At 42.4% G+C, this 52,492-nt stretch overlaps 2 protein-coding genes across 9 annotated transcripts; one reads left to right on the top strand and one right to left on the bottom strand.

Moving 5' to 3' along the window:
• Positions 1 to 21,523: 21,523 nt before the first annotated feature.
• LOC108922678 (hamartin-like) lies at positions 21,524 to 42,323 on the bottom strand. Of its 5 annotated transcripts, none has more exons than XM_018732959.2 (23): positions 42,241 to 42,323; positions 39,289 to 39,496; positions 38,428 to 38,531; positions 38,000 to 38,152; positions 37,756 to 37,900; positions 37,399 to 37,553; positions 36,962 to 37,035; positions 36,689 to 36,867; positions 35,117 to 35,220; positions 33,657 to 33,828; positions 33,377 to 33,486; positions 32,179 to 32,275; positions 31,756 to 31,842; positions 31,049 to 31,661; positions 30,764 to 30,832; positions 30,453 to 30,496; positions 28,994 to 29,163; positions 27,320 to 27,502; positions 26,386 to 26,496; positions 26,066 to 26,188; positions 25,488 to 25,675; positions 24,666 to 24,839; positions 21,524 to 24,582 (listed from the first exon to the last, which is right to left on the bottom strand). In XM_018732959.2, exons 2-23 carry the CDS (start codon positions 39,395 to 39,397, stop codon positions 23,991 to 23,993), a joined length of 3,756 nt encoding a protein of 1,251 aa, XP_018588475.2. In that variant the 5' UTR covers positions 39,398 to 39,496; positions 42,241 to 42,323; the 3' UTR covers positions 21,524 to 23,990. The 5 variants fall into 5 exon arrangements, with proteins under 5 accessions (XP_018588475.2, XP_018588476.2, XP_018588477.2 ...); XM_018732960.2 differs by having other exon boundaries at positions 28,994 to 29,160; XM_018732961.2 differs by having other exon boundaries at positions 31,756 to 31,839.
• Positions 42,324 to 42,578: 255 nt separating this feature from the next.
• On the top strand, positions 42,579 to 51,945 carry gfi1b (growth factor independent 1B transcription repressor). 4 transcript variants are annotated; one of them, XM_018732847.2, is made up of 8 exons: positions 42,579 to 42,649; positions 44,203 to 44,306; positions 48,411 to 48,532; positions 49,263 to 49,445; positions 49,530 to 49,759; positions 50,171 to 50,308; positions 50,826 to 50,991; positions 51,539 to 51,944. In XM_018732847.2, exons 3-8 carry the CDS (start codon positions 48,418 to 48,420, stop codon positions 51,715 to 51,717), a joined length of 1,011 nt encoding a protein of 336 aa, XP_018588363.2. In that variant the 5' UTR covers positions 42,579 to 42,649; positions 44,203 to 44,306; positions 48,411 to 48,417; the 3' UTR covers positions 51,718 to 51,944. The 4 variants fall into 4 exon arrangements, with proteins under 4 accessions (XP_018588363.2, XP_018588367.2, XP_018588365.2 ...); XM_018732851.2 differs by lacking the exon at positions 44,203 to 44,306 and having other exon boundaries at positions 42,589 to 42,649; positions 51,539 to 51,945; XM_018732849.2 differs by lacking the exons at positions 42,579 to 42,649; positions 44,203 to 44,306 and adding an exon at positions 45,372 to 45,396.
• Positions 51,946 to 52,492: the final 547 nt, after the last annotated feature.

Here is a 52,492-nt window from a genome sequence, read left to right as displayed (position 1 = left end):
AGCAGGACCCAGTCCAACCCACTGCACCACCGCGCCCCCATAAACCACAATATTTCCTCAGAATTTATCGATATTTATTAGTAGGGGGTCTTCAAAAATCTAAAGTGGGTCAGCAGGTAGGGTGGTCTTCAGAGCTTCTGCCAGTTTAGGACATACATTTCAAAAGAAATGCCACTAGAGTGGACAAAAATAAATGGGGCTCTCACAGAGCTTACTGTGTATACCTTACAACACGGAAGCTGGTGGGGGAGTGCTTTGAGCTGTCACTTTGCAGTTGAACGAGACAGACACACACACGTTGTCTGAAACCGCTTGTCCCCTGTGGGGTCGCAGGGAGCCGGAGCCTAACCCGGCAATACAGGGCATAGGGCTGGTGGGGGAGGGGACACACCCAGGATAGGACGCCACTCCATCGCAAGGCACCCCAAGCGGGGCTCGAACCCCAGACCCACCGGAGAGCAGGTCCTGGTCAAACTCACTGCACGCCCCCTGCAGCTGAAGGACCTGGGTTCAAATACCACCTTCTGCTGTTGTGCATCCGATCAAGATACGTACTCTGAACCGATACAGTAAAAATTAGCCTGCATAGGTAAATCATTGTAATCAGGTCTGTAAACTGTAATGCCAGCTAAACAAATAAATGTAACGGGGTCTGCGGTGTAGAAAAGGTTAAGAAAGTCTGGTTTGTATATTTAAATCTTTACATTTATACCTTAGCACCGGATAAAGTAGATAAACAGGTAAATAATGTCACAGACGAGAAATAAAAGACCAAAGACAGCAGAAGAATATGAAAGATTTTGCCTTAGTGTGTTAAGGCTTTTTTAAAGGTTTTGAGCTGGCAGTTGCCATGCCTCATAGGGAAGTGAAAGTGAGAATTGAAGTGCTAAAATATCAGATACATTTGTCAGCCAAATTCAACACATCAGTGTATCCTAAATGTAACGTATTGCAACTTTTTGCAAGGCTTTCGCTATATAGTATATGAAAAAATAGTATGGTGTGACAGCAACAAGCCTCTACACTTACTGCTGGCCCAGAAAACACAGATATAGCACATACATCATGGGGAATTACCAATAAAATGCCTTTCACACCCACTACAATAATAAAACCAAGAAAAAGAAAACTATAATGAATAATGATGTCTTCCTCGCATCTTTTGAAAATCATTTTGAAAATAAACCAAACAAACAAAAACAAAACGAGGCACAAAACCCGCTGTGCTCTCCAAGGGCCGAGGAACCTCTTCTGAAGGGGGGGGGGGGGGGGGAAGAGTCGTTTGAATTTAAACTGAGACAGAGGGTTTGTCAAAGCTGGCATGTTAGATGGGGCGAACGTGAGCGGAGCCGATTTTCCCGTGTAAATTTCAGCAGAGCGTAATTATTATTTCATCAGGGCAGAGGAACTGTCATTTGGTTACATGGTCCCCTCCTCCCCTGCGTCCCGGCGGACTCCACAATATTCAGACCGCCTCCCTCCGCTGTATAGAGGGTTGGCTGTGAGGGCTGCAATATTAAAATACCACGGTGGGACCTGACACTGGTTGGCCCCACGCCCCCGCGAGCAGCGGCAGATCAGTCGTGAGCAGTGCCACTGGTGCTTTTTCCACGCACCAAACGGCTTGTAAACTTCTTTTTGTGACCTGCGAGGCTTTCAACTGGAGGCGGTTATTACAGCCAATTACAGAGGCTCTGAGATGCGCCGAGACCTCGGGAATTACAGGCGGGCGGAGGGTGGTGGCAACAACTAAAGGGAAAAACTTCATCAAGTGCATCCAGGGGTCTTCTCGTTTAGGGCACAAGTCTCTGAAACAAAGGAAAAAATGGGACAATAGAGATCGCTGGTGAACGTCGGCATTGCTCATGCACGGATTCCCGAAACCACAGCTATGCGGAGCAAGGCAAGCTTGTCAACGCACTCTGAATGTGTGTGCCTGTAAATGACGAGGCGAGGCCGCGATAAGAGGCATACGTTTGCTGTGTGAGATTTGCTTTTATTTTATTTTATTTTATTTTATTTTCAGGGAGCTATCAGTACTCCAAAGAATGTTGGGAGAAGGGCTGGGATGCAGAAAACTGGAAACTCTTGTGGGGCTTAGCTAAGAGAAAACGTGAAAACCTTCTTAGCAGGAAGTCTACGACAACACATATTTCAGCTGCATCGGTTCCATTACACACATGTCAAACAGTCAGGAAGCAGAGTGACCACAAATCCCACGGTTCTCGACCTTTATCCCCCCTCGCCCTACGGTCGATTTGGAACGCGCCTGTATATTGCTTTCTGATCTCGCCGTGCGGTTTTAATGACTTCCACCACACTTTTCCATCATCCGCATAAGCAGACTTCAGAGTGCCTCGACAACAAACTGCAGGGTACAGTGATAGCGGAAATGCTGCATATTAAACGTTAAAAAATAGAACAGAACGAGAGAGAAAAGGAGCAAAAAGAGGCTGAACTTCTCGGAAACAGAGGGGTGCGATAAAGAGAGCTGATGGCAGCCTACGTTACGACGCTCGCCTGCTCTCTTCTCTTGTCCAAAAAAAGAATTCATGGCAGTTAAATTCTGGATTTAAGAGAGAAATTGATTCTGGTTTATAGGTTAAACTCATCCAAAGGTACCTCCTCTGTACAGAAGAAAACCACCCCAGCCATCGAGTAGGATCAACGAAGGCACTCCTTCCGACATAATGCGAGGATGAAAAATTGAAATACAGACTTCAAAACGAGACTTGAGAGGAGAATTTGCAGACGATCCCTGAGCCATTTCTCCAAACCAGGTGAAACCGGTTTTGGCCAAAAGCATAAGAGGCCTACAAACCCCTTTGGTCCCTCAGCAGCTGTTCACAGCGTCCCTGCTCCCTTGCACGTACAGCCCATCTCCACCTCTATTTCTTGTTTATGATGTCCTAACGGGGGGATCAACACCGTCATCCAAACAACCCGGTACAATCCCTCCAGAGAACTTTGCGCCAAAGATAAATGTAGCCACAGCGTCTCAGAACGGTATCCTACAAAGATAAAGTATGTGAACAGTTGGGGGAATGTTACATCTGCTGAAACGGAGACGAGCAGATGTGCGAGGGAAATGAGGGAGGTGACCGAAGACGTTCCGTTGTATTCCATGTGACCCTCCAACTTCTTCCACAGTTTGGATGACTGCGCTTGAATGAACTGTGCTCACAAGCTCTCTTCCTTTGGTCAGCCTTGTGCCTGTCATCAAAGGCCTTTATACAACCTCTGATTTTGCGAGACTCCTCAGCAGGGATGACATCTTGATCGTTTAGATTGCAAAATGTGTGCAAGTCACTTTGAATAAAAGAATCCAATAGACAACTGAATTATGCAATGTACAAAACAAAGTAACGATAAGCTGTCATGTTCAAAATAGCTTCCACGTAGCACATTTGCATCCTCCTTTCTGTCTATCCCCCATCCCTCTCATTTAGCTTACAATTGTTTTCTCGTATTCTTTTATTATTGTAACTTTTTATATGTTACTGTAATTTGTTTATACACATTTTCTACAAAACCCTCTCTCTACATATATATTTTTCCTTTAGCAGACATTTTTCTGTCAAGAAGCTTATTTTTTTAGCATTGATGTAACTGAGTAATTTATTCTTTTAGATGATGCTTTTCTCCAAAGTGACTTTCAGTGATTTATCTGCAGTATTTACACAGCTGTATAATTTTACTGGAGCAAATTAGGGTAACTACCTTATTGAAGGATACAAACAGAGGTGGGGATCAAACCTACGATCTTTGAATCTGAAGGAAGTAGCTCTAACCACTACGTACCAGCTTTCCCCTCTATCAATTAAGGGTAAGTACCTTGCTCAAGGGTACTACAGCAGGAGATAGGATTCAAACCTGGATTCATGGCAAGAAAGGAAGCAGCCCTAACCAATATGCTACTTCATACCATTATTTTTTTTGTAAAGCACAAAACAAAGATTATCCGTTGTGTTGACCTTTTAAATTTCTTAAGTAAAAATTAATAGGGGGAAAAAAAAAAAATCACCAGATCGCTCGATCAGAGTTGACATCCTCTCACTCCCCAAGCACGGACTCTGTTGACACATGGCCTTTGCAGGGCAGGAAACAGCTGTTTCCATTTGTGTCTCCCAGCAACATTGTTCCTCAATGGACACAATGATGGACTTTGTCTATTAACGCTCAGTAATTAACCAAAGCTTAATGAGAACTAATGAGTTGCTTGTTCTGCTGTCTGCTCCTAATTGCTAATATGAGAGCGCTGCATGGCTCAGAGGGGATAAAAAACTGTAAATGTAAAAACAGAGAGGGTGAGGCAAAAGTGACTGGTAACCTTGGTATCAAACTGCATTTTTAATTTGCGACAGGCAATACTGGAGGCAAGAGCTTTATCATGGTTTATATTTCAATCAAGAATCATGAATTGTTAATGATTAAAAAAAAAAAAAAACTCCCCCACATGCCTAATATTTTTATTCCCTCATTTTAAGGCAATCAGGCAAATCATATGTGATTAATTATGAATTTATCCATGGCTGCATTGCCGTTACCGCACGCCCCGCAAAGTACACCAAAACATGAGCGGACGCAGCTCTGCTCTCCCAAACGCGGGGCTGCTTTTCATGCACAGCCTATCGGAAGCTTTACACTTCATTTAGCTCAGAAGAAGAGCAACAGAGACACCGTCGGAGAATGCAAAAGATACCAAAAAATGTGTTTTTAAAAAATTTTTTAATTTAGTTATTTATTTATTTTCCTGCTTACGAGTGGCGCTGTCCCGGAGTCTCTCTTTAAATGTGACAAACTCAACCGAATTTCAAAATAATAATAAAACGAAAGAAAACATTAAGGATACAACGCAAAATGCAGACTTGCGATTTACACTCGACGAAGGAAGGGATCAAAGCTGGCATCCGGAAATGGCGAGAGTCACCCTGCACGAATGCACCCAGTGGAAAATCTCAGGTTGAATGCGACTCTTTCAAAAGAGAAAGAGTATAAACATTAAAATGGGAGCGGTCTGAAGGGGGCTAATTCTGGGCCCACCGCCCGTCTAGCCCCCCACCTCATTACGAGAGAGACAGGAGGAGAACAAATGACAATTATTTTGTCAAGCGGAGCGGTATAATACCGAGCCCGGTTGCAGTCAGGTGGCTCTAACAGGCTTGGTGACGGCGGCAGATCCTGGCGGAGGGCCACGCGAGATGTTCCTTGCCTGTGGCTCCGCCGTGGGGCAGAGGCCTCCCCGGCAGTCAGCGAGGCTGACAGAGGAGGGAATCAGCAGATCTCTGCGGAGCTGCCGAGGCAAAACCCACCCACCCAAACCCCTCCATCCGAAACACGCACGCATACACACGCACACACACACATACACACCCACCCACTTGCTACCAACCAGCAGGGGGCGCTCACTTTAAAATACAAGCGCAAAACAATCGCATGTTGATACAGACTTTGTACTGTTTGGACAAGAGGTCAGCGGCAGGTCGACTTTTGGCCCGTACTTCCACCCTCCTCTTATAAGATTGCCTTTGTGATGACACAGTCTGTTTCCAAGACAACGGCACCGTGCGCAGTATCCACTGCGAGCAGCAACTCAAATCCCTTAGCCACAAATACATTCCGAGCGCACATTCTGGGAGCCAGTTTACCCATTAAAAATATATTATTCGAACTGACGAGACGGACAAGTGTTTCCAAAAAGGAAATGTATGTTTAGAACGTTACAAGGACAAACTCTAATGTGACCGAATCCATCCCTCCTCACGAGTACAAGCGTCACCCTGGCTAACCCTGGCTAACCCTGGCTGACCACGAGGACCCAAAAGATCGGCGCCCAGCCAGTGAAGTAAAAAAGGGGTAAAATACGAGGAGGAGCGGCCCTAACTGCTCCGATAATCCTAAACCCCAAAGTAAAGTAGTTAAGAGAGAAGGACACCCTTTACCTCTGGCAAAGGACGTGAGGACTCAAAGCTCACCACGGCTCTAAACGCCACCCCCGCACACACACAACCAGGAGGCTACAAAAACACGCTCGCTAACGTCATACCTGAGATTTAAAACCCCACAGACTCCCACATTTCCATCACTAAAAAAACAAACTTTTGTTTCACCCGTGTACAAAGATTTATATTAAATCTTGATTTGAATGCGAAGAAAAGCTCAAACCAGCATTTCTTTTAAGTGCACCTGTGAGATTTTTTAAAAATATATTCAGGGGCAGGATAATGTGTAAAGCATCTGCTTCGGAAAAAATGTAAAGTTTCTGTCCTAAAATTAAAATGCATTAGAGGAAGAAGGCACAGGCATGGAACTTGGAGAATGCTGATGCACTTTTAAAATAAAGTTGGTCTTGTGTTTACTTTAAAATTCCCAGTTTCCTTCTAATTATGATAATGAGTTTTAAAACACGCCTAATAATGAATAGTGTCCTTAAACGAAAACTTCAAGAGACAAACGCATTCACAGTTTTGATAGGAGGGAGCAAAAAGTTTTACGAACAGAGGCGGGAAGTTGGGGGGGGGGGGGGGGGGGCATTAAATGAACAACTCCTTGAGAACGTCTCCGGTTCTCTGCTTCCGACCCCAAACTCTACCTCTTAATCGCAAAAGAGAAACACAAAGGAGGAGGAAGGCAGTGTGTGCCTCCTTCATTAGCTACAAACAAAAAAAAGAAACTCTCTCTAATATTCCCCCAAATCCCAGAGCCCACTGCACAGCAGAGCGGGAAAGTAAAAAAAAAAAAAAAACGGGAAAGGAAGCCTTCTCCCTTATGTGCTTGTTAGGGCCAAATTATGATTGCGATGAATAATCTTAAAAATAAATAAATAAACAAACATTTATAGATCTAAGTATCACCAGAGGAGCCGGGGGGTGGGGGGGTGGTGGTGGGGGGGCCAGGGGGCGGTGGCAGTGGTGGGGCTGGGGTGGGGGGGGCTGTTGCCAAGCTTTCAGGGCCTGTTTGAAATCTGCCTTTGTTTTTCCTCTTTGATCTTTAATAGTTAACCTATCCTTTTGCTTTACCTGAACCCCCGCACGAACCTCATCCCACTTTCTTATTAAACTTCTGTTTGCCTGTCTTCAGCCCACGGACTTGTGGGGGGGGGGTGTTTGGGTGGTTGGTGGTGGTGCTGGGGGGGGCACTGTTAACCTGTTCAGATTAAGAGCGAAGCAGCACCGCGAACACGGTTCCTTGGAAACTGAAGCTCCACACGCATGATCCTTACAGCTCACGGATGCGGTTCTGAAATAGCTGCGCCTAACCGCACTTAATCATGCAACACAAACCGGCGCCGCTATAAATACGGAGGAATTAAGGCGCTGCCGTGCTTTACGGCTGTCAGTCATACCTTCCGGAGCAGGTATCGAGAGCCTCTCTCTGTAGTTTAAACCAGATCTTTTCAAATCGATGTTTCCGGCTCTTTCGCGGTTAGCAAATATTAGCGCGTTTCTTTTCATTATAATTAATTCATTAATGTTATTAATTGTTTTTGAAGTAATTTAATTGTTGCTTCTCCAAAGCCACAATGTGAGGTTTAGACACTAAGCTGCTTAAAGTGATTTATCCATTTATACAGCAGGGTGATTTTTATTGTATCGCTTCAGGGTACGTACCGTGATGGAGGGTACTACGGGAGGAGGTAGGATTTGAACCCCGGTCCTTCACCTCTAGGTGACAGCTCTAAGCACTACCCCCCCAGCTGCCCCATAACAGCAACAACAACAACAATAATAATAAATCAGCATGAAGGATATAACTGTGCCCTTCACACAACGTGTATCCAAATGTGAGATTCTATCACTGATGCTGTTGTTACGCTACAAGGTTCAGCGCAGTCTTTGTTTGACCAAAATTTAGTATCGCATTACTGTTAATTATATTTTAAGAACCCTAAAATAACTGCGTTGGCAAGCGGGTGTATAGGAAGGGCTCCATAAACATGAATTTCAACTGAATACACCATTAGCCAATGCATTAAACTGCTTAATTCAAGCTCTCTTATAACGTATAGACAGTTTCCTATGTGAAACCCCCCATTCGTTTCTTTTTAAGTGTTTCTCCCAAAGTGTACATGCTACAGTGCTTGCTCCTAATGCACCTAACGGAGGACATGCTATTAAGTTATACCACATCGTTTGGTGGTAGGATTCGGACGACTTTCTAGAAATCCTACAATATTTCCAAAAGCCTTTTTTGCTCGGTCCCAGGAGGACACATGGCATGTTGCGCACACTATGCTACCTCATGATCTCTGCCTCAGTGTGGGGGTAATAAGTGTGTTTAGGGAGTACCGCTTATCTAAGAGTGAGAACGACGCCTCTCGGTAACGCCGTATGCCGATGTGGAGGTACGAGCTGGTGCAAGTGGACAACAGGCAAGAGCACTTGACTGACAGTCCTCGTGAGAGCGCAAGCAGCCAGCTAAAGGGGAACGCGATGCTGATGCGGGGAGAGAAGCAAACATACACGACGAACTGGCAGGTTGTGTGCGTGAGAGAGAGAGAGAGAGGCTTTGTGGACAGGTCTCTCCGTGGGGACCCCCGACCTGCAGTGTGGGGACGTCCCAGCCCAGAACTCGGTCCCGATTGAAATTCTAATGAGCGGGGCTCCATCCCTCATCCCTCGCTCCCTGCCCCGCCCCTCCAAGGCCCCCAGAGTCCGCCACAGTGGCTTGCGCCATTCCGTTTCATCACACATCAAACGGGCCGCCCGCTCTCTGCTCCGGCGGGGGCCCCGAGGACCGCAACATCTGCACGGGGGTGCCACCCCACTTGAGGGGGGAGGCGGGGGGGGGTTGTGGCGTTGGTGCCCATATCCGCGCGCGAGTGTGCAAGTGCGTCTGTACACGACGACAGATGTCACAGGGAGCGGAACAGCAGGCCGGGGGGGAGACGGCATCAGAGGGCAAACCTCGACAAGCTGGAGGGGGACCTACTGTTGGCGACCCCATTCGCCCCCACCCTTTTGACTGTACAATTAGGTAATTAGTCACCCTCTCGCTAATCAGCTAATCATTGTCTGTGTGTTTTCTTTTCTATTAGAACAGCATGTCCTCCACAGGCGCTCCCTGGGGCGCGGGGGCAGCATCCTCGCTGCAGATAAAGAGGAGCAGTCTTTGTTTTAAGCTCCTCTGTGGTTGCAGGGCCAAGGTCTAATGTGTACCGAAACGCCAGGAAATGACACAAAGAGTGTGTTTCGGAGCGCATTTCAAAGGGTCACGGTGTCACTCCGTAACACGCAAATAAATAGGCACTTTGAGAGCAATATATTAAAAAGTAGGCTCTGGTAACAATTACTGGTTCAAAACGGAATTTCGGTGTAGGTTCAGCATTTACTTTGTGTAGGAATTCTCATAGTAATTTATGTCATTGTAATATCACTTTACTGTAACTCTAATAAGATGTTAAGTATAATACATTTTTAAGATCTTAAAATGGAGTAAGTAGATTATGTAAATTAAAATATATCGCTTCCTTAAAGCTCAAAGTAATATAGATGGGTTTGGTTTGCGTGAAAAATGAAATGAACTCTTTCAATGTTTGACTTTTGTCAATGACATTCAATTAATTGGAAATAAGTATCCATCTGGCAACATTTTGTTAATATACAGAAAATAATAATTAAACATGCCATTTGAAAAAATATTTGAACAGCAAGCGCTAATAGGAGTGTGTAATTTTACAACAGTGATTTTTTTCCCCCAAAGTATCATTAATATAATATTTTCTTGTACTAAATGTATTCTTGTACAAATACAAAACATGGTATATTTATGGAACTTCTTTAATTGTGTGTATTACTGGTGCTGTCTGTTACTTCTGAGTAATTTACAGCCTTTTGCAATATAAAGGTAAAATATAAAATACAGATTGCAGTGAATAATTATAACATATCGTGCCAGGGACAATACAAATGTTTTATTTTTGAAATGAAAGAGTCTTTTGACAAAGAAGATTGTTTCTGTATCTCCTGAAAAAATCAGGTATTGTAGTGGTATTAAATGTGATAATGGTATTAAATAATTAAGAGTTTCATTAAAATTCATGAGTAATTACTTTTTAGAGAAAGGACGGCACTTGTGGAAAAACAAAGAGGACAATGATACGGAGGAAGCAACATGAATTACGCATGTTAAGCGCAGCCTTTTTCACCACGACAATGAAAATCTGATTGAAAAAACCATCCAATCCATTCATTCGCCTCTTAATTCAGAGGGAAATTCCTGGCAGTTTTATAAATTGTATATTATTATTATTCTTCTTATTATAATTATTAAAGAAAGATATACTCACAGTACATGGCCTATGATTTAATGAAGGCAGGCAATAATGACGACACGCCAAGAAAAATAATCGTTATTTGTGTTTTAACACAGCCGGTTAGTAGTGCGAATAACCGACATTAAACGGTTATTTCCAGGATTATCGCCTAAATTATTTGTTTTAAATGTAAATTGATTAAAAAATTAAAAGTAGTTTCTTTAGCTGTAACACAGCTGTAAACAAAACAAACTCAAATTGTTAAAAAAAAAAAAAAAAAAAAATCAAAAATCCTGTAAAGGAAACAACATTCCACTTTAAGCAGGTGGATACTAGACTTTCCCCGACTAGTTACCGAAAGCACAAAGTTTTAATAAATGAAATTGTAAAAATTTCTGAGTTCTACGCTTGCGTTATAAGTATTAAACTAAGCAGCTCCAACTAAAAGTGCTTCCCTGTTGCAGAGTACATGAAACAACCTCACCCCAGCAGAAGGTTTGGCTGAACTGCATTGATGTAATAAAGATGATTGGAAGAATTTCCCTCTAACCCTGAGGTTCTTAACCCGTGGGTGGGTGTCAGGCACTCTGTCGAGCTTTGAACATAACACTGCTTAACTAAATAACTAAATAAAAAACGTAAATTAAAATAACAAGGGTTTGCCATTACTAACAACGACACACACACAACGACAATTCTGTGTAACCAGTTTTCAGTGCAATAAATTGAGTAGAATATTTTATATGAATGTATTTATGGGCACTTTTTCTAGGAGGGATCCTTAGCTTTCATCAGTTTCTGTCGCCTAGAAAAGCTTACGGATGCCTGTTCTAACCAACCCCACATTTTCTATTCTGCTGTGGAAATACACCAGATCCCTGGCACCGCGACCCGGACCAGGGGTCCACACATCTTATTACAACGGGGCCACATTCTCCCCACACGTTTGTTCATTCGGTTTGCAGACCGCAGCTTTTCGCTGGGTTTCACAGACCGCCGGCATCGTGTCCACATTAACGATTCATTTTTGTTTTGTCACAGAGTTGAACCGTGGCTCCAAACACCTGTTTTGTTTTGTATTGTTTTTTTTTTTTTTTTTTCCTCTGCAGTTTAAATAAACAAGCTTTCATCTCCACACAGAGCGAACAGGCAGGAGGACACAGGACTGCCGCTGTTAGAACACAGGCCTGGGGGAAAGAGTCCCTGTAGAGTAGCGCTAAGTCTACATAACATCCACAAAGAAAGACACATATATGCAACTATAGAGTGTATACAGGCAATGCTATTAAAATACATTGAGTTCCATCTGTGGCCACGTTACAATTTGGCTGAATGGGTTACAAAACAACCAGAAGACGTCAATGGAAGGTGGTCCAGTAGGCGGCATAGTGGCTGGAGCTGCCACCTTGAATACAAAAGACCCAAGTTCAAACTGCTTTGGAGGATAGCGGCAGCTAAATAAATGTTGGAGGACACAGAGGCCAAAACTGGAGTCTTGACTAGATTGTTATAAGATTGAAATAATAGTTAGTGTTATTCTTTATTCTCTATTGAAGATTAAATACTTTTACTCTACATCCAGCTGTATGCATAAATGGTAAAAAAAAATTTTGCCTGGAACTTTCCCTTTGATAAAGTCATCCACTTGCTACATATATCACCAAAGTCCTGATACACATGGAGAAACGCATCAACCAGGGCAAAGCTTCTCTACAACGGAAGATATATGTTGCAAAACAATAAAATAAATTCTTTTCCTCTAGAGTAATGTGTTTCGGGAATGAGGAAAGTCTTTTGCAATGTTTTATTTCTTTGAGACAAAAAAGAAATAAATCGCACAAATGCCAAGCATCACAGACGGCGCACGTGCAACACCAGCTCAGAAAACGATTGCTTCATTGTGGTGGCATTATACCTGAGGACCCGATGCATTTTTTTATCAGCTGCAATTCTAGAAATCTGCATCTGTGCAGGGGGCCAGCTTGCAAAAGCTGACGCAGTTCTGCTCTCGGCCACACCTCCAGGAATCGCATACGGGCTGGATAGCCCCTAGTTACGCTGGAATCTGGGCCTCTCTCCACTTCATCCACCGGTATCCTGCTCTGACATGTGCCGTAGCTTGATTGTGCCTTGATCGACTGCCAACTGTCAGATCCCACTAGGGAATGTGACACCCACCATATTTTGACTTTTGTCGCACTCCGGTGAAAGGCCTGTTTTCAATAATTAAGTGAGATACGCCACAGCCATAACAAATGGAATCTGTTTTTAGCACATTTTTCCACATTTTTTTCCCAAGTACTGTACATTGATTAAAAGGCAATTAAATTAAGCATTACTAGTGTTTTTCTGTATAATTAATCTATTATCCGTAGTACACGGTATCATGCTACGTCTATAATCTGGTTCCCTTTTCTCACTTGTTATTGTCTTCACCATACTTCAGGTAATAGTCTCTTCACATATTTACAGCTTTTAAATTAAAAAAGGCATTTCGATTGCAAAAGAAGAGTTCGACGTGTGGTAAATGGATGTGTAGAATTTTATCCAGGATCGACATATCTCTGCGGGTGTAAACGCAGAGAATGTGCTTAGAGGAATATTCTTGAGTGCCACACACAGAATGTGTCGATCATTCGTCAACATTCCCAGCAGGCGGGAAAGGATCTTTCGTCTCTAGGGTACCCTGGTGAAACAGCTATTACTGAAACCTTCGCTGAACCTGTGTAAATTAACCACAGATCAACATATAAATTGATAAACAGTGAGCAGCAGCCATTAGCTTGAAAGGATAAACATCCATTACACTTTTAAGTGAAAATGATAATTGTGAGCCACTTATCTTTAAGTGTTATGGTGTGTCATGTTTCAATTATTCAACTGCAGAACATGCAATCTGTAGGGTTTATGGCAGAAAAGGAATTTTAACGACAGCGTAATTTCGTCCTTTGAGGGGCATGACAGCACGAAAGCAGCATTACAGATTGCTGGCATGCTCGCCTTGTGACACCATCTGGGCTGTGTTTCTATTGGGCAAACTGTTGCAGGGGCCTCAGGCAGAAACCCAGAGAGGTTCCCCAGGTGTCTGTCGGGGTCTTCAGGGGGAAACCAAGAAAGCGACTCAGTCTGAAACGTCCCCAAGGGCCCAAACAGGAAATGGTGCAGGGTGCTTGAGACAGGTGTGCAAGCATGAAAAGTAGCTATAAACAGTAGAATAAGGTTTACACGCACCTTTTGTTCCCCAAAATCTTACATTTGGGCATATAACCGGTTCTTTTCTCCAAAGCAACTTGTTACAATGCGATACCTACAATGATTTAACTGTTTATCCAGCAGGGTAAATTTCACTGTAGGTTTGTTGATCGTGGGTATTAATTCTGGAGTGTGAAATTCACACCTGGGATCTTCAAGTCCAAGGCAGCAGCTCTGAACTCTACACCACCTGCTGTCCCATAAAAGGGTCGAAAGGGAGAGACAGGTGGGAGAGGCATTGCCAAGAAACAGCCTCGCTATGCAGCACATGACCTACTGACAGCTATGGTTAGCCTTAGCCTCAATGAGCCTATGTCAGGTCCCTTGTTTACTCTTATCCCATTGCATGTCTGCTCAGTTTGCAGAACACAGTTTATTAACACTCCTGGGTATAATCAGAGACTTACATACAACTGCAGCATTAAAATAAAAAACATTGAGATTCCTTAGACATGGACACACAAACCCAGAGTATGGCATTCTCCTCCTCTCTAGTCACCCGCCAGACTTGTAAAATATTCCGTAGAGGAGGAAGGTCAAATGACCAGACGAAGCTTTGGCCAGCGAGAGTGTGAGTTAAATGAGTTAAACACATAAATTCCTCTCCGTGTACCAAAAAGCTCTGGTCTAGTCCCACAGTCCCACTTCCCCCTTCACCCCCTGCCGTCGTTTCACCCTAGCGGAACCCAAATCCGCCGTATCGATTTTTATAACTATCTGTTTACTTTTCTAGTACGGCATCCTGGCTGCTGGGTAGCACTGTTTGCCCCGAGGCCAACAGCAGGGCTTGGCTTGTTCCTGCCTTTGATCATCGTTCAGCCAGAGGATTAACATATGCATGTGCTCTTCCCCTCCTCCCGCGATCCGTCCCACTAGCGAACCCATGGATACCACCTCCCTCTCTGACAGGAGGTGGGCCATTGATCGATAGGTTCAAGGTTTCTCTCCATGCTATGCCACGCTGTACTGGCGACTGATCTTTTAGTCCATGGGTCATTGCAGCCTGCCCTTAAAGGGGGGCAGATGTACTGAGTATCGACAGTTGTTAAAATCTCTGTGCTCCACCAACTAATCGAACACTGGAATGACTCTGTGGGAGGGGCTTGTGATGTCACCGCCTAAACATTCCCGGTTATGTTCACTGGTTGCCTTGTTTCCCATGGCCATCCACCATGCACCACAGGCCTCATGTGGACCCAAGTAATGCTACTGTTAGCTACAGGGGAAGGCCACAAACCAAAAGACAACCAATTTAAATTCCACACAATGAGTGCAGGACTACAGAGTGACCTTGAAGCAGGTGGGGGTGGGCGGAGGGGGCTAGTGATGGCAGGATTAAAAACATCCCAGCTTGCTGCTGGATGTTCATTTTCCCAGTGCGGCAAAACCCATCCTTCCACAGCTGTGAGGCAGCCAGTTGAGCGGCGTGTGATACAGAACGAGCAGAGGGGACCACCATGTCACGCATCGACGAGCACAGCTCTCAGATCAAACAGGCCCGCTGACCCCCGCAGCCATCCCTCCTTGTCTTTTGTCCTGTTTTTTTGGGTTGACGTGGGTAGCCGGTTGGACAAATAAAGATCAAAGTGATGACAAAAAAAAAAACTGATTTGACAGGTGACTGTAGCAGGCTAGGCAGGTGCAGAAGTAACCGACACAAAATGGAACCAAATATATGTGTGTTTCAGGAAACACTTATTCACACACTACTCAGGTGTAACGTTTAGGATCATTAGCACTTGGATGCTCGTCCTTCCATTATTAACACAGCAGGGCAAACGAAATAAAAAGACAGCATGAGAGAACACACTGCCTTATTTTATTTAATTTATTTGAAGCTTTCAGTTTCTAGTCTTAGGCTTGTACATTAAGGTATGTACAAAGATTCACCCAGTTACACAGCTGGGTAATTTTTACTGGAGCAGTTCAGGGTAATAATTTTACACAAGGGTACCACAGTGGGAACAGAGAATTGAACCCACTTCCTTGGAATAGCAGGAAGTAGCTCTAACCACCACACTAGAGATTATCAATTCTGACACCCTAACCTTCTTCTATAATCCATGTGATATTCTGCACAGAACCAGGCATGGTGTAGTAACAACATGTATGAAAATGGTCGGAAATTGAAGGACAAGCACGAATTTTGTGATTCTGTCAGTGGTATGTGGTCAGCTGAGTTTTCTGATGGCCTCTCCAAGGGCCTGGCCATCTAGGTTCTGAGCTGATGTGGCAAGGGAGCGATGTGGGGCAGGGTTCCATGCTGGGCCTGCTGTGTTTCCGAGGCTACTTTGATGTACCGCTTTGAGAAAGGAGCCAGCAGCTGAGAATGGAAGAGGGTTTCCACCAAGTGAGTAACAGCCTAACACACCTATTGTGTATAAATACATAAAGACACTTACACATACCCTTTAATTATTATACTGCCTTCCTTCAAATAATCAGATATTTCACATTAATTACAATTATACCTTCTGTACTTTCCTTAGATGAAATTTCATAAAATTTCAGGATTCCCAAACTAAATAAGATTGTGTTCCAGTCTTCACTGAGATGCTTAGCAGACCCTTTTATTTAAAGTAACTTCCGGAAGAGCTGATGATTTAATATATATTTAGATATATCTACTTCTACAAGCATGGGGGTGCACTGGGTCCTGCTCTCCGGTGGGTCTGGGGTTCAAGTCCTGCTTGGGGTGCTTTGCGACAGACTGGCGTCCCGTCCTGGGTGTGTTCCCTCTCCCTCCAGCCTTACGCCCTGTGTTGCTGGGTTAGGCTCCGGCTCCCGCAACCCTGTATGGGACAAGCGGTTCAGAAAATGTGTGTGTGTACTTCTAGAAGCTCTCTTAGCTTGGCTTAAAACTTGAAATGCACTACAACTGGCCTCAACATAAGAACAAATTGCATTGCATGGATTGTCCTCTGCAGTTAAGCCTATTTTACTGTACAATAACAGAATGATAAGCCTGACCTGTGTTCATATGCCATTAGGGCAAAAAAAGATGGAAAAATTAGGACAATTTCTTTTACAGAGATCGAAATAAGAAACGAACTGAGGTGCTTTGCATGGAAGGAGCGGAAAGCAAACCATCACCACCCACTGCCCAGTACCTCTCCCGCCCGATGTCCCAGTTCATCAGCAGCGGTTTTAACTCCCCTGATTAACTCAGACACCCATGGTCTTTTATCTCTCCCTCTATCTTGGTTTTTAATCGCATTAACCTAAATGGGCATACTGTAATGGCCCTTTTTTGGATTTCTGAAAGAGGATGATAATTAAAGTAATTAAACCACTGGGATTGGTCCTGCAAGCTTCTTTTCTTCTAGTTTATTCATTACTTCTTTTTTAAGTTTTGCATCTTACCTTGTGAGGAGAGTCAAAGAATGGTGGACAAGCACCACCCTTGTCCAGAGTAATTATAAACTTGTCAAAGGTCCAACAAAATCGTTTTTTCATAAAGCACCCAATACCCAATCTTGTCTCAATGTATCTGTGTGCTGTCCAGAATCAGATCCAGGGGATGGAAAATGCATAAGCAGATTTTATGGTGATAATTTACTTGGTCTATTTTTGCTTTTTCTACATACAGCCAAACATAAAAAAAGAAAAAACATCCTCTTTAATGATTACTTATTCATGGACTTTTAAGCTTTTAATGAGGACAAATTAAATCGTTTTCCAGAGTGTCAGGATGAAGTATGCTTACTAAAAAATTTCTTGTTCTGCATTTTTCTCTCAAGCATGTGTCCATGTGGACCAAGCACAGATATTGAGATGCAACCAGACTGATGCTGGGACAGATTCCTGAGAGAATCTTGAGCAAACCAGACACTGAAAGAAAACTAATCTTAAGAGCATTTTCACATGATAGGGAAGATGACTCCACACCGTCAGTCAATGACATTCACACTCTATTCACACTCGAGTGACACCCCATGTTATTATATTATACTGAAATAAAGGAATGTTATTAAATTTATATTTTTTGTAGGTCACATAGCCAATAAAATGTCTGTTCATTTTAAAATATTCAAAGGAAACCCTGTCCAATGGTATTCATCGCCTTTGGCCGTTTAAAATGCAAAGGAATAACACTGCAGAAGGACCTGATTAGGAATATACAAGCGAGCCACAACAAAGGCAGCCCTTTACACAACCTGCTGTCCTATTTGGCTGTCAAAGATAAATCTCCATAATTACCAGCACATGGGAATCTACAGACAAGGTGATCTGTTTGAGATATCAAATGCTGGAGATGTTCGCCACTGCAATAATAGTGCTGGATTACTGACACAAAGGCTCATGATACAAGAAAATCCCTTTTGCAGACTAAGTCCCTGTAGACTACCCATTGGGAAAACACTAAAAGAGAATCTGACTTTGTTTATGAGCAGTGATGTTCCAAGCATAAAGACTTCTAACATCTTACCTGCATAGTGCCTGTATAGTTCTGGTCTTTCTGCCTGGTCCTCCACTGTAGCACTGTAGTTAGCACTGCAGGTCCAGTGTGTTTGCACAAGTTTTCTGGCATGATGAGGCATATAAATGGGCTGAAATTAATTGACCACATTGGCTACATTTATACATGAGCGCCCCTTCAGCTGTGATGATTTGAGATGAATCTTGGTAATCATACGCCAGCTCTGAAGGACCATCAATGACATCAACTGTAAATCAGTCTGGTTAAGGGATGTGGAGCTAAAGGATAGATAAGAACTATTTATTCAAACCTTTTTTTCAATCAATTTGCTTGTAAAGCAGTCAACAATGGAATCAAGGAAACACTTGTAGAGTAAGGGTAACTGTGATATGGAGTAGTCTCATTTATACATGTACACAGACTTGACTTAGTGTGGAGCTGTACTCATAAACCTATAAAAGTTAATGCCGGTGTTTGCACACACATTGTCTGAAACCACTTGTCCCAAGCAGGGTCATGGCAAGCCGGAGCCCAACCCGGCAGCACAGGGCACAAGGCTGGAGGGGGAGGGGACACACCCAGGACAAGACAGGATGTGATGACAGTCCATTGCATGGCACCCCAAGCAGCGCTTGAACCCCAGACCCACGAGAGAGCAGGCCCCAGCCAAGCCTGCTGTGCCACTGCACCACCATGCCCCCTGCTAGTGTTTACATTGCAGAAAAAAAGACTAGATTGGTAACGAGGGAAGATTAGTTTAATTGTCAGTTGAATGTTAAGCACAACATTAGTGATGCAAATGGTTTGTTACCAATAGTGATAATCTTGCCAGCATATAGAAAGTGAAAATTGGGGAAGTAGGAGAAGCCTCTTTATATAAACTATTGAAGGACCCAAGCAGATGGATGGTTGTGATTGGTTTGTCAGTGAGCTTGACCCTTTGCTATTGACCTTTTCATTTCTGGATGTGTCTAATCCTTCTGCTCCAGCAGAGTTTCCGCTGCATGAACTCTTTACCTTTCTTCAGCTTGTAAACAGCATCCAAATCCACGTGCAGGTTGACTGAATTCAGTCCATCGGACCAAGAGTCTGGAAATTCCCTCTCTTGTTTTTAGCCAGACTGGGCCACAACCTTCACTTTCTCAGAATCAAAGGTGTGTCCATCGGCATCTTCATAACCTGAAATAAGAGACGGTAGATGGTGTCTCCTCAATACCTACTGATGTTCTTGTGGTTGCACTGGAATTAAAAAATGCCAGCCTTATAGCTCTGGCTTTTTCATTTTGCAGCAGCAATGTTGTTAGAATTTATTGTTACCTTCTGAACTTCTACATCCAAGACACACAGATTAATCATACAACATGGGCTTAAAAAATCTCTTGCACACTGTGGTACATACCATTGTAGCACCCATGTATTTTTCTGCACCAAGTGGAAGCCTGAGTCCGAAAAAATGGCAGACATTATTTACACTTTTAATTTTACACGTGTCTGTATTCTGGTACCAATTAGCAAAAATGTTTGGTTTGTGTGGTAAAGTTTTAAAATAAAAAAGAAACTCCTTCACTGAAAATGTCATGGCAGTGTTCAGAAACTCATAATATTGTTGGAAAATGGAAGAGCACTTTTGAATTTGCACTGACATCTAATTTTCCAAGAACACTCAAAAAAAAAAAAGAAATCACAAATTGCTATAGACTCCCTCTGTGCCCAATTATCCTGAATCAATTCTCTGACCCCTTGGAATACTTGTAAATTAATAATAGACTTTTGACTCAGTCATAAAGGAACATATGCACCCGTTTGATAAACTAATCATATTTGCTAGGTTATGCTCACAATGGCCCTTTCCCCTGAAGTTGATGGACACAGTGACACACCCATAGGGAAGGGAAATGGAAAAAAGCGACTATGCAGAATGAACCAAGGGACAGGACCTAAAGACCACTTGAGTACATGGTGTGAAGGTCAAGCCCATGTTCACATCGCCTACAGGTGCAGCCTCTCATACACTGCTCCTGAGACCCAAGAGGATTGTCCTTGACATCTCAGTAAAGGTCCAGGAATTGAAACCACACAATGTACTGTATGAACATTACAAGTGCTTAACAATAATCATTATACAAAGCCGGTGAGTGGAAAAAATCGTGGACTTCACTGGCACTGCTCCCCCATCCTTCTTTACTTTTCTATTTTCCACATAAACATAGGTCGAGCCTCTACTGCTCCTTGAGGTTAAATTCTTTGATATGTTATATAAATACAGGCTCATATACAATATAGCGATTTCAGTTTATTTAGCCGCATTCCCGTCTCGGTAAATAAACGTCGTTGAACGCAGAACTAGGAAACGGTGTCTTTGGAACAACAGCGCACTCTCGAGGCCGCCGCCGCGTGTCGCATGGCCATTGTAGACATTTTGATGTTTATTTCACTGGAGAAAATCAACAAAATTTTATTTATTTTTTTTTAAACTCCTAACCAAAAAAAAAAGAGAACATTTTCCAGGGGACCACATTCATGGTCGTTTGAAGATGTATCCATGGTTCATAAGTGTATGTCTTATAGGCGACAGAAAAAATGCTGAGGTAAACCAATCATGCGAGAACTTAATTTAGCCTGTTATAATATTTTCTAAAGCGACGTTTCAGTGCTTTTTTACTATTATTATTATTATTGAAACGAATTTTCCTTGTATAGCACCGTATAATGTGCTAAATGAAGCGAAAATTACCGTCGCGTCCAAAGCCCGCCAAAGGCGCGCTGCAAGAGACGACGCGCGCGCCATCACGTCTGTGAAACTGGCATCACGCGCCCAACGCTCTCGCCCCCTTCAGTTAAATTTAAGCACAATATTTGACCTGCTCGCCACGTTCATAAATACAGACTTTAAGACAGCGATTCAGGCTTTACTTTTTGATATTATTTTTTGATTATTCCTAATCATACGTGTTTACTCGTCATGGGAAACGGTGACAAAAAGAAAAAGAAGTGAGGCGACCTGATCTTCAAATGTGTGCAAATAAGTGAATTTACTCTTCTGCTCACAGACAAACTCAGAGATGTGCAATATAGCTTCAGAATGTGGTATGTGGGAATACATTCCATACCAAATAGAATTCCAGTGGCTGAAAAATAAGGTGGAAGGCCTCCTCTGGCTCATAGATCTTCCTAAGCGGGAGACATGGCCTTCAGTGTCATGGTCTTCAAACTGACATTTGACCATTTTTCTTAGACCTGGACTTCAGAATACAAGCAAGTCAAGTAACTTGAATGTGGATAAGATATAATTTAAAACTAAAATGTTTGTTCTGTGCAAAGGAATGAAGTGTACAAACACATTTACAGGGTTGAAATGTTTTATCTAGTAGGGCATCAGGTAACGTGATAAAGAAGCCCCGCTGCTGTGATTGAGAAATGTACAAAACCTGAAATGCTCCAGCAGTTTCACTCTACAAATAGAGAAAGTTTGAAATTCAACTTGTTTTGAGTTCAGTAGAGAAAGGTGTCCAAGTAATCACAATGAGTAACAGCAGAGAAAACGATCCCAAGAACTATTGTGCAAAACAAGATTTTTTTTTTTTTCCATTTTTAATTGTTCACAGTTAAACACAGGCATTTGTTTTTAAGAATTTGTTGTTTCCAGAACATTCTACCTCAAAAGAATTTCTCCCCAGTGACTTCACTCCCGATTGTACCATACTATAGAGTATCTGCATTTGTCACAGTTCCTGTTGTTGGAATTCAACATGGATTGTTGTACATGCTTAGCGACAGAGTAACAACAGAGGCTGTCAGCGGACAACAGGATTTGTGTTTTAAGAAAGTAACTTAGTGTTAATTAAACATTGTCCACCAAGTACATCAATGTGAACACTTTTCTATACAGTCTGGAGATATCCTAGTGAAGATAATAAAAAAAAAAAAAAAAAAAACAACAATAATCATAAAAACAGAAATTACCACTGTTTGTGGACCACATGTTCTCCTCTTCTGGAATTTATTTCAAAGAGATAACCAACAGCTGTTTTTGCTCAACACTTTTTGGCAACGGTTACCCTCCTGGATTAGCTCTTGCATAGCTTTGTCATTCTCTCAGTAGCCTTGAAATACTCAGACTCAGAAAGCACTGTATCGGCACCGGATGCACAGGTTACAGTTTCCGGGGACCAAGATAAAAAGTATGCAAATATCTGCCTTAAAAAGACTAAAAGATTACTTTATCCCACAGCCTGCAGAATAAGTTGACAACCAAAGTGGGAAGTAAAATGTCAACCAACTGAAACTGTTACGATTCTGTGTCTAATAAAGACACACCCTCTTTACAGAGTTTTTAGGGTGAAATGAAGACCTAGAAAGGGACCGGTATGGATTGTGAAAACATCTGGTTATAAAAAGAATATGCACGAATTTGCCCTCACCACTAGTAGAAAACTGATGCTATACTTGGGACTCTGTGGTGTGCTTTTATTGGACAGTAAGATTGTAGATATTGTACTGTAACCTTTCTACGGGGAGGGAAACAGACCCATATACTCTTGCCAAACAGGTACACATTAACAGTGCATCTCCTACATGTTTATAAAAGCATGAGGTTGTTAGATGTAGCAAAGCACAAATGCCTAATACTACATTTAGCAATCATGAGTTCTAGTGCAGAAAACATTGTAAGAACATAATGTTTCATTATTGCTATTAATATTTACCAGTATAACCCATCCCATTGTAGTAAATGGCAAGTAATGTTTCAGACAAAACTTTAAATCTGAGTAATGCAAATGCATGATGCTCTGGCTAATTCAATTACAAAGCCACATGTAAACTGGTTTTCCCGTTGCCTGCCAAATTTGAAGGGAATTAAAATCTATTATTGCATGGTACCTGTCTGACATTTCTGAGATATGTTGTTACATATAGTGACTGACATGAATAAAAGGAAACTGGACGCTCTGCAATCATTCAGCTAGAAAACTTTGTCGACCATTCTAATGATGCTCCACTCATTCCCAAATACAAGTCTACCTTCATTTATTAGTGTGGATACAAGGCAAAATGTGTTGAGCTCGAGACTGCCTTGATCAGCTGCACTGAGATTAGAGTCACACTAGTGACTGAAACTTCAGAACCAAAGCACCATGCCATAGGCAGTAAACACCAGAAGGGATCATAGATCAGTAATAGGGGAAGGAAAAAACAAATGTAAAAAATTTAAGAGCACCTGCTAATTTTCTAAAGTTGATCTGTTGTGGGCTATAACACAAAGATGCAGTAATATATGGATACCTATGACTGTTGGACAGAAAGTGTGTTACTTTTTAATCTCCTGTTTCATCCCAAACTGTAGCATAGTACCACTCATCACCCACGAGGAACTAGTCTAAGCACAGAAGGATACCATCCTGCCATCACCAAAATCTAAGTGACACACTTCAAGACACCCAACCCCTTCTGTACATCCACTGGTATCTGACAATACAATGCAACGCAAAGGTTCACCATTCCAAGTTCCAACAGTAACAATGCACCTACCTGCCTCTGAAACTCAAGACATGTTGTATAACTAAATCTTGTGCTTAGTGTTTTCACAAATCATTTTATTGACTGGAGTTTCAGACAAATTTTGTTCAGACCAGTTCTGAAATGACCAACATTTTAACCTATAATGAAAAGGTACCAGGTGTTTGGAATTCATACATTCCTTATTCTCTCAGCAGAAACTCAAATCATGGTGGCAGTCTGTGTTACTCTGTATGGCAAAACTAGGTCTAAGTGGGTCTGTCACAAGCAGGGAGTCATTGTTAAAGTCCTGCTGAATATGTGGAACCTGTGGGGAAGGCTGAAAAAGAGAAAACTGCAGATGATGGGATGTAAACTAAAGGTGGGTGTTCTTTCACTTTTCTGATTTATTTTTTATACTGGTAAACAAACTGGGTTCAAATCCTGCTGTCCACTTAAGGAATGGGAATTAACAACACTGAGTTCAGAAAGTCTCGCCTTGTCTCCTAGGCGCACGCCTATGGGCAATTTTTTCTCGTCTGCTCGGGGCCTTCACACCCTGACTTTTTAACTGTGCTCGTGATGCGTTTCATCGTAGTCCATGATGCGGAGCTCTTGTTGCCTCTGGTGGACAGAGCTGGCCCTGGATGCTGGGGTTTCCCAGTTATTGGCTCTCTGCTGTACATCTGACTGGGCCTCCTTGGGGGCAGTGGCCCGAGCGGGAAATAAACCTGGTGCAGTGTTAGGGGCAGGGATGGACATGGCAGAGGGAGTGGGATTGGATCGGCCCAGGGACTCTGTGCACAGCTCAGTCTTCAGCCCCTGGGTGAGGCTAGCCAAGTGGCGAGCATCGTTGTCACATTGGCTCTCGCTCTTATTGCGGAACAGCTCACGGGATCTCATGCCTAGGAAGCTGTTGGAGCTGGGGTAGGAGCCCACAGTGAGTGGGGTAGTATCGGTCGACACAGGAGTCAAGGACGGCTCCAGCAAGAAAGTGGGGTACTTCCGGTTGCCATTCACAGAGCTGGATGGCAAGGGGCCCTTCCCAGATAAAGTGCTACTGTTGCCACTTTGAGACGCAGCTGGGCTTCCGCTCATTCCGTCCTGGGTGGCTGTTTTCACCTTTGCACCCACAGCAGTGGTGCTGCTGCTGTCCTGTCTGGAAGACATACAGAGTTGTGTGATTCAGGGTCTGTCCAGTGTCCACAAATTCGATCTTAGTTAAGCGAGAGACCTACTGACCTGGAATCAGCAGAACCGCAAGGCTCAGTGGCAGAGCCCACCTGCAATGGGCCATCCCCTGCAGTGGGCTTCTCGATTTCAAGCCGGCTATAGAGCTGGAGTAGCTCAGACTGTAGTGCCTGGGTCACCTGCCTCTGGGCCTGGTACCTGCTCTCTGAGGCTTTCAGTTCTCCTCTGGGGGTGGATTTGGGGAGTACAGGGTAAAATTCAGGGCGTGAAGAACATAAAGATGCAGGCAAGCTCCAGGCCTTCACATACAACATTTAAACTGTATAAAATGCCCTGGGCAATTATCTGAACATGTAATACATAGTACTTCTGTGCACCAGTGGGGTTTTTTTTAAAAAATAAAAAATTTAAAAAAAAAAAAATTTAAAAAGGAAGGGTGTTCTTGGAGACGTACGTTGCTGTGGAGAAGTGTCTGCTAAACGAATAAATGTAAATGTAGTGAATTAAAAAGCACCCACAATGTTTGAACTTTTTATAAATATTGCAAATGCTTTTACACCTGTAAAACTAAAACACAAGCTTAGAAAACATTTCTAATCTTTGTTATAGGTCCCATAACGACAAAGAAGAAAATAAAAATCAATTAAACAGAGGGGGCAAATAAACATCCTCACTATCCAGTACATGATAAAACTAAACGCTTTGCTGGAACAGACACAGATCAAATAGAGGTATTTTGGTTAGTACCAGAAAAAGGGAAGCATTTGTAATAACTTTTATATATCCTAAGAGAAAGAGGTGATGGCAGACATGCTGCAAACTATGAGTGAAGGTGATACATTAAGAACTAGAAAATGGCAGGTGAGGCCATACCTGGCCTGGGCCTTCACATCTTCTAAGAACTTCTTCTGCTCCACTACAAGATGCTCCTTCTTGGCTAGCTGTACTTCCAGCTCTGCAACACGCTGCTGTGCTGCCTCTAGCCGTTGTCCCTGCACTACCAGGGCCTGCCGCAGCCGCTCCAGCTCCTTTTCTGAAGAGGCCTGCAACATGTATGACTCCTGTGGGCACATGCATATATATATTCATGATTATATGAAGACACTAAACACAAGCAGCAGGAGGGAAGGAGATTATAGAAGGCATGTCGTTAGTCTTCAATGTGCCATGGTAGTATATTGTGTAATAATCCATCATACAATAATCTCACCCAAAATATTTTGCTTCACTCTTTGTAACTGCTAAAACTATTATTTGAATGCTGAAAATAAAATAAATAAAAAAAAAAAGAAAAAAAATCTTTAAAGAAATTTTGAGACAAAAGCAAAGCTACAACACTTCAGTCTCCAGTTCTGGCCATTGACCCACTCCATGAAAATGTTGACGTGCATAATTCCTGCCTTTCAATTCCCACAGTGCCCTGCTTCACCAGCACCCCAGCTATAACCCACCTTGGTGGTGTCAGATGTGGAGTGCCGCAACTCCTCCACACACAGCTTGTTGACCTCCCCCAGTAGGAGCAACTGCTTGTTCAGGAATGCCATCTGCTGCTGGATGTTCTCACTGGAGGTCAGCTGGGGTATGAGAACATACAGAAGTGAACAGTTAAGTGAGGAGGGTTGTGAAAATGGGGGCAACATACGAGCAACATTTTTCCACACCTATTAAGATGAACGAGTACATGTGACCTTGGTTCCATGGATTAAACTCAATAGAGACACTTCATAAAACAACCTTGTCTTTATTCTTGGCCTAGGGGCCTTTCCCTCACCTTGACAGACAGCTGATTCAGCTGATGGCCTGTGTTGCAGACCTTATTGTTGGCTTTCTGTAGCTCTGCTTCCAGCTCACTTATCTTCTTCTGGCATTCAAACAGCTTGCTCTGAGCAGGAGATTAAAAAACCCAACAGTAACTGCAACACCCGCAGCTCTAAAATACCTAAAAGGGACAAAGTCTTGCTCTTGAACTCAATGACATTCTTGCATACAGTTTTGTTTTTTAGGCTACAGAGGCACATGCTAGATAACTGCTGTTGCTTGTTCTATCAGAAAAACCTGATTGAAAGTGAATTAAAATGCAAAATCAATGAGATTGATGAAACAAACCTATTAAAATACTGAAGTGAATAGAGGTGCACAACACTTATAAGACCTTCACCTCTCACCTTTGTTTACAGGTAGAGTGGTACAAAATAGAAAAAAGTTAATTCTGTCTTTCTTAGGAGTGTCATCCCATAATCTGACAACCGATGAACCAAAAAGAGAAAAGAAAACTGGCTAACGAGACACTAAGTTTGCCTACTTCAAATGCCTGCATCTTAGCACAGCAAGGCACAGCAGTATCTCAGCAAGTTTTGACCTGACAGAATCCCACAAAGGTGGTGAAATAATATTCTCAAAATCAGTCAGTGTTGTGGTACAAGTGTATGTAGCTTCTGGTTCTTTCAGTGCTTTGTGATTGTTTGGCAAATGTACTCGTCACAAGAGCATTAAGACTGGACTGTACTGTGATTTGATTATCTCCAAGAAGTACTTCTTAACTTAGCTTTTTAAAAACAACTATATGCAAAATTATTTCAGCTAACATAAACTGACAAAGTTTTTAAACCAGGAAATGATTTCATTTAATTAAAATGCAAACCAGTTTAAAGTCTCCATCACTACCAGTCAACAAAACAAACATGTGTATGGATGGACAGATGTACCTGTAGCTCTTGGTTTTTTGTGTAGTACTCATCACGGCCCTGCTGCAGCTGGCGGATCTGGCTATGCAACCGGGTCACCACAGTTTCCCGATCTTCCCACAGCTGCCGGTAGCGCTGCTGCTCCACCTGTAGGCTCTCCTTCAGAGAAAAGATGTCCATATTCTGCAGGTTCAGCTGGTCTTTCTGGGAGTCAGAAAGGGAGCAAGGAGATAGTGGAGAGCAGAGTAAGCACAGTACTCAGCTTTAGTAAACAAACATTTACTTAACCCCAATTAAAGACTTTTCAGTTTAGAGAAAAGCATCTGTTAAATGAATAAAGTGCTGGACAAGTCACAGTAAACAAGAGCATTTCAACAACAAAGAATTACTGATGCAGACATATTATTCTTGAAATAGTCAATTAATACAGTATACTAATTGCCAGCATACATTACATAAGTAGATGCATATCAAACTGATAGGCAATAGTTTTTTTAAAACACAATGTAGCTGAAGGAGTGGATAGAAGATCAGGACAGAAATGGATTCTAAAAAGATCTGTCTTAAGAGCCTTCCTAAATGTCAAAGGATTCAGCAGTTCTGTGGGAGCTTGAGCTCATTCCACCACATTGGGGCCAGAACCAAGAACATTCAAGGTTTTGATTCTAGACCTCTTGTGCACCAAGCAGCCAGAACTGGAGGAACACAGCAGTCTGGTAGGGTAGTAGAGAGTCACTAGGCTGTGCAGGTATTGAGGAGATCTGTTGACGGTTTTGTAGGCTGTAATGCGAGTCTTGAACTTAATACGGGAAGCCAGTGGAGACAGATGAGGAAGGTAGATTTATGGGAACACTTTGGCAGGTCAGATCAGTGGCATTCTCTCTCAGCTGGACAGGCTTGATGGCAGTAGCCAGAAGACCAAACAAGAGGGAGCTACAGTAGTCCAAGCAGAATGTCACCACAGCCTGAACCTAAACCTGCATGAAGTCTATTGTGAGAAAAGGGCAGATCCTGCTGTTCTTATGCAGGACATATCTACAGGATCCAGTTATAACTTGAATGAAATCAGTATTTTCTCCAGTTTGATGGAGTTTATGTTCGCACAGGGCTTCCAAGGTCATTTTCTTCATCTACTGCCCTCATGGGCAGGACTTCCACTCAGGCACTCAACCATTTGAGTGGATTCAAGATTATATTAAATAAACTAATCTGAATCTATTTTATTTGGTAATTTACAATGGGAAGCACGGTGATGCAATGACCAATGCTGGCTCCTGGGCATGGGTTTGGACGTTGGTTCATATCTAACTCAGTCTATGCAGAGTTTGCACATTCTCGCCATGAGGTCTGCATGGGTTTCTTCCAGCAGCTCCAGTTCTCACCCCAGACAACTCACTTGCTTCAGTTGAATTGAGGAACCTAAACTGCTCATAATGTGTATGTGGGCGTGAATTTCTGAGTGTGATCATCCCACAATGGACTGGTCCCATCCAGGGTGTACATCTATGTTTCCAGGAGAGGCCCTGGAGCATCGAGACCCCGCACTGGACAACAGGTGGATAAATGAATTGTGATTTATACTCATAGACAGAAGGTTTAGCACTAACCCAGGGATAGTAGTTCACCACAGAAAGTATAGAGCTTTAAAGAAACATATAGCACCAAAAACTGTTTCGCATGAAGCAAAGATGTTACCATAGCGTTGTTCTGCTCCTCTAGCGCTGTGGAATTGATAATGCGCCGGAGGAGGCGACGGTTACGGACGGCATGCTGCTCTCTCTTGTAGCGCTCATACAGCAACTGGTTGTGCAACAGAAGAAGTTGGCTGCGCAACGTGTGTAGCTCATCCATGGGAGCAGAGCCTGCTGATCATTAGGTGGCAGTGAGGAGGCAAGTTATTTGATCAAAAGTACAGAACAGTGAGAACAGTAAAAGTACAGGGTTACAGTATAGATAAAGTAGCTGTTATAAAAACAAAATGCCTAGAATTAGCCACAGTTTACATAAACACTACAAGTTGCTTCGGAGTGTATTTCAGTCAGGAAGATGGTATATGGAAAGAAAATTTATGTATTAAGTAATTTTACGTAATCAAATTATATACTCTAGGTAACAAGTCTTGCGAATATTTTTAACTGGATAAGCAGCCGTACATCTTTACAAATGGCACACTTTACTGAAATTAAATTGTTTAAACAGTAACCCTACTAACCTCTATAAAATTACCATAAAAGCAAAGTACATTTGCAGCTGTCCAGTGAAAGTTTATCTATGTAACTACAAAATACAAAATGTTTCTCTACTGTGCAAAAATTTCACCTTAGCAGGGTTGGTAATTTTTTTTAAAAATCTTGAGCACTCTCTAACTCTAAATGTTTATTTTAATAGCAATGTTACCAAAATGTGTTTTCTTTCTGAAAATACTTAAAATAGTTACATTTTAATTGTTAGAAGTGATATTATTGATTCCACGGCTACTGTCGACTATCTTCTTTGTGCCACTGCATCCTCTGCAGGCGCAGAGTGTGTCTAGCACATATGGACTTGTCCAGGCTAAACTTAGGAACAGCCTAGGCACAAAAAAAAAAAAAAAAAAAAGGCAACAAAACTTGTCTTTCCTTTCAAGGTCCTAAGCAAGACAGCTGAGCTGGTTGAGCCATAAGTAACCCATACTTCTAGTAAAACTGTTGGTGTCTGAATGAAGAACTACAGTATTATCATTATACAAAAGTTGTAGTGTAATTTAATTTGATGTTTGATGTGTCATAAGCTGTTTAAAGCTGGCTTGTGTGTTAAACATTGGTTTAATTATCCTAGAGTCCTTGTCATTTAATTCATACATAATGTCAATTCATTCATTTCAGTACTTTGTGCTGATAGTTTCCTATAAACTAAAGCTGCTTGCAAATGCTTCTAGATATGTTACTAAATAAACCTTCTACGATTTGATGAAAAATATATTGGGGGAAACAAAAAAGTTAACTTGATTTAAATCAATTTAAAAAAAAAAAAAAAAAAAAAAAAAAAAAAAAAAAAAAAAAAAATTCGCTAAAAAAAACATTGAAAAATTAGCCAACCCTGTACCCCAGTTAGTGTTACTTTCCCTTCTTTTTCATCCAAAGTCAAGGCATCTGAGAAATTCTCTGCTGTTTACCTCCAAAGTGCGTCCAGTCAGCTGACTTGCTGGGTAAAGGCAACCTGTAGGAAAGCAAACACACCAGGCTTAGTGGCTCAGCTCAGGTCTAAGTGCTGTAGATATCAATGGCATTTTCCAAAACTGCCACTTGGGTCATGCACAGGAACGTACAGTCCATCCAGACACAGTCACACAACCATTAAAGGTGTCGGACTGCACTACCCGTTATATCCCCTAATACTCTGGAGACAATATCAGAAAGCTGGACAACCTCACAGTTTAAACAATATCAGCCCAGCAGCGATGATAGTGCTGCTATGGTTGTTTACCTGGCCTGCAGCAGTAAAGAGGGGTCAGGGTCGTTGGTCACGGGTGTGACAAATGGGGAGCGGTCCTTTCTGGTGACATGGAAAGGATTGGACCCCAGAGATACTGATATGAATTTTATATCGTGCTTCTAGAGGGGATCTTATATTTAAAAACAAGCAAAAAACAGCACATTCTTGGAGATCATCAAGAAGATGACACACCTTTTCTCAGAAGTTCCACAGTATGTGTGCAGCTGGTGTCTAACACCCCCTCCCCCCAGCCCATGGGGTGTGACCTTGGCTCACCTCTTCAGCACCTTGTCGTGGGTGTCATTCCCTTGCTGAATGAGACGGTCTAGCACCTCAAGGGGAGATGTGGGAGCAGTGATTCCCAGGGAGACCCCCTCCTCCTCTGCCCGCTGCCCCTCCTCCAGCTGCTCCCCACTAGCCCTCTGCAGAGCCTCTGAGGTCCTTCTCCCCACAAAAAGAGGGGCAGCTTTAGGCAGTGCCAGGTCAAAAAGGGGCTCATAAGGCAGAGACAGCTCTCCGTGGGGACTGGGTGAGAATAGGCCACACTTGGCCGAGGTGACCCCACCCTCCTCAGGCATGGAAGAGCTATGGGGGTGATCTGGCGTAGGGTTGTCTATGGGTGTGAACATGGATTGGAAGGCCCACGGATCTTGCACCGGCTGCTGAAGCCCAAGGCCCTCCACACATGGCTGCCTTTCATATCTGTCAACCGTGGACATGGAGTTGCCACGGGAGTCAGGGCCCTGGTTTGGTGCAGAGGCAGCCAGCATTGTCCCCTGGTTGCCTGTCAGTGTCTCGGTGGTATGGCAGAAAGGTGAGTCTAGACTCCAGCTGGTAGAGTGCTCTGATTTGTCCTCCGTTATTTTCAGGAGCTCTTCTGCAATGTAATCTAGTAAGGGCCAATGAGACCAATGATACAGCAGTAAATAAACAAGAAAACACTTCATAGTCAACAAGTTTTCCTACTATCCCAATCAACCCACCATCCTCGTGTTCCTTCTCTGCTCCTTGCTGCTTGATGAAGGAGGACAGCTCCGTAAGAGTCATAGGCACATTCTTGTTGCCGCCTTCTGATGAGAGAGGCGGAAACAAAAACACAAGAGAGGCTGATGTTTCAGTTAAAGGTAATGATGGTTAAGAAGGGAGAGGGGACCGATTCATCTCATGACTGCCCTTTCTCCATTGGCCCATCTGCAAACAGACACCACGCAGTCCTTGTACCAGATGTCTAACTGCTCTAAAAAGGCAGCATGTGAAATTACTATATGCAAGTACACTTCATCAGTTCAAGCGCAAGCTAAATGATGTAATACTTGAGCGAAACAGTGGTTACACCACAATACAGTGGCTGCAAAACAGTAAAAATTATAAAATTAATCACCTGCATTCTGCCACCCCCAACTCACCTTGATAGTCAGCTGCCTCGATGCTGGTCTTCTCAGGCTCTCTAACTGGCTCCTGTCTCACCAAACTCGGCCTCATGGGTTCTAAAGGTCGACTATCCTGCATATGAACTCCCACATTAACTTCCTTTTTCAGGAGACAAAAAGTGCACTGCATACACACACTTACAATGAGTAACTATTTAATTGACGCCTTTACTGAAGGTGACTTACAACGCTAATAGTTCTGCACTGAACTAAAGTTATACGACCATTATAGACCAGTGCAATGCAACAGACAGACTAACACAGACACAAGGAGCAGTTCAGAGCCACTGATTCAACTTAAATATGTCTTTGGACTGTGGGAGGAAACTGGATCACCCAGAGGAAACCCATACCAACACTGGGAGATCCAAAGTGGTTTCCTTGCAGGGAGGGATTTACATGTATATTCTGTTATGGTTTCTTTTCATATAATTACAGCATATTTTTATAAACATCTTTAGTTTTACATGTCTTATTTTTTGTTTAAGTTCAAGTTTACTAGAGCATATGCTATAAAGTGTACATGGTGACAGGGTTAGAATGGGTATGATACGCAGTAGCTATGAAAGAGTAGAACAAGCATAAGTGGATAGCAATAGAGTATTAGAGTAATTAAAAATAAACTATGTTGTTATGACTTGTTACCTATTAATGTCAATGTGTTCATTTTAATGGGATTTCATGATATTTTGGCATAAAAACGTGTCAGTTTTGGGACTCGGGTATGCATAACCATTTTTACCAATAAAATTAATGGAAATTACATCCGAGTTATGGGAATTTACCTCACAAACAAAAAGACAGTTTTCAGAAATGCATTACCTTCGTAAGGTGGGGAAGACAGTATATAACAACATAGAACTGTGCTGGCATAAAATGCATTTTGAAGGCCTAAAGGTAAAGAAACAAGCCAGAATGAATTTTTTCTGAACTTATTTTATGGTCCCATAGCCAAGAGACCCAGGCCAAAACGATAGATGCCAATATATCCTAGGGCACACACACATGCTTACAGTAAGGTCATTTTATTAGATACCAGTCCTCCTACACAGCATGTGACTGGAAACCAGATGGCATCCAGAGAAAACCAAATAGAACACAGAGTTAGTTTATACGCTCAACGCTGCAAATCAACTAACAGTAAGTTTTAACTGTGCTACATGATAAAGCGCACCTTGAGAGGGGGACTGGAAGTGTCTTGGGGGAGGGATGTGTTTGCAAACCCGTCTGGGGGTGGAGACGCAGCCACTGGCGTGGAGAAAGAGGGTGTCCCCTTCCCCCCAGCTGTGCGAAAACAGCAAACACAATAACAAAAAGAGGGAAACAATAGCTCTCAGTTATCACAGAAGCTTTGAAATGACAGAGAAAATCTTCACAGTGCAGAACAGAGTGGAACTCCTCTCACTTGTTCTGAAACTAAAAGTGAAATCTGATCCCAAAGGGAGTAACCTCACCCATGGTGCCGTGACCACGGCCAAGGATGTGAGAGGCACTATGGGACAGCTCAGCAACACTGGTGGGCGAGATGCTACGAGAAGGAGGAGGTGTGGCCATGCCACACACAGACGAGGGGCTCCAAATTGAATCCTTCTGGCCACAGGAGTTGTTAAGCTCACAGCTCTGGTTCTGAGCGCAAAACGTAGAGTGAGGGAGACAGAGAGAGATGCACTGATCAGGCAGTGAAAGAGGAGAATATTGCATTCAAGATTAACAAACAAACAATGGAAAAAATTGTTTCCATCAGCCATCTGAGCAAGACGCGAGTCCTTGGTGGCAGAGATATTTTGAAGATATCCGAAAAGCTGTGAATTGAATGAGACTGCACGTATTAGAACAAACACATTTGGAAGAGTCTAACGAGAAAGGCAGGATTGAGCAGTGACAAGATCACACAAGATCACAAATGCTTGAAATTGCTGGTCTGACTCATACCAGAAGCTCTGATATGAAACTATTGAAAACACAAGCAAATACAGAAAACACAGCAAGTGGTGACAAAGTAGGCAAGAAAGAAGCAAGATGAGGGTTTTGGAACCAACACAGATGGTGATGTCATGCCTCAAGTGGAGGACTTAAATGTTTCCCACAAGCTTTGGAAAAACGTACACTAGATAAGAATGTCAAGCAATCTGCTATAGTCTTTCAAAGTGTGCCAGTGTTATTATTTCTGTGGCTTTAACTGGTTGTTCCATATCCCTGCTAGACAGCTCAGAGGTTCAGGAACAAGCACCCTATAAACACTGACTGTTGGGGGGCAAGGGGCGTAAGGAGAACTACCATCAACATTGTCTCCAGGCAACTGACAAGAGGATGGTGTGTTTAGTTTATTATTTATTTATTTATTAACACACCCACTAAGAAGACTCATTGACTCACTACCTCTCCTTACAGGCAGCCATCCTTTCTCATACTATGTCATACTGAGCAAGGGGACAATTCAAGCCTCTCATCACACCCAGGGCAGCCGGAGAAGTGGCAGGGTAAGGAGGGCAGTTAAGGCTACAAACTAGGTGCCAGTGTTGTCCACAACAATATGGTACAAATAAACATTCTGTGGGGGTTTCATTAATAATAGTAAAACAAAAAGACAAATGCCTGGTTACTGGAAAGGGCAGTGCCACATTGCATGGTTCAAAATGTGACTTTTTTTTTTTGCAAACCTTGTAAAATAATTTGACCATCAAGACACCAGTGCTAATTACAAATATACCACAATGCTGCAACAAAAGTTTGCACTTAATGGAACTAATCACACATGACATTCTTGGAAAGTTTTTGCCCTTTCTGTTTTGAAAATACATGATGCAATTTAATCATTCACTTCAATTAATCCTACTGCAACATTCGTGCTCTCGGGATGTGTGCATTTTGGTGTCTAAGTTAGTACAATTGTTGCGCAGCACAGGGGTCTCACCTGATGCCGGGATGACTTAGGGCTGCGATAGGGGGCCTGTGTCCCTGAGAGTGATAGGACAAGGGCCTGCCGGGGAGGGGAAAACAGGTTTGAGGAGGAGCTTCCTATAAGAGAAAGAAAAAAAACCATTAACCTCTCAGCTAACCACCTCTTGTGGAATGTCACACGCTTACTTCAAGAGGGCATGCAGGTAGGACAAGGTTATAGCTGACATGAAATCAGTTACCAGTCTAACCAAAAAGAAGAATCAGAGAAAACGGACAGTAGCTCCTCATCTAACGAACACACTCTTTTAAGTAAATTTGTCCTTAATTCCAGTCACTTCTTTCATTAAGCCAGAATTAATAAAAGCTTAGAACAGACATCCCTTGATTTTCTCACGGGTTTCATCCTGCAAAATTCTCAGACAAAACTATAATTCATTAAAAATACACACACACACACATTATCAGAACCGCTTGTCCCATACGGGGTCACGGGGAACCGGAGCCTACCCGGCAACTCAGGGCGTAAGGCTGGAGGGGGAGGGGACACACCCAGGACGGGACGCCAGTCCGTCGCAAGGCACCCCAAGCGGGACTCGAACCCCAGACCCACCGGAGAGCAGGACTGTGGTCCAACCCACTGCGCCACCGCGCCCCCCTCATTAAAAATAATAATAAAAAAAAAAACTGACAAATTTTAACTTCAATTTAAATTAAAAATTGATTAAATAAAAAAATGCAATTGCTGACCAATTACATTATGTCCAAAGTTTGTCAAATTCTGTCCACTTTCTTAGTTATCTACACAATCAATAAAGGCCGAATAACACATATTTGCTTTGTTTATTGGTTAAATTCTGTAATAATCTTGCTATGACATAGTTATAAAGAGATAAAGAATACTTTGTAAAACTTTTTCCACTGCAAGCTACACTAAAATTAAGACAACACAAAAAACCCCACTCTCAGCAATTTCCTATTCAGTGCTGATCTTTGAACATCACAAATGAGCTGTGTTCTTCATCTTGTTATTAATCACCATTAAACACTGTGCAAGTAAACTGAATTAAGGCAGTCAACACTTGTACTGTAATGGTGCAACCTAACTACATTTGATTCTGACAATCACAATAAGCAAATCCACCACTATATTGAAATATGGGCGGCACAGTGGCACAGCGAGTAGCGCTGCTGTCTCACACGCGGTGCTAGAGGACATGGGTTTGATACCCGCTCAGTCTGTGTGGAGTTTGCATGTTCTCCCTGTGTCCGCATGGGTTTCCTCCCACAGTCCAAAGAGATGCTGTTCAGGTTCCCCCATAGTGTGTGTGAATGACAGAGAGAGCGTGTTCCACTGATGTATGGATGAGTGACGCAGTGTAAGTAGTGTATCTAGCAGTGTAAGTCACCTTGGTGAATAAGGTGTGTGGGCTCATAACACTACATAGAGTTCATTAGAAGTCGCTTTGGAGGAAAGTGTGTGCTAAATAAATAAATGTAATGTAAATACCCAGTGAAATCAGTGCATCTCAAAAAGAAACCAATCTCTTCAAGGGGAGCAGTGGGAGGAGGGGACACATTGTCTGACCGCAGCTGCTGTGGAAGTCCGTGTAGGGGCTGGCCGCACAGTCCAAGAGGCGGAGCTGCTGGTGTATGGAGAAGTGCTCTGGCACAGTGGAGTATCCCTCCTCACATGATGCCTCCTTGGGGTCCAGTGACACTTTGGCACATTCAATAACAATGTCGTGCACCTCGTATCGCCTCCACCTGCAACAGGCACAAGCGAGTTATAACACAAGGATTCCACCCATACAACCAGACATCTGACCTACACTACCCCCCCCCAACCAACTACACTCACCTAGTAGGATCTAGTTCATGGTCCTTGGTTCCAGTCACCAACTCTGGGTGAATTCGCACATGTTCCAGCATTGGCTGTGACCGAGCAAGAATTAGTTTAATCAATTTAATAAGAAAAGAGTCAAACATATTTTTTGTGTCATCATAGCCCTGAATCAAAGTTGCTCATCATTCTTTTCCAATTTGGAAGTGCTGGGAGGTATGTACAATGCATCGACAAAATACACAAAGCTAGTCTGAAAATATTAACATTACTAACATTAAAATAATAACATTAATATATTATACATTAAAATATTATGATAAAAGCAAATATTAACAGTATCTTCTAAAAGCTCCAAAACCCCTGGCCCTTTTTCTTTTCAGAAACTATATAAGATAAAATTTTGCTCATCTGATCCCCATTCTACTTCATCCACCTGCCCATCTGTCACTCACCTTTACCACCTCCTCAAAGGTGTCCATGTTCTCCTTCATGCTATAGTGGGAGCGCAGGTAAGAAACAAAGTTGCAGGGGTACATGCCGTATAGCCGGTGGAAGAGAGAGTAGACACTGGCATGGAGGTGGATCAGGTACACTTCAGTCACACGGCCTGAAGCAGTCAGAGAACACTGAGAGTCTCAACAAACAGCAGCTGGTTATAATTCACTCAAAGAAAAGCTTGATTTCCCAATTTGAAAAGCCATGCAAAAATCAGCTATTACATAACACTAACAAGAAGCAAATAGTTTTGAACATTGTCTTTTGGAGCCACTGGTACTTTTTCTTCTGGATCTAACAGAACAGGTGCTCACCTGGGTTTTTCAGGTTCCAAGCAGCGAGTCGACCGAAAATGTCAAAGAACTCATACAGGTGCTGCTTGCCCGGTTGTGGAATCATGGGTAAAAGGATGATCAATACTAGGACTCCAGTTATTAGGACAACCACATCTGTATCAGTCTAGAAAGGGGAGGGAAAAAGTCATCCCTTGTCATTTTTGGCAGTACAGTGATAATCACATCTACAGGACTGGGAGGAGAACTGCAGTTCCCAGCATACCTTGAGGCATTTCAGCAGAGAAAGGAGGAGCGGAAAGCGGGTTATCTTGTGAATCCAGGACGGCTGCTTGCGGACAACGTGACCCAGCAGGGTAAGAGTGTGCAGTCGACACGCTTTATTTGCCATGCACTCATTCATTTTGTCCAGGAGGTGCTAGGAAGTGTGACACAGAGGGCTTTTCACAAAGGTGCTAAAACACTGTTCACATGGAAACAGTGTCATGCATATGTAAACACTGAGGCAGTCAGTCAGTTATGAACCGTTACACTTCAGTAAAAGCTTGCCATGTTTATGTTCCTTTATACTTCACAGCCTTTATCCTTGGTATTCACACTAATGTTCGAAAAAAAGTACCTTAAGTTCAGCAAACAATTTATCCACTAGGGGTTGAGATGGAACAGTCATGGTTTGGGTTCAACTTCACTCACCTTGTCGTGAGGCTCCCTGACAGAGGAGAGGATGTGCACAGCCTCAGAGGAGCTGGTTTCCAGATAGTAGTCAACCAGGCTGTTAACCAGCACAGCCCCTCGCTCTGCCCCACACACACACACACACACACACACACACACACACACACACACACACACACAAAACCGGGAACAGAAGGAATGCATTCTTTCAGCACAAGTTATTTTTCAACCTCTTGGAAATAAAATAGTTCAAGGGGTTAGAAACTGAGTTAGGGAAAAAATGGCAAGAACTCAAGAGTCAGCAACATGTACTCTTTGTACTCATACAGCACATGGTAATAACCATCTTCTCAAGGTCCAGCAAACTGTCAGAACAGAGGCCCTAATGATGGACACCATCCCTGACCAATTAGAAACCAAATTGGGTTCTGCAATCAGTCTGAGGAAGGCTCTGCCTTTTTCCAGTTTCCACCAGACTTCCCAACTCTCCGAGTGTCAGGAACCACACTAGTGTTGACATGTGCTACTAATTCACATCGCTGTGGCTACATGTTTTCCTCATGCTGGAGAATCAAAGAGAAGCCATGAAGAGCTAAATGTGAATTGGGTGAGGAGCAGCACAGCCTCCAGAGTCAGCAAATCGCTAGGATTCAACAGACTAACAAAAGAACTTGAAACCTCTCCAGTGCCAGTAATTTTCACTGGTCAATGAGCATACAGAAAGTTACTCAAACCACACATTGGTGTCAGCAATCCACCTGTCATAAACTTCAGTGAAGCAATCTTGAAACACTAGCTCTGGATTATGGACCTGAACTCTTGACACTCAATACAAACATATCCATAATGAATTAAGACAATGAACTGTTCCAAACCAACCTGTGTTAAGGTGCTCCCTGATGAGACCCTTGACCTCCTCGACCTGCCGGAGGTCAGAAGAATCCAGGAGAGGGAGGAGGTCTGCCGCATGTGGCTGCTCTCTGGCCATGGTGTCAGAGGCAGGGAGTACGCCGTAGCTGTTGTCAGTCTTAAGGCGTCCTGTCCTGCCACCTGGGGTCCCAGGGCCACCCACAGTCACCAGGCACCACTGTTGAAGAGCAGGGGAAAGGGGACACTGAGTTTTATGGGCCTCATCTAATCCACAAGGTCTTTTCTTCCTTGCTTTCACCTGGTTGCTCAGCCCTACCTGGAATGCTCTCAAACATCATCAACTGTGGTCCTAACAGAGTTAATATGCCAGACAAATGATGAACCATATGCATGGTATAGTTGGTAAATTGTATGACCAACTACCATTGTATGATGTAATATGTATTTGGGGAAAATTAAAATTCACTTTAATTAATACATTCATTAATGATTCACTTTCTTCCAAGATTTCCTTTTATCACTGTTGTTAAAGCAGCATTGCGCTGAATTTAAGACATCCTTAAAGTCTAACTAAAGTCAAAGAGCAGTGCACAAAAAAAAAAAAAAACTGGATCAACTGAATTTCATGACAAAGCAGTGATTATTAGCATTGACAGTGAACATACAAACTGTTCACAACTTTTGCTGCTTGGGGTGGCTAATCAACATCTAGAGATCTAACAGGAAAAGAATAGCACTTCGTAAAGGGGCATATCTGGGAAAGACCATCAAATGTGCTGATATATCTACAAGAATAATGGTTAGAACGGTTCAATCAGTAGCATTTTCTGTAGCACTACATGGATTTAAGGGAACAGGAAAGTTTGACTTTTCGGGGGGGGGGGTGGAGGAGGAGACAGAACAAGGAAAACTTGGACTCTGTTTCAACTGTGGTATTGTGAACTGTGTGGAGGAGATATAGAAGACATCATGGACAGAGGTGTATAATGCATGGATTTTAACATGTCCAGCCAAGCACACAGCCCAGCCCCAGAAGGAGTGGACTATTTAACAGACAGGCTCAGATGGACAACCCCACCTGCTGGAAACGCACTTCTCAGAAACCAGGGCCCTCAAGGGACTGTCTAATGATTTACAGCAGTCATGTCATCATAAGGAAAGCCTTGGAGAAGGAGCCCCTGGCAGCTCAAGCTATGAAAACTTGATGACAGGGAGTATGCAATGTCAGTGATACACAAATTCTAACTTTTTTCCAGAAGTGAAGTTGTTACTAGACACATTCAGGTTTAGGTACCTTTCACAGAACCTGAAGTTAACCTACATCAGTTAGGAGGCTTTATGTTCCCACTGCATTGAATCTGAAGGATTTTATTATAGTTATTTATTAATTTAGCTGATGCTTTTCTCATGAGTTACAATGCTTGGTATGTACATTGAGTTACTTACAATAATTTGTCCATTTATACAGATGGGTAATTTACTCTTTTTAGGTTAAGTATCATGATTAAAGGTACTACAGCAGAAGTGTGATCTGAACCCAGATCTTTGAATTATGATATGACAACTCTAACCACTGCACTACCTGCCCTCCCTCTCAGATCACATCCAACTAGAGCCGTCATGAATGACGCTTCTGAATATGTTCAAAGAAACCAAAAGAAAAAGTCAGAATGGGAAAAAAAAAAAAAAAACTGTCCATACATAAATCCTTAAGATCCAATTCACGAAAATATCTATGTTTACTGAATGAAACCACATGTGTTTAGCATTAATTTAGCAGTAATGTACGTGAAGTTGACAGAATAATTAAAACAGGACGCAAATTAGATAAAAACTCATCATCATTAATTTACATACATCAATAATAGAAAACACTTGCATGTAAAATGAGTTTGGAATATAAAAGTGTATAAACTGGTAGAAATAAACCCTAATACTATTCAGTTCAATACACTGCTGCTTTAGCACCCTTCATCAAGGTACTAACCCAGAACTGGTACAGTAAAAAACACACCCTGCTGGATAAGTTAATAAATCATGGTAAGGGACCTTCTGCACAAACGTAACATTCATTGTACGTTACTTTGGGGAGAAATGTCAACTTAAAGGTTAAATAGCAATAAAACAAAACAAAAGTGTAGCTGTACCATCGTGTCAATCAATTTCACACATTACCGACCTACAAAAAATAGCCAAAGTAAAAATCTGATCAAGTTCACTAATCACCAACCTTCTCCTGCAGTGAATTTCAGCAGCAGACATATTCATTTAAATCAGGGTGTCATTTTTAATTTTTCCTACAATTAAGCTGACAAGGTCGCGCAAAAGCGCATTTAAGACACGCGCGACTGTTTCTTTAATTTTTGTGTTTTCTAAAAGATCTTCCGACCTTAGCCGCAAGAATAAGCGCAGCCAGTTTAAGTATACATTTCTGGACCCAGTCAGTAACAAAAACATCAAGAATCACAAACAGGTAACTATCACACCTGAAAATAGCAGTGTGGGAACATTTATTTCGAAATTGTTTTTGAAAACATGTTTGTTCGGCAGAACCGTCTCGGCTCGTAAACATCTCCTGCTGAAGAACAATGGGGACATGTCATTTCGCTGACATCCGATTAGCTGGCCAGCTCGCCAGCAGTAATCCCGGATAAAATCACCACACTTACTCAACCGAAAAAAGCAACTCGTTGTGTTATTTCGAATTTAATTTGGCAATTAGATGACTATTATGAGTCGTTTGCGAGCTGTCCGATCAGGTAGCTGGTCAGCTAGCTGCTGCTCAGCTGCCAGCAGCCTGAAGGATTACCTAGTTGACTAAACGCATAAAAAGTAATATTTCAACAGCGTACACGCAACGTGTGGGATAAAATTACCACAATATAGCCAGCAGTGAAAGTGTCACAGAACTCAGCGAGAGTTATGAGCGTTTAAAACGCTGTAATAAACAGGGCTGTTTACCTAGCGGAGAAGCTCTACTCCACAGGGCGCCGCCATCTTGAACAGCTCACCACTCCTCCCTCTGCAGGATCCCTCCGCTACCGCGCTGACAAAATAGTCTCCCAACGCCTCCACAGAATTATCTATTCCCCCCTGAAAATCTAGTAGTTGCAGTTCTGACGTCAGTATAATTGAAAAATAAAAACATATTTATCGCCTGAAGTTGTACGCACGTAAAGAAATCTCCTATTAACTTGTACAGAAGAAAACCATTGTTTTTCCTTTCCCTCGCGCGGATTAATATACTGGCCAGTGAAGCAGTTTTTCGCGTGACTCAGGCTGCGAGCGCAGGCGCGCGGCAGAAATGGAGAGCACGTGAGGCTGCAGAAGGAGTCAACTCGACGTCTTCTGCAGATAAAACCATGTAAAGGTGAATGGTGTTCATGGTATTTGTTGCCAAACTAACCGCGATTTATGGCACAGCACAATTTTCATTCAGACAGAATGGCCCGACTAATCGGTTTATATACACTTAAATCAGTATTCTTTAACAATAAAATGCAGTAGTATTACTCTTAGAAGACTGGGCCATCCACACGACGTGCTGCCTCGTGCACCAGAAATTCTCTGAGAGACTTTTTCATCTGAGGTGAAAAGTCTCTCAGAGAATTCCATATAACCGCTCCATTTATTTAACACCGAATTTCGGCAGCACATCTCCTTAGGGTTTCTTTCGGACATTGGTAAGAACACCTTATAGAAAAGCAGTCTATTTTATTGTATATTAGTCTGGGCTCCTCGACATTCGGACATAACTGGGAATGGAAGTCTGTTTAATAATCATTTTCTTCGAAACCCCAAAGTCACTTTTACATTTACATTTAGGCGTAAGAACATAAAAAGTAACCACTGACATTATGTTTTCGTAAAAATTTCTTTTGTAATAAGTTGCAATTAATAAAAAAAACCTGTATAACACTTTTATTATATACACTTTGAGCCCTATTAAACTGAAAATGGTCTAAAATTTCTGTAGAAATATGTGGTTCCCACGGATTTGTGTTCAATCCGAATGTTTACTGTTTTAATGTGCAACGCACACTGGTTCTCATCTTTATGCCACTAGCAGCTTTCTTTATTATCTCCATGGTAACAATATAGCTTTTCTTGCTGGTGCTATGAGAATGTACAACACTGACAGATACCAGGCAGGAGCCATACACACTGTGTAGGTGAGTTGGACTAAGGAGTTCCTGTACTCCTGTTTAGTTAGGGGGGATTTTATAGACATCTATCAGCTCACATTCACTCTTCCGCAAACATATATTTCAGAAGATATAAATGTGAAGAAAATATGCTTTTTTTAGGGAAAATATGGAAGAAATGCAGCTCCGTCACAGAGCTAAGAAATTCAAAATCTTCAAAAAATGTTTAACTTGACTGTCTGTAACCCAGAGGAATGCTCACATTCCAGTAATACTTCTGAAATATCCAATATTTGGATAATTCAGTTTATAGTAAGTGGCCACTTTTTTGTCTCTCTTTATTGGCCTGAGGTCCAGGGACAATGGAGTAAAATAATTTCACTTACACTTCTGTGGAACCATCCTGTCACAAGTGCTGTGTCACATGACACTTTATCCTGCTGGAAGTATCCATTTTAAAAGGGTAGATTGTGGCCATGAAGGGATGTTCCTGGTCAGCAAAAATATTTAGAAATGCTTTGGTTTTCATCTCAGCTGGTACTGGGGAGCTTAATTTGTGCCAGGAAAACATCCTCCACAACATTACACTTCCACCACCTCCATCTTGTACCATTGATATCAGGTTGGATCTACACTTCATACTTACACTTCATTCTGACTCTGCCATCAGCATGCTGCAAGAGAAACCAAGATTCTTCAGACCAGACAATGCTTTTAAACTCATCAGTCATCCCGTTTTGGTGGTCACATGTCAAATGGAGCCTCTTCTTGTTCTCAGATGAGAGGAGTGGAACACAGCATGGTCTTCTGGTGCTATACTAATTCCAATTCATGGCTTTAGAACATTGCACCCAATTTGTGAACAAACAGCACCACCTTCCGGTGAGTAATAAAGCATGAATTAATTTGCTCAACGTTCTTAAATAAAAAAGTATTCTTATTTGTAGATTCTTCTCTGTCGTCAAACATTCATCAGTTTAGTTCCCAGACTGACAGAAAACAGCCTGCTATTCTCTGTTATTTTTCTTTTGCACTCTTTAAAATGTAAAGCATACCACCAGAAAAAATATTTAAAACTCTCATCTTGTAATGGTTAACTATGATTATGATTAATATTGTTGATTACATTGTTTTCATTAATTTGAATTTTCTCCTTAAAACAGCACAAGCTACTTTCACTGCATACAATTAGTGACTCCTCATTGTCAGCTGATTTCTGTGTATTTCACTGGCCAGTGTAAGCTGTCAGTCACAGTTTTCATATAAATCAGTCAAATCACTTTTACAGAGGAGCAATAGCAAGAGCTCCTCACTGTCAGGTAACTTATTAAGCAGATTTCATTGGCCATCGTTTCAGATTTCATCAGCTCAGTTTACCAGGAAAGTCCATAACCTCAAATTCAGTCTCTTTACGAAAAAGAAGCACTTTCATTTGCACTTTTGCTGAGGCCTATAAACAAGTGACTTAAAACTGTTTACATTTATCTGACACTTTTCTCCAAAGCAACTTACAGTGTTAGTCTACCTACAATTACTTGCTCATTTATTCAGCTGGGTGATGTTACTGGAGTAATTTTAGGGTAGGTACCTTGCTCAAGGGTACTACAGCCACAGGTGGGGAATCAAACCTGCAACCTTTGGGTCTAAAGGCAACAGCTCTAACACTACGGTACCAGCTGTCACCTACATAACAGCTATAGCCAATCCAGTAGTGGTGGGAGAAGGGCTTATCCCTGACTGCCACAGTATATTCTCAATTGCAGTTGAATTTTGGACATCATAATAAAGTATCACATATGCAAAACTCACACAACTTATGAGAAGTGTTAATACCACAAAGGGTTAACATTTTTCCTTGCAATGAACAATCGGGGTTTAGTGTTGACCAATCAGAGTTTAGTGCTGAGGTTTGTCTTTCTCCATTGCCAACATTCACTGGCAGGAAAGTGATGGCAGAAGTCTGATGAAAAACGTGAGTTTAAATATGTTTCATAAGTTAAGAGTGAAATTTTTCACATTGTGAGTTGGTGTAAATTATTCCCGAACTAAGTTATTCAATAATTGCTCCCATTGTATTGGGTGTATGGGCAAAACTAATAAAATGGCATTTTGGATGTTCCTAACGTTAGAAAAGAACAGTTATAAAAAACATGCTTTTTTTTTTTTTTTTACTCATTTTTATTTAAATACAGTAAAAATAATGTTGGTGTGAAATATTTTAATTTGCTTAAACATGTTTCTAGAGAGTTGTCAGTGAAAAAAAAATTGAATAAGAGTTCCATAAAGTTTTGAAGAAGTGTTAATAATAATGTTAACTGATAGGTTAATTAATATGGCAATTTCACGTACTTCATAAACATGATAGCACAACGATCTGCAATGACTGCACACAAGTACAGTATATTGTTTGCAGGCTAACATTTCATTTTGCTGAGTGATCTATTTCCATTTATATAAAAAGGCTGTTTCTAGGGTAGTGTTATTACAGATGTCCACCGATAATATTTCGGAACTTAGAGCGCTAAATCTGTGAACTTTCCCATTTATTGTAATTTAGTATTGAATAACTTTTGAGTTCTTCTGATATATTATGCTAATTTGATATTCAAGCTGCTACAGTATTAAAACATGTTAGAGTAAGTTTGTTTTCTCTCGTGCAACTAGCTATAATATCTTGCTTTGTTACCAGAATGTCTTTTCCAGCATTAGCATTTTTTATTATCATTTAAATAACTAAGTTAGACGCCATTCAGGTAGTTCCGACAGACTTGTTATATAATTTGTTCTCAAGCCAGTGCAAGATACTGTCCTGTTTTGAATTAGTTTTTTTTTTTAACCTGAGTAGGTTTTTTTAAGTGACTGTACTTTTACTTAAGTATAGTTTTTTTTAATTATTCTGTTCACCTCTGCGTAAATTATACTGAAAAGCGATGAAATAAAGCAAAGCTTCAGTCTGTGGTACCACGTGCGTGTCGCGTGCGAACCGCGCGGGGGCGCGTGCACGTGGTGGCTCGCGACGCAAACGGCGTTTTTGAAAATGCTTCCAGTGCGCGGCGAGCAAAGATTTGAACAGCTAACTAACAGAAACTGTGCCGTAATGTCCTTTTTACCCTTGCTGTTAAAACACACATTTTGTAACATTAATTCGATGCGTATACGAGTTCTTAGTATTGTGTGAGTCGAAAAGTGCATTAATGCGTTTCATTACACGCCCAGGAATAAAAAAACAATTAACTTAAGAAAAACAAACAAGACAGTGCAAACACTGAGTTTTGAGGACAAACACAGGGGGTGAAAATACAGGTTGGATGGGTTTTAAAATGAAAAAAAAGTCTCGATTTAAAATAACACCCTCCAACAATCAATAAAATACAGTACAAATAAAAAAGGAATGCAATTGTACAGCTTCACGGGCAGTGCTTTGGGTTTAGCCGTTATATAATCACCTCACCTCATTCGAAATGAGAAGGTTTTTCTTTTAGAGTAGAAAGCATTTCAAAAGCATAAAACTTCTCATAAATTTTGCATTAAGTCACGAAGCTTTTAAATAACGAGTTGCGAATTTGCGGTTGCAAACTGTACATTTTTAAATTTGAATAAAATCCTCAGAGTAAACAAATAAAAACCCTCAGAAAATGCCTGGGTATTTCCTGCCTCTTTCTCTGGAATCGTTCAGTTCGCGAAGCTCTGAAGGGATTGTGTAAATGACTAAATAAGTTCGCGCACATGGCTTTTTGATTGCGTTGTTACGCTGTTATTACAGCGTCGCTTCATGCAGGAGCCAAATGTCCACCTGCGCTGCTGTGCCATTGGTGGAAAGCGCAGTCAGATTCCAACACACACACTTATCAGATTGGAAATCAGGGAGGAGAGACAAAGGACACAGCCTCCAACTCTCGCAGTGACACACTCACACACAGCGCCTCACACTCGACAGCATCCAGGAACGGATTTTAAGAGCAGAGTGCGCGCTGGAAAGTGTCTTTAGGAAGCACAAGTACGCCGGGGCGCCTTTTTGTTCTTCATCGTTGGGAGCGTGTCACATCGCCGGTAAGTGAGTTCACAGGTCGTTTTCTGTTTTTCGCCACGCTACACAAACTTTTTAATCTATTAAAAAAAAACACAAAAACGATTCGTTTGTCTGTGCGTATAAAAACGAATAGTAAATACTAAAAATACTCGGAAACCATCAGCAAAACACCATAGGAGCCATAAAGTTCATTCTAGAGGAGAAACGGGTTCTTTGCTTCAAATGTTCCTTTCCTTCTCCGTTGGACTCTTGGGACATAAAAAAAATCTGGAAATATTGTAAACGCGTAACTGTACGTTTAAGTATGTGAGACTTTACAGCAATGCGTCCAGGTAAAAGTGGAAAAGATGTGATCTGTGCAGTACAGGGTAATCAAACGTACTACCTTGATCGATTGTTTTAGTCTTTTTTTTTACTAAAACGAATCTAAATCGATCAAAGCTCTAATTATTTATTTATTTATGTATTTATTTGTTTATTTATTTATTTGCCATGGAGTAGTAATTTTATTGTGAACTTGTATACTGTTGTTACTGTCAGTAAACATTATTTTGTAACACTTATTTGTTAACAGGTATTATTTCTAACATCTGTCCTGAGTTACATTTGTATTAAGTAACTCATTTATAATTACAAAAAATATGCTTTTACAATAAAAAAAATCAACACAATTGTTACTTGTAATTATATTACAGTATAGTGAATTATATTATTTCCATACGGAAATTATAATTCTGACTGGCAACAAATTGTTTGCATGGTTATTATATTGAAACAACATTGCAATAATGTACATAATCATATGAAACATTTTTTTGTAATCTGACCCGTGTAACTCCATAAAACATTTTATTTGTGAATTTTCTAAAAGCATTAGCACCTGTAAAAGAATTTATATAAAAACTTTAAAGCCCTTAAACAATTAAGTTTTTTTTTCTTTTTTCTCCGTTAAACAGTTCCACGATGCCTCGGTCTTTTTTGGTGAAAAGCAAGAAGAGTGCATCTTACAGCAGCCACAGGGTGGTTGAGGGAGACCACCCCGACCTGCAAAGTTCACTGGACGCTGTTCACAGCACAAGTAAGAGTCATAAACTGTATTATCAAGGTCTCATAAAGCAGTGGAGTCACAGTGTCACAGTACCTGCTCTGAAATGTTCACCCCACTATGCCTAATGCAAAATGACACACATTACATTGTAGAACTACAGAAGGCAAAAAATGCTGAGGTTACGAGGCAGATGAATGTAATCTTAGACAACACTACGCAAGGTTAACCGTCTGCATTGCTGTGATAGCTGATGTTGTAGCTGAACGGAAGCTCAAATAAAGTGGTGGTATCCCTGCGCACATTTAAATGTTTGCAATGCGGCCTGACCGACACGCGCTCGGCTTCTGTGAGCACGTAGCCGTGTTCTGCTCTGACTTTGACGCACGGATTACCGTGAATGAGCTTGCCTTGCCTTCATAATAATGGCACAGCTAGCGAGCGGTTGGTGTCACGGATATGCAAATGAGCCTTATTCAAATAGTCAGCCCTCAGTCCTGCAGTTCTTCAACATAACATCAGCAGGTGTCCAGGCCCTGCCAGGTTAGATTAATAAACATTGCTCTGCAAATGCAGCAGAAGGGAACAGATTTACAGACTTTTCGAAAGTACATAGAACATATCATGAACGTTAATGGAGTTGCTGGTTTGTTTCAGGTGCTTTGTTTGAGTTTGTTGTTTTGCAGGCTAGATGTAATATTTCCGTCTGCCAACCTGTGGTAGTACTCACACGATGATGTGTTACGTCAATGTGATCGAGCAGAGCAGCTCCCGTCGGACCACCAGGAGCAGGACTCTCCCTCGGAGCGCACGCTGGAGGGGCGGCCCTCTCCCTCGGAGCCCTGCACCTACATCAAGCACGAGCAGGAGTCAGCGCACACGTTACTGCCTCCCCCAGAGACCACCATGGCCCCCATCATCTCCGGAGCCCCGTACTACACCTCAGGTGGGACATAAGGAAATCCATCGCTGGGATTGCGGTAAAACACAGACAAGGCAATTACATACCTTTCCATCTCTGTTTTTACAGAGCCCCAGATTCCTGACTACCCCACTTACTACAAGCCTTCAGTGGCATGGGAGCCCATGCGCCCCTCCTTTGAATTCCGACAGGTGGGCTTCACCAGCTCCCTGCTGCAGCACGCCAGCACCCTCTACGGGACGCACATTAAGCAGAGTCCGGAGCCGCCGCAAGCAATGGATTGCAAGACCCATTACTCGCCCACCTCTGACACTTACCACTGCATCACCTGTGACAAGGTCAGCCTAACGCCACGCCAGTACACCTGTGTATGAGATAATAAGCAACCCAGGACAGTAGAGCTTTCTGTGAAGGGTCGTAAATGGCCGTCACAGTGTGATAAGGATTTATCATCTTTTATCAACGCTTATGTCAATAGCCATGGCTTACTGGGGCAACAGAGGGCATAGTGGTTAGAGCTGCCACTTTGCACTTGAAGGACCCAGCTTAAAATCCTCGCACACACACTAGTACCCTTGAGCAAGGTACTTATCCTGAATTGATCAAGTGAAAATTACCCAGATGTGTAAGTAATGGTAAATAGCTAAACGCTATGAGTCACTGTGATGAGAAGTATCCGTTGTCAGAAGTGCCTCTTGTTACTAAGATTCCTTAAAGCCACCTGTCCCCGCCCTCCACGGCCACTGCAGGTGTTCTCAACCCCCCACGGGCTCGAGGTGCACGTCCGCCGCTCTCACAGCGGCACCAGACCCTTCGGCTGCAGCATCTGCCGCAAGACGTTTGGCCACGCAGTCAGCCTGGAGCAGCATATGAACGTCCACTCGCAGGTACGCTGCACATGTCTACCTCTCCCGCTCTCTGGATGGGAACATCTGTTCAGCCTGCTAAAATAATTAATTACTTGGCTGATTTTACTCCTTTATTTCAACTGGTGGAAATCTGTTTTCCAACACCACTCCAATTTGATGCAATAAATCCAACATACTCAGTATGTATATTAATTTCCTATGATTTTGTTTTCAGTGTTTTTTAAACAAATAATCAGTTTGATGGTATAATATTCCTTCGCCATGTTAGTGTCATGCTGTTTCCGCCTTTCCTGGGTTGTTTTTTAGTATGAAAAACACTACTAAGCACAGGACCATTATAAAATGAGACGTCATTTGATTAAATCGAGATTTGCCAGCCTGCAAAAGTGTATAGTTCAGTCATCAGCAGAGATGCCTCTGCATTGCCGGTCATCATCCTGTTCACTTAACATCTAGTGTTGCATCCACACTGATGAAAGACTTTAAGGGAGGAGGAGGAGAAGGAGGTTATTGCTGAGGTGTGTCTCTGGTCCAGGAGAGGAGCTTTGAGTGCAAGATGTGTGGGAAGACTTTCAAGCGCTCGTCCACCCTGTCCACACACCTGCTCATCCACTCGGACACACGACCGTACCCCTGTCAGTACTGCGGCAAGCGTTTCCACCAAAAGTCCGACATGAAGAAACACACCTACATCCACACAGGTGAGCGAGTGCCCCTCGAGGCGGAGGGTGGGATGGGGAGACCCTCAATAGGGGTGAGTGGGAAAGAACACCAGAAAAAAAATAGTTTATCTGATGTTTTTCTCTAAAGCTACTTAATGGTAGGGTACTTTTACACCAACTAACCCATTTATACAACTGGGTAATTTTTCAGGTACAAGTTACATTAAATACCGTGCTCAAAGGTGCTATGCAGGAGGTGGGACTCAAACCCAGGCCCAACAGGGAGCCAAAGGTCCAGCTCTTGAAAGTGTATGGATCCCAGATTTGTGATTTATAAAGTATTGCACTGCTATAGGTGTGTTAATATCCCACACTTTTATTTTAGATTTTTCCTTTGATCTCGTTGCTGTCTGTTTGACTTGGGAGGCCAGTTGGTTTATGCTTTGGGATCCAAGGTTAAATCAACACCTTCTGCTTCAGCAAAAACACCTTGGTGCACCTTGTGGAGCTTTGACAGAATGCGTTTAACCAGTGTAGTCATTCAAGCTAACTGTAAATGTGTGTCTTCGTGCTTGGTCCTGTGCAGGAGAGAAGCCCCACAAGTGCCAGGTGTGCGGAAAGGCGTTCAGTCAGAGCTCCAACCTCATCACCCACAGCCGCAAGCACACGGGGTTCAAGCCCTTCGGGTGCGAGATCTGCGCCAAGGGCTTCCAGCGCAAGGTGGACCTTCGGCGGCACCACGAGAGCCAGCACGGCCTCAAGTAGGACAGCAGGGATGCCGCATGCAGACAACCGGGTTGAGTCTGTCCAAGATGCAGGCAGAAGTACTCAACACTGGCATTGGGGTGGCAAGTGGCACAGACCGTGATGAAGGTCGCCCTCAAAGTCCACCCCCGGCTCCAGGAAATGCTGTAGCATGGACACGAGCTGTATCTCAGCAGCACAGGAACAACATGTAGCTCTCCAAATATGTGAAATGTGTGTGTATGTGTGTATGTGTGTTGCCACTGCAAATGTGCAACAAGGATGGAGCAGATCATCCGCTTCTGCTGGACATGATAAGACTGTGGCTGTCTGGCGCTCCTCCTCACAGGGACGGGAATTGGTGTCCAGCAGCTCCCAGAGGAACACAGGACCCAGACATGTCCTGGTTAGGGTTAGAGTTACAGCTTCTTTACCTCCTTATGGGAAATCGTGATATTGGGCTTCTATCGAGGGGCCAGCCGTGGCTCTGGGTTCCAGTGTTGGCCACCTGTGTGGTGCCTTCAGAAAGTATTCACACCCCTCCACTTTTCCACACTTAGCTGTGTTGTAGACTTAGAGGTTGAACTGATTCTATTTTGCCATCAGTGGACACACTTTACCATATAATGACAAAGTGAAAAGTGTAAAGAGAACTGCAGTTTGCCAATGCACCCAGTCCAGTCTGCTGGAGCTTGAGAGGATCTGCAAGGGTGAGTGGGAGAAAGTTCCAGAATCCAGGCATTCAGGGCAAGTGAGAGCGTAACCTAGAAGACTTGCAGCTAAAGGAGGTTCTGCT

Source organism: Scleropages formosus, chromosome 6, assembly GCF_900964775.1.
Source record: "Scleropages formosus chromosome 6, fSclFor1.1, whole genome shotgun sequence".
Lineage (NCBI taxonomy): Eukaryota > Metazoa > Chordata > Actinopteri > Osteoglossiformes > Osteoglossidae > Scleropages > Scleropages formosus.
Note: the sequence above shows the minus strand (reverse complement) of the source record. Positions and strands in the feature narration are given on the sequence as shown.

Excerpts from the sequence above, each read along its gene's own strand:
- LOC108922678 (XM_018732959.2), bottom strand. The coding sequence starts at position 39,397 with ATGGCCAGAGAGCAGCCACATGCGGCAGACCTCCTCCCTCTCCTGGAT. Across the intron at positions 38,532-39,288 it reads CAGGGAGCACCTTAACACAG|AGCGAGGGGCTGTGCTGGTT; the intron begins GTTGGTTTGGAA and ends TGTGTGGGGCAG. Across the intron at positions 37,901-37,999 it reads CTCTGCTGAAATGCCTCAAG|ACTGATACAGATGTGGTTGT; the intron begins GTATGCTGGGAA and ends TCCCCTTTCTAG.
- gfi1b (XM_018732851.2), top strand. The coding sequence starts at position 48,418 with ATGCCTCGGTCTTTTTTGGTGAAAAGCAAGAAGAGTGCATCTTACAGC. Across the intron at positions 49,760-50,170 it reads ACTGCATCACCTGTGACAAG|GTGTTCTCAACCCCCCACGG; the intron begins GTCAGCCTAACG and ends CGGCCACTGCAG. Across the intron at positions 50,992-51,538 it reads ACACACCTACATCCACACAG|GAGAGAAGCCCCACAAGTGC; the intron begins GTGAGCGAGTGC and ends GGTCCTGTGCAG.